Source organism: Miniopterus natalensis, chromosome 3 (genome assembly GCF_054644295.1).
Source record: "Miniopterus natalensis isolate mMinNat1 chromosome 3, mMinNat1.hap1, whole genome shotgun sequence".
NCBI classification, from domain to species: Eukaryota; Metazoa; Chordata; class Mammalia; order Chiroptera; family Miniopteridae; genus Miniopterus; species Miniopterus natalensis.
Genome location: NC_142083.1, coordinates 96,628,384 through 96,700,144, shown reverse-complemented (window position 1 = coordinate 96,700,144; position 71,761 = coordinate 96,628,384). Strand labels below are relative to the sequence as shown.

The window sequence follows — 71,761 nt, the reverse complement described above, 5'->3', positions numbered from 1 at the left end:
TCAAGTGCACATGGGACCTTCTCAAAGATAGACCACATGGTAGGACACAAAACAGGTCTCTACAAGTTCAAGAAGACTGAAATCATATCAAGCATCTTCTTGGACCACAATGACATGAAATTAGAAATCAACCACAATAAAAACACTAAAAAACATTCAAATACATGGAAGCTGAAAAGCATGTTTTTAATCAATGAATGGGTTACCAAAGATATCGAGAAAGAAAGAAAAAACTTCCTGGAAACAAATGAAAGTGAACACACAACAACTCCAAATCTATGGGGCACAATGAAAGCAGTCCTGACAGGGAAGTTCATAGCACTACAAGCCTACCTCAGAAATAAGAAAAACTTCTGATAGACTCTCTAACCCTACAATTTAAAAACTTAGAAGGAGAGCAACAAGAACAGCCCAGCGTAAGTAGAAGGAAAGAAATAATAAAGATCAGAGCAGAAATAAATGACATAGAAACTAAAAAGAACAATACAAAAGATCCATGAAACCAAGAGTTGATTCTTTGAAAAGATAAACAAGATTGACGAGCCTTTAGCCAGACTCATCAAGAAATAAAGAGAGAGGACCCAAATAAACAAAATCAGAAATGAAAGAGGTGAAATAACAACTGACCCAACAGAAATACAAAGGACTGTAAGAAAATACTATCAACAACTATATGCCAACTGTATGTCCAACAACTATAAGCTGGACAGCCTGGATGAAATGGACAAATTCCTAGAAAAATACAAACTCCAAAACTCAGGAAGAGTCAGAAAACCTGAATAGGGTGATAACTTCTGATGAAGTTGAAGCAGTAATCAAAGGGCTCCCAGCACACAAAAACCCTGGCCCAGATGGCTTCACAGGTGAGTTTTACAAACATTCAAAGAAAAATTAACACCTACCCTCTTCACACTATTTCAAAAAATCCAAGAGGAAGGAACACTTCCAAACTCTTTTTACAAGGCCAGGATTAACCTAATTCCAAAACTAGATAAAGACACTACAAAAAAAGAGAATCAGAGGCCAATATCCCTGATGAACATAGATGCTAAAATTCTCAACAAAATATTAGCAAATCGGATCCAGAAATATATTAAAAAGATCATATGCCATGACCAAGTGGGATTTATTCCAAGGATGCAAGGCTGGTGCAATATTTGCAAATCAATAAACATGATACATCACATAAACAAACTGAAAGACAAAAATCACATGATCATATCAATAGATGCAGAAAAAGCATTCAATAAAATCCAACCCCCATTTTTGATAAAAACTCTCAGCAAAGTGGGAATAGAGGGATCATACCTCAACATAATAAAGGCCATACATGACAAACCTACAGCCAACATCATACTCAATGGACAAAAACTAAAATAATTTCCCCTAAGAACAGGAACCAGACAAGGGTGTCCACTTTCACCACTCTTATTCCACATAGTACTGGAAGTTGTAGCCACAGCAATCAGTCAAGAAGAAAACATAAAAGGCATCCAAAAAAGTAAAACAGTCATTCACATGACATGATATTGTACATAGAAAATCCTAAAGATTCCACCAAAAAACTACTTGGTTTAATAAATGAATTCAGCAAGGTAGCAGGATACAAAATTAATACCCAGAAATCAATGGCATTTCTATACACCAATAATGAACTCTCAAGAAGAGAAACTAAAGAAACAATCCCATTTACCATTGCAACTAAAAAAATAAGAAACCTAGGAATAAATTTAACCAAAGATGTAAAAGACCTGTACTCAGAAAACTACAGAACACTGAAAAAAGAAATAGAGGAAGATATAAACAAATGGAAAATATACCATATTCATGGATGGTAAAATTAATATCATTAAAATGTCCATATTACCCAAAGTAATCTATAAATTCAATGCACTCCCTATTAAAATACCAACAGCATATTTCACAGATCTAGAACAAACACTTTGAAAATTTATATGGAACCAAAAAAGACCCCGAATAGCCACGGCAATAGAGAAAGAACAAAGCTGGAGGGATCACAATACCAGATAACAAGTTATACTACAAAGCCACTGTAATCAAAACAGCCTGGTACTGGCACAAGAACAGGCATATAGATCAGTGGAACAGAACAGAGAACCCAGAAATCAACCCAAGCCATTACGGTCAATTAATATTTGACAAAGGAGGCAAGAACATACAATGGAGTAAAGACAGTCTCTTCAATAAATGGTTTTCGGAAAATTGGACAGGTACATGCAAAAAAATGAAACTAGACCACCAACTTACACCATACACAAAAGTAAATTCAAAATGGATAAAAGACTTAAATGTAAGACATGAAGCCATAAAAATCCTAGAGGAAACAGGCAGCAGAATCTCAGACATCTCTCGTAGCAATATGTTTCTGATACATGTAGGGGAAGAGAAACCAAGGAGAGAAAAAAAAAGGGAAGGGGACTGCATTAAAATAAAAAGCTTCTGCACAACAAAAGAAACCATCAACGAAACTAAAAGGGAGCCCAGCCAGGCATGACTCAGCGGTTGAGCATCGACCTAGGACCCAGGAGATCTTGATTCAATTCCCAGTGAGGGCACATGCCCGGGTTGCAGGCTTGATCCCCAGTCGGGGGCATGCAGGGAGCAGCTGATCAATGATGACTCTCTCGTCACTGATGTTTCTATCTCTCTCTCCCTCTCCCTTCCTCTCTCTGAAATCAATAAAGATATATTTTTAAAACAAAACAAAACAAAACGGGAACCCACTGTATGGGAGAACGTATTTGCCAATCACATATCTGATAAAGGGTTAATATCCAAAATATATAAGGAATTCATACAATTTAACAAAAGGAAGACAAACAATCCCATTAAAAAATGGGCAAAGGGCCTAAATAGACACTTCTCCAAAGAACACATACAGATGGCCAAGAGACGTAGGAAAAAACGCTCAACATCGCTAATCACCTGAGAGATGCAAATTAAAACCACAATGTGGTATCACCTCACACCTGTCAGAATGGCACCATCAACAAATCAATGAACTACAAGTGCTGGCGAGGGTGTGGAGAAAAGTCATCCTGGTGCACTGCTGGTGGGAATGCAGACTGGTGCAGCCACTATGGAAAGCAGTATGGAGGTTCCTCAAAAAATTAAAAATTGACCTGTCATTTGACCCAGTGATTTCACTTCTAGGACTATATCCTAAGAAACCTAAAACACCAATCACGAAGAACTTATGTACCCTATGTTCACAGCAGCACAATTTACAATAGCTAAGATCTGGAAACAGCCCAAGTGCCCATCAGTAGCTGAGTGGATAAAAACGCTGTGGCACATTTACACCATGGAGTACTACGTGGCTGTAAAAAGAAGGAGCTCTTACCCTTTGGGACAGCAGGGTGGGAACTAGAAAGTATTATGCTGAGTGGAATAAGCCAGTTAGAGAAAGACAAGTAGCACATGATCTCACTTATATGTGGAATGTAATAAACAAAATAAACTGATGAACAAAATGAACCCAGAGACACAGAAGCATGGGACAGGCTGAGGGTCTCAGAGGGCAGGCGGGGAGGGGGGAGTGGGCAGGGAGAGATTAATCAAAGAATTTATATGTTTATAAGCATAACCCATGGTCACAGACATTGGTTTGGAGAAGGCCTGGGGGTGGGGTGGATGAGGGGTGGAGGGGAAAAATGGGGGTAAAAAGGGGACATCTGTAATATTTTCAACAATAAAAATAAAGAAAAAATTTTAAAATAAGACAAAATAAAAAGCAATTTTATAAAATCAAAAACTTGAAAGGAATTTAACTATATTATAGACATTTATTAATAAAAAATGTATCATTCTTTTTTACTTTATTTTTATTGTTGACACTGTTACAGATGTGTCCCCCCCTCCCTTGGCTCATCTCTATCCAGCCCCGCCCCCACCCTCCTTCTGGCCATCACCATATTGCTGTTTGTTTCTATGAGTTATGCATATGTGTGTTCTTTGGTTAATCTCTTACCTACTTTCATCCAGTTCCCCCTCTTCCCTCCCCTCTGACAGCTGTCAGTATATTCCATGTATCCATGCTTCTGTTTCTATTTGAATCATCAGTTTATTTTGTTCATTAGATTCCACATATAAATGAGATCTTATGGTATTTGTATTTCACTTAGCATAATACTCTCCAGGTGGATTCTTGCTGTCACAAAAGGTAAGATTTCCTTCTTTTTACAGCCACATAGTACTCCATGGTGTAAATGTCCCACAGCTTTTTATCCACTCAGCTACTGATGGGCACTTGGGCTGTTTCCAGATCTTGGCTATTGTAAATAACGCTGCTATGAACATAGGGGTACACATATTTTTTCAAATTGGTATTTTTGTATTCTTAGGCTATATTCCCAGAAGTGGAATCTCTGGGTCAAAAGGAGGATCTTTTCAAATTTTTTTTAAAAAATATGTTTTTATTGATTTCAGAAAGAGGAAGGGAGAGGGAGAGAGAGATATAGAAACAACAGTGATGAGAGAGTCATCGATTGGCTGCCTCCTGCACGCCCCCCAACCTGGGCATGTGGCCTGAGTGGGAATCCAACTGCAGTCTCCTGGATTATAGGTAGCTGCCCAATGACTGAGCCACGCCAGCTGGGCCCAGTTTTAATTTTTTGAGGAAACTCCACACTGTTTTTCACAGTGGCTGCCCCAGTCTGCATACCCACCAACAGTGTACCAGCGTTCCCTTTCTCCACATCCTCGCCAGCATTTGTTATTTGTTGATTGACTGATTTTTTAAAATATTTTTTTATTGATTTCAAAAAGACTTAGGGAGAGGGAGAGAGAGATAAAAACAGTAATGAAACGAAGCAGAAACCCAGCTTTTAGGAAGGAAATAAAGGCCATGGCTCCCCATCTCACCCTTGAACAGACCCCCAGACAGGCTCAAGAATGACTGATGATGGGGACCCACACCTTTCGGGGAGTCTGTGACCTCCGCCAAGTACAGATATTGCCTCCCCTCTCTCCACTCCATGCCTCTCCTGCTCCCGGTGGCTGGTAATGAAGCAATCACGACACTCAGCCAGTGCATTCCCAAAGGCTGCTTGACTGTGACTACAGTGAAAGCACCAACTCTTGTCTTTTCAGGAGGAGATAAAGCGAGATCACCGCAACTCCATGTCCTTGTCCAGAAAAGCCTTTAAGACACCCCAGGAAGCCCAGAACCAAGAAGTGATGTTTGCCAAGTCCCTGTGAATAAGTCCCCTGGACAAGCATTAGCTCTAGAGGGGTCCCAGACTAACGGGTATGTGCTGGTGGCGTGAGGTGCCCCAGGCTTGCTGCTAGTATTCGGAGATAGAAGGTGGGACTTATCCTGGGGAAGGGCAGTCATCTCACTGACACCCAATATTATTTCAACAGCAGATTCAGGCTGTGAAAGGGCAGAAGGGGCGCTCAGTGTATCACATGATAGAGCTTGGACGTCACCCAGAGGGTAAGGAGCTCTGTGAGCTCTGCATTTCCAAGTAATCACCCTGGCGGCCCAGGGGTGAATGTGCTAAAGGAGAATTGGAGAAATGCTTAGAAGAATTATTCCTTCTTCTTGGAACTTGGTGACTTGGTGACTTATTGACTAAGGAAGGCAGGTGGGGAAGAGAAAGGAGGCCCTGAGGGATCATGTCTAATTTTTTATTAGGTAAACTGAGGCAGGTCATTGTAATACTTTTTGAGAGGGACAGGATTGGAGGCGGGAACATTGAATTCAGTTGTGGTCATGCTAGTCTGTCTGTGACCTATGGAATACCAAGGTTAGTATATATCTAGTAATCAGCTACCTGTTTAAGTTTAAACTCAGGGGAGAGGTCAAGATTTCCAATGTGGTTTCGGAAATTATTGAGAGAGAAAGGGAGGAAGAGGGAGAGATGAATGAATGAATGAATGAGACGGACAGAGAGCATGCAGGATGAGAGGGACTGTGGGCTGAGGAGGAATCCGAGGGGCAATAACATGTAGAGAGAGAAAAAAGATCAGGGTCCCATGGACAATAACGGGAAAAAGTCTAAAAAAGACAGGGAGTGGCTTTAGCAGGCGTGGCTCAGAGGCTGAGCATCGGCCTAGGATCCAGGAGATCGGGTTTGAATTCCAGGTCAGGACACGTGCCCAGGCTGCTGGCTTGGTCCCCATCGGGGGCGTGCAGGAGGCAGCTGATCAACGACACTCTCATCATTGATGTTTCTGCCTCTCTCTGTCCCTCTCCCTTCCTCTCTCTGAAGTCGATGAAGACATATTAAAAAATAATAATAGCCCAGCCGGGCGTGGCTCAGCGGTTGAGCGTCGACCTGGGATCCAGGCGATCGGGGTTCGATTCCCGGTCAGGGCACATTCCCGGGTTGTGGGCTTGATCAATGACTCTCTCATCATTGATGTTTCTGTCTCTCTCTCTCCCTCTCCTTTCCTCTCTCTGGAATCAATAAAGATATATTTAAAAAGAAAGTAGTCGTTTCAATATTTAAAAAAAAAGAAAATTTAAAATAATAATAATAATAATAATAATAATAATACAGTGAGTGACAACCGAAAGATGGAAGAGACAACCCAGGAGTTGGTTAATATTGCCAAGACCAGCCAAGGGTCAAAACTGAAAAGGACCCATTGTCTTGGCAGCAAGAACATTAGAAAACTTGTTTCCAAGGGGGAAAAAAGTTCAGTAGAATCCTTAAGGGTAGAAAACTGGTAGCCAGTGTGGTCATCAGTGAGGGATGAAAAGAGATGGAAAGAGCTAATGTCAACTATTCTTTTTTAAAAAATCCTCACCCAAGAACATGCTTCTCATTGATTCAAGAGAGAGGAAGGAAGAGGGAGAGAAAGAAATATCGATGTGAGAGAGAAACATCAATCGGTTGTCTCCCATATGCACCTGGCCTGGGATCAAACCCGCAACCTACGTGTGTGCCCTGACGAGGAGTCAAGCCCGAGACCCCTCGGGGCACAGGAGGATGCTCCAACCAACAGAGCCACACAGCCCAGGGCTCAATTATTCTTTTGAATAAACATTAATTGAAAGAAGGAACCAAAGAGAAAGTACAGAATCAAGGCAGCAACTTTTGAAGGAGGGAAGGACTTGAACACATGTGGCAAACATTGCTTTCCTCCTACTGCTAGACACTGAATTGTGTCCCCCAAATTCAATATATTGAAGCCCTAACCCAAGACCTCAGAATGTGACTGTGTTTGGAGACAGGGCCTTTAAAGAGGTGATTAGGTTTAAATGAGGCTATTAGCCTGGGCCCCGATCCAATCTGACTCCTGTGTCCTTCTCAGAAGAGATTAGGACACACGGAGAGACCTTGGGGCGCATGCAGAGAGACGAGCATGTGAAGAGGGAAGCCAAGAGAAAACCAGCCCTGCCAGCACCTTGATCATGGGCTGCCAGCCTTCAGAACTGTGAGAAAGTACATTTGTGTGGTTTAAGCTGCCCACTCTGTGGTGTTTTGCTATAGCAGCCCTAGCAGACAAATACACCTACGCACTGGCCGTTCCTCACCACCCCCCGCACCCCACATGGCTCCTTGCTAAAAAGAACCCCAACTGTGTTCAGACCGGAGTGAGCGCCCCACTAGTACATGAGTTATGATGTGATTAAGCTGATCTGTTTCCATTTCTCTCCCATTAAGCCAATTAGAAAGTGTCAGTTTGCTGCTTCCTCGCCTTCCATCCTTCATGGGCGAGTTTATTTCTCACCCAGCAAATCTTCCCTCTCTGCTCACCCGCCGCCCCCATCCCTGCTCAAGGCAGGAATAGAGTCTTCGCTCCATGAGGTCCAGCTGGTCCTTTAACTTGCTTTGGCCGATGGGCTGTTAACCAGAATGATGCGAACAGGGCTTTCAAATGTGCTCATGTGGTCTGACTTCATCTGCGGTGCTTCTGTCATTCATCACGAGAAGAATGTGCCTGGAGAACGGCTGGTCCCAGAAGGAAAGGCTCGTGGATCAGACAGAACCCCAACCCACAGTCTGAAGCTGAGCCGCCCAGACATCCTGCAGGTGAGTGAGAAAGAAGTGTGTGTTGGTTTAAGCTGCTGAGGAGTGAGAATTGTTTGTTACCCAACATCATTACAGCAAAAAGGAACTGACAAAAGCTTAATTCTCATTTTTAACAAAAAGAGACCAAAACTAGTCTCAAATGCTTGTCAGGCAACCGTATCCAAGTGAGATTTTGAAAGGACAATTTGTGCTTTCATTGTATTCATGTTTAGTTTCTTCCATTGTAGCAATTAAAATTAATTTCTAAATTATAGTAGTGGTACAGTTTCATTTGGATGATTCATATTTTTTGTTTTTTTATTTAATTTTTCAGGGAATCAATGTAAAGACAAATATTAAGTCAATAAGACTACAGGTAACAGTTGCTTATAAAAAAAAATGGAAAAAGAAAAGAAAATGAATGTGAGGTGCTGATGACTGAAGCTAGAGAAACAACGGTACAGTAAGAATGGGGCAAAATTACAGAAGAGAAGGGAAGGGATGGGACCAAAATGAAAACCAGAGAGACAAGGCAAGTAGTGTCATTTTACCCAAAAGGAAACAGCCAAGGGTCGAGGAGAAAGGTAGCTGGCTCTCGGAGTTGCAAGCTATGGGTTTGAGTTCTAGTCCTGTCACTAGGAGTGCCCTTGTGACCGTGGGGAATTGTAACCCGCCCCACTATTCTTTGGACAGTTGTTTCTGTCCATGCTGACTCTGACTCATATGTAGCTTGTACATAAACAGCATGTTTGTGTGAGAATCCCAGGAGCCAACTTCAGAAGATGCAGACTCCAACCTTCAGTCCTCCCAGTTCTGGGAGATTTGCTGACCTTTGGCCATAGAACCAGGATGACACAGAACCAGAGTGAGGAAGAACAAGACTACACACACCAGACCATCACCTGACCAGTGTCAAGGTCCTTGTCAAACAGACTGTGCTGTGCTGGCCAATATGGCTCAGTGGTTAGAGTGCGGCCCGAGCACCAAAGGGTCTCAGACTCGATTCCCCATCAAGCGCATGTACCCGGGTTACAGGTTCAATCCCCGGCCCCAGTTGAGGGGGTGTGGGAGGCAACCAATTGACGTGAGAGCATTGATGTCTCTTGCTCTGTCTTCCCCTCCTTCCCCCTCTCCCTTCCACTCTCTCTAAAAATCAGTGGGAAAATATCCTCGGGTGAGGCTTAACAAAACAAAACACACATGGTCTGTGCTGCCTCCATGGAGAGAACTTCTCAACCCCTCCCCTTGATCTCTTTGTGTTGCTTCCCCTCTCCCTCCTTATAAAACCTCTGCCTGCGCTGAGGTAGGAAGATGGGCTTTGGACAAGAGTCTCCCATCTTCTCAGGCGGCTGACACTTGAATAAACCTCTTTGCTTTTATACAAGCAACTGTCTCATGGTTTGGCTTTCGTTGTGACAGGTTTTGATTATACCCTGCCCACTCTGAGCCTCAGTTTCCTCATCTGGGAAATGGGACTGATCCAACATCATTGTTACTGGCAAGTTTGGGTTCTTGTCTCCTGATATAAAACAATTTAGACCAGGGACACTGATAAAAGCAAAGGCAGATTTATTGAAACTCTGCAGAGGGCAAAAACACTGAGATAGGGCTTCAGGTTCTGTGCCCCAAGTATGGGGCTTGAAGGTTTTTATTTTTTAGGAACATGGAAGTTGCTGAGGTTAACCAATCAGGGTGTAGGTTGGCTGGCTTTTTCCTTTTTAGGAACCCTGGGGTCACACTGAAGTCCAGGTAGCATTAGTCAAGTGAAGCACTCTGGGGTTGTGCAAGACTTATCATGGGATGCAGGAAGGAACCCTCCCAACCAGGCATTGAGTTTGTCTCTTTGGTTTTGGGCTTGGCTTTAGATCTGAAAAACAAACTTAAAAACAAGTCAAGGCAGTTCCGGGACTATTGCTTTACCGCTACCTGGTGATAAACTGCCATAGTTCTGTCAGGGCTTGACTTGAAGCAGTTTTGGGAACATTTTGTTCTACCTGTTCCATCATTCCAGTATGCGGTAGTGATTCGTGTAGATTATGCCTGTGGAAGCAGCTCTCAGGGTTCAGGTAGACAACTAAGAAGAGAATAATGTTTGACAGGCATGAGTGTGAAGGCCAGAGATGGTGCTAAAAGACTAAACACTTCGCCTTGGCCCGTGTGGCTCAATTGGTTAGGTGTGGTCCTGTGCACTAAAGGGTGGCTGGTTCCACTCCCAGTCAGAGCACATGCCCAAGTTGCTGGCTCAATCCCCCCAGTTTGATGTGGGAGGAGGAAGAGATAAGCAGACAATAATTAAGAATCAAAATAGGGAATAAGGTAGGTTGTGGTAAATGGTACAGAAAATGCAATAGGTAAGAATCAAAGTGATGGTAATTCTTTTTATTTTTAGGGATAGAAAATATACGAGGTGAAATAAATAGAACTATATACCTTTTTTTTTTTTAAGTCTTTATTGATTTCAAAGAGAGGAAAGGAGAGAGAGAGATAGAATCATCAATGATGAGTCATTGATCGGCTGCCTCCTGCACACCCCTCACCGGGGATGGAGCCCGCAACCCGGGCATGTGCCCTGACCAGGAATCGAACCGAGATGTCCTGGATCAAGGTAGATGCTCAACTGCTGAGCCACACCGGCTGGGAGAGCCATATACTTTTGATAGATTTTTTTGTTCCTGAAAGACTCACAGTAAAATCCCACCACCATGCCTACGCCCTTGGGGACTGTTCAGTAGGCCACTGGAATGTCATGTTGAGTCATTGAGAGGCACAGAACACGGCCATACTCCTTGCCCTGCCCACACTGACTTGTGAAAAGGGGTGTTTTTGTTGGGCTTCCTATCTGGTTTCCGTCATTTTTTGATGCTCAGAGTATCTACTCTACTTTCCCAATGCCACCAAACTCACCTGTAATGATGCAGAAGATACATGACATTCCCAGGTTAACATTCACATTGGTAGTTTTCTCCTTCTTTGGGTCTCCCCAGTTTTTCTCACTGAGGCTGTTGCCCTGGGTTGTACAGGTTATGCCCAGTAGAAGTGCATCCTGCTGCAGGGGCACCTTTTTCAAGTTCTTCAGTGATCTCCAAAGTGATTTAAAGGCCATTCAGAGAATTTTTGACTTAAGGTAATGGATTTTTCAGTTAAAGTTTCTCAATTTAAAACATTTTTGACTTTTTTGCTCAATGTCTTTATTTGTTCATTATGAGCTTATTTTAATTTAGTCCTTGAGCATAGTTATTAAAGCTATACCACAGTTATTAAAATCCTTGTCTACTATTTCCAATATATGTGTCATCAGTTTCCTCTATTGATGTCCTTTTTATCTTGAAAATGGGTTATGTTTCCCTGTCTTTGTGTATCTAATAATTTTGGATTTTATGCTGAACATTGTCTATAATATGCTACAGGGATTCTGGAGTTTGTTCTGTTTTACTGAAGGGTACTTTGTTTGTTTGTTTGTTTGTTTGTTTGTTTTTTGGTTTATTTGTTTGAGCAGGCAGTTACTTGGCCATACTTAAGCTCTAAACTCTGTCCCCTCTACAGTTTTCAGAAACCGACCTCCTTCAGTTCTTTAGACTGAGACTAAAAGGATTCTGTGCAGTTGAGGGATCAGCCATAAATTTGGGTAAAGTGTATACACAGAGTATGGGGATTCCTTTCTCTGGCTCTTTCTTTCTTGAATTTTCCCCATAAAAAGTAGGAAACTCATCCAATGCTATCCATTTCCTTCAAGGGTAGACTCCCTCTGTTTTCTGACAGCTTTGGTAGCTCTGTAGTACATTCTAGTGTTGTTGTTGTTGTTGTTGTTTATATTTTGTTCAGGGTTTATAGTTGGTATCTGTCAGAAAGTGGGTCCTGTGGAAGATACTAGTCCATTACTTGAAGTGAAAGTTCTATAATTAAATTCCTAGTTGTGAATTTTTTGGTTACCGTCCGCACCTGCCTGTATGCATTGTGAGTGTGTACACTTTAATTCAATTAAAACACCTCCCCAAATGCTATTTTATGCTACTATGTATTAGCCGTTCCCAGGACGGAGCAGGAGAGCGTTTTGGACTGTAATCCATACACAAGCTTCGAGCTAAACTTTGTTGTACTTCAGAGTGTTTGCACTTGGATTTGGAATAAGTTAAATCTCCGCAACAGGTGATTATGAAAGAACTGTGGACTCTTTCAGTTGGGACTCATCCTCAGCCCAACATGAACCGTTGAATAAACATGATGGCTGAGAGCAAATATTTTACTTAGAGCCGAGTGGATCTAGATCCAAACACTGCTTTTGCCATTTCCTGGCTGTGTGGCATGGGACAAGTAGCTTAGATTCTCTGGATGTCAATATTCTCATGAGTAAAGTGGTGGTAATGATAGTGCCTTCCACATAATGTTTATATTATATGACTTAATACATGCAAATAGCTTGTCACAGAGCCTGGAACATAATCAATGTTCAATAAATTTGAGTCAGGATTTTGTAGTCATGGGAAATTCTGAGTGTCAATTTCTTCATCTCCTAATGAAAAGAAAAACACGTACCTTGAGACAATAATATATGTAAAAATGAGGTTATGTATATGAATTCCTTCAGGCAAGAGGTCCTCAAGAAGTAATGACTTCTCTCTTCCCATTACCCTTCCCCTCTAATAATAAATAATAATAATATCCTTATGATGTTCTAAGCTGTCTACATGTATTACCTCCATTAATTCTCATATCAATTCTATGAGGTAGGTACTATTCTTATCTTCAGGTGAGGAAACTGAAGCACAGCATTGCAGGAACTTTCCCAGGGCCTGTGTGACCTAGCAGCTGATGGAACAGGATTTCATTTCTGCCTATTTGGCACTGGAGTCTCTGTTTTAAAAACAATAACAACTGCAAATTGAAAAGCACTTTCCATATGTTCCATATACTAGGCCATTTTGAATGCCTTCCAAACATTATCTCAAATGGCTCCCTTCAAGGGACACAAGTCCATGCAATACTGGATCTGAAATGACTGGAGAAGGCATTGGTGAATTCTGATGGCTTAGCCAAAGATAAAAACACACTGAGATTTTGTAGCATCCTAAATTCCAGAGCCAAGGAATTTTTGTTGTTGTTACCAGGGTTGACCAGGTAATGTAAAGAGAGTGGGAGTCCCTCCCATCCAGTACCCAGTTTCTCAGCTGAATAACTCATATCTATCTTTTTGGTGGAAGAAGCCAGAAATCAGAGATGGAGAAGTGTGGCAGGTAGGATAGAAGTAGAATACTGTCGGGAGGCTTGAGCAGGGCACACTGCCTTAAAGAAAACCAGGCCTCAGGTCCTTTTCTGGCCTTCTCAAGCCTTTGGGACCTTGGGCATGTTAGATAATCTCCTCACCTTCTGCAGAGATACAACATGACCGACTACAAGTGTCATTGCCAAAACCGAAAGCCAGAGTCACCCTTAATTCCTCTCTTTCTGCCCTGGCAGGTGTAGCTAAGTGGTTAGAGCTTCAGCCCACACACAGAAGGGTCCTGGGTTCGATTCCAGCCAAGGGCACCTACTTCTGTTGCAGGCTCGATCCCCATGTGCGGGAGGCAATCAATCGATGTGTCTTTCTCACATCGATGTTTCCCTATCTCTCTCTCTCTCCCTTCCACTCTCTCTAAAAAGCAATGGAAAAAATATCTTCAATGAGAATTAACAAAATATATATATCACCTGCTGAGGATGAACCAAACAAACCCATCAGCAAGCCCTCCAAACGGTATCTCAAAGCTCCACCCCACACCTGCCTGCTCCATCCTCACCGCGAGAAGCTTGCCCAGGCCCGCAGGGCTCGGGCACCGCAGCAGCCTCCGCACTGCAGCCCGCAGCTGCGCCCGCCCCGAGAAGCCCTCCCCTGGGCGCCGCCCGTGAGCTCTCCCTGCGCAAACCCGACCGTTTCCTTCTGAATTACCCACTTTCCCGGGCTATTTTATTTCAAAATTAAGTCGCCAAGGAAATCAGTGACTTCGTTGAAACTTAAATCATGTCTCTTTGTCTTAAAATCCTCTCAACACTCCCCACCCCTCTTCACACAAAACCCGAGCTCCTCTCCCCAACCCAGCCGCCTGCCGCACCTGCCTCGACGGATCCTGGAGAAGCTCAGCCTCCAGCTCGGCACCTGCTGCGCCCCCGGCCTGCCCCGCTTTCCCCTGGTCCTCCCATGGCTGGCTCCTTCTCCTTCGGGTCTCCAAGTGTCACTTCCTCAGAGAGGACATTGTCATCCCCCCGCCCCAGTCCCACTGTTTTATTACCTTGTTCTACTTTCTTCTGGGCACCGGTTACCATTTGGGATTCTCTTGTCAATGTAACTGACTGTTTCTTTGCAGTCTCCTGCCTCTCTGTCCTGGGCGTATAAGCTCCTTGAGAGCAGTAACCTGTCTGACAGTCCAAAGCTCTGTCCAGCCTAGAGGGTGCCATTGAATATCTACTGGGTGAATGAAAGCACCATGGCTTTGCTATGAGGCTAAGGAAGGCAATGGGTGTGAGGTATTCAGGTTGACAGGACACTTGGCTACAGCCACTCAGAGGGCTAGGCTGATAGAGTCTCTGCCGTATTCTGATGTTACCATCTCCACACGCGGTTTCCAGGACCAGTGAGTCAGGGGAAGAGAGTATCAGGGACTCAGACCTGCTCTGAAATGCTCTAGACCAGGAGTGACTTGTGTCACTTCCATCTGGGGTTCACTGACCAGAACTGGGGTTCGGGGGCCTCATTCTAACTACAACAGAGGCTTGGCAATGAAAGAAAGTGCCCACGCTATCTTCACAGGGTTGTACTCGCTCTACCATATACCCATGTTAGACGGGAGAAAACTGAGGCACCCAGGGATAAGAAACCTTCTCAGTGTCACAGGACTGGCAACTGGCAAAAGCTAGACTGAAACGCAGGCTTCCTGGCCCCAGAGCCTGTCTTCTTGACCCCAACACGGGTGTTACAGCTCCACACAGGAGATCCACTGAGATCCAGGGAGGGTCCCAAAGACTTTCCTTCCTGTGCCCATTCCTTCTCAAAAGTGACTGAGTGGCTGCTCCTTCTGCCTGAATAACAGGGCTTTTTATACTTTGATTCTTTTGGTGTTTAACCTTTAGCTTACTGTGGCCCGTCAAATAACCCTGCCTTCTCACTCTCTCATCTCCATGAAATAAATGCCTGTCCCGAGCTGAAAATTCACCCTAATGAATGAATCAGGCAGGAAGAGCCAGGTTTCCCCTCAGTCAGGCAGGGATGTTCTAGATGTTTCCAGCAATCTTTGGTGGTGACTTTGGATGGTGATATTTCTCTCCTGGTTCAATGGAGGTTGAGAGTTAAAATGTATGGGAAAGTTGGGTCAGAGTCCTGAAGAAGCTCCTATCCCCCAACAACACCCCCAAAATGGCTTTAGTAGACAACTAACAGTTCAAGCCACTACCTGTGACAACCCAGGCTTATTCAGTGCAGCCTCAATATCTACTCAGCGTCTGAACGCCTGGGCCAGGCTCTTCCCTGGCGTTACATCATGTATGCCTTTCAGAGATCCTAGGGGACACATCTGATCAACAACCCCCAGCCTCCATTTTTCGGACAAGACGACCAAGGTCAGAATAGCCAATGGCCATCTTATAAGTGGCTGAGCCAGAATTGAAGCTCAAGACTTTGGGATTCCAAAGACCCTGCATTTTGCTAGTACGCCAACCTTAAACTTAGAATCCCAAATTAATAAAATCAGCCAACATTGATTATGCCAAGCACTGTGCTATATGCTTCCACAAATTATTTCATCCGAAGCACAAAAAAACAACCATACCTGGCTGGGTGGTTCAGTTGGTTAGAACATCGTCCTGATATGCCAAGGTTGTGGGTTCGATCCCCAGTCAGAGCACACACAGGAAGCAACCAATGAATGTATAAAAAAGTGGAACAACAAATCAATGCTTCTCTCTCACTCTCTCTCTCCCTTCACCCCCCCAAATCAATAAAAACAACAACATAGGAAATAGGTGTCACTGTTGTTACCCCCATTTTACAAGAAGGAAACTAAAGCTTAGAGAAAGGAGGTCAATGAAGGTCAAAGAAATGGTAAATGGCAAACCTGAGGCTTAAACGTAAATCTCTGCCTCCAGAGCACTGACTTTATCCACCAGGCTAGCCATTTGGCTCTCATTTAAATGAAAACATTGGAGGTACAGGAGTGGCAAAGGGGAGCAAGTTAGCCACAGACAACAGTGAGAGTGTTCCGTTTGACTTTCTTTGTTCATTCACACTGCAAGTCATCCAACAAGAATTGCAGGTGACTTCATATGGCTGGCTTTTCTTTCTTTTTATAAAAAATTTATCTTTATTGTTGAAAGTATTACAGATGTCCCCTTTTATTCTCCACTGACCCCCTCCACCCTGCTCCCACCCACATGGTTAGTTTTGCTAATGATTGTCTCCCCATGAGGCCTATGATTGCCCTCTGTCCTATTCTACTCAGGTATCATATTCATCGGAGTCATCCAGTTCCTGCCAAGTTTTCCACGCGCTGTGTGCCCCGGAGCTAAGTTCAGTTACGTACACATTCCCGTAAACTGCTGATCAGAGAGAAGCACAGGCGCAAGTTCCCTGTTCCCTACCAACCCAAGACCTGGCCTACCTGTTTTCTAGACAGTCCCCAATCCCAGGTAAGACAGAAGCGAATGAGAGGAGAAGGTGAGATGGAGGGAATGAGAGGTGAAGGAGAGATGAAGGGAATGAGAGGTGAAGGAGAGATGAAAGGAATGGAGGTGAAGGAGACGAAGGGAATGAGAGGTGAAGGAGAGATGAAGGGATTGGAGGTGAACGTGAGATGGAGAGAATGGAGTTGAAGGCGACGGAGGGAATGGATGTGAAGGAGATGAAGGGAATGAGAGGTGAAGGAGATGAAGGGAATGAGAGGTGAAGGAGACGGAGGGAATGGAGGTAAAGGAGACAAAGGGAATGAGATGTGAAGGAGACGGAGGGAATGAGAGGTGAAGGAGACGGAGGGAATGGAGGTGAAGGAGACGAAGGGAATGGAGGTGAAGGAGATGGAGGGAATGGGATGTGAAGGAGACGGAGGGAATGAGAGGTGAAGGAGACGGAGGGAATGGAGGTGAAGGAGAGATGGAGGGAATGGAGGTGAAGGAGGCAGAGGAAATGGAGGTGAAGGAGAGATGGAGGGAATGGAGGTAAAGGAGAGATGGAGGGAATGGAGGTGAAGGAAAGACAGAAGGAATGAGAGGTGAGTGACAGCGTGTGTGTGTGTGTGTGTGTCTGTCTGTCTGGGGGCAGCAAGTATCTACAGAGTCCTGACCCTACCGTCTGAGAGCCTTACTCGAGTCTGGCAATGCTGCTTACAGGTCGGCTGGCTCCGGGCAAGCCTCCCACCCTCTCTGGTACTTCATTCCCTCACCTGCAACATGGAGGGGGCGATAGTGAGGAGGGGGCTGAGTGGGAGTGTGCCCGGATGTGCCTCGCAGGCGGCTGGCACACAGCAGGTCATCAGTTTAATGTTAGGCCGCTCTGCATGGGGTGGGGGTGCCGAGGGGAGTGAAAGAGGCCCAGAAGGTGAACCCGTGAGACTCCACTAGGCAGCAGTGGGTCACGTTACAGAAGGGCATGCCTTTCATTTTCTAAAAAACTCTCATATCTAACTGGGGGGTTGGCTTTAGAATTTGCTGGGTGTTACTGGACACCTCAGCATTTACTGAGCCTTACCCTTATTAGACACACCGCTGGCAAAGGTGTTTTTCTAGATTATGTTACTAATCCTGCGGGAAGCTGGGTGGTAGATATTGTTGCTGTGCTCTCGATTTCAGAGACATAAATAGTGGCCAAAACCACCGGGCTGATAGGCAGTGGAACTGCCTGGCTGTGTAACTCCAAGATCCCCTGTGACACACCGAGTCTGTTGTTTTATAAAATAAATAGCATTATCAGTCCAAAGTCTCGTGAAACCAGAGCTCTGTAGCTGGAACTCTTCAAGGTACTGCGGGCCTGGGCATGTAGCAGTGAGCTGAGCCACCCCTGAAAGCCACAGGGCCAAACGGCCTTCAAAAGCCACCTGAAAGCATTTCGAAAGATTGCCCTTTGAAACTATTTTGTAAGATGTCCTTAGACGAGCGATTTCCAGCTGTTTTCCTCTCATGGCACACATAAACTAATTACTAAAATTCTTCAGCACACCAAGAAGTATATCATATTCTTTGCCAATCTGACCAAAACTTGGTATGATTTTGATTCATCCACACCGGCCAGCATTGCTGTGTTGGCTGTTGTCATTTCTTAAATTGACAGTCTAAGGGAAAAGAGATCAGTGCCCCTGACTAAACAGTCAGGTACTGCATGTTTTAAAATCTTGTGGCACGCCGGTTGAAAATCGCTGCCTTAGACTCTAAAGTCCAAGAGGGTAGGAACTCGTGCAGCCTCAGTAATCTCTGACAGTATCTAAAACCATATTGGCACAGTAGATATTTGATGACTGACAAATATGTTCATCTGTCTTTCAGACATTCTGTAGCACACTGGATTTTCAATCCCCAATTTTCAAGTTTTAGTTTTCTGAATTAGGACAAAACGGGAAGAATCTAGCATTGTGTTGAGTCCTCACGTGTCAGGCATGGTGAGGAGTCTGTCTACATGTACAAACAGGTACAGACACAGAAAGAGACGGGGCGCTGCGTTTGACTGTCCTGATCCATGATGCCAGGCATGTCATGAGCAATGTCGTTAGAGACAGACGAGAGGCAGCCGTAGACACAGGTGTGATGTCGTCACAGACCCAGAGGTGAGAGCGACATTGGCGGGGTGACGGGGGGAGCCGGCAGTTCTGGAGACAGGTGCGCGGGCCGCGGAGCCAGGAGCCCCGATGTCTCTGGCGGCCGGTCTCCCTAACTCGCCGCGGGCGGGCCCCTGACGTGTGGATGCGGTAGCTGGCCGCTGCGGTGCCCGCGTCAGGAGCGTTCCCTGTCCCTCTCTGGGCTCTAATTCCGCAGGTCCAGCGGCCGCTTCTCCCGAAGCCTAATTATGCAGTGAGTTTCCGCAGGGAGCGTTTGTCGCCAGGCACTCCCGAGCCCGGGTGCTCGCCTGTGCTCAGTGCCTACGTGCTTTACACAGGGTGTCCTCCCTTCGCTCCCCCACTCAGGACACAGGTGTCGCCAGCGTTTCCATACTTTACAGAGAGGTTAAGAAAATTGCCCAAGGCTGTGTAGCTGATGAGTGGAGGGGCTGGGACCTGACCCTGCGCTGTTGGGCTCCTGAGGACACGCTCTCAGCTCCCAGTCCCCCCAGCTGGCTGCCTGTGGTGTTGGGCCCAGTCACATGAGGAGGTTAAACCAGAATTTCCAACACATTTACAGTGTGAGAGAATGCCAAAGTCAGTTCTTTTTCATTCGATTAAGAGGTGTATTAGGTTGCTGGGGCTGCCATGACAAAGTACCACAGACTGGGGCCTAAACCTCAGAAATTTCTTTCTCACAGCTCAGGGGGCAAGAAGTCTGAGATCAAGGCGGTGGCAGGATTGGTCTCTTCTGGGGGTAGCTCCTTGGATTGAAGGCGGCGTCTCCATGTTCACATGGCGTCCCCCTCTGCGTGTCTGTGTCCTGATCTCCTCTCATAAGGACGTCAGTCATGCTGGGTTAGGGCCCATCTAATGACCTCATTTTAACCTGATCACCTCTCTAAAGATTCTTCCTCCAAACACAGTCTCATTCTGAGGTAGCGGGGGTTAGGACATGAATTTGTGGATTTCGACGGGATGCAATTTAGCCCATAATGACGAATTAATTAATGTCCTCGTTCTTTCTCTCCCTTTTGTGTTAAGGGGCTGTTGGAACAGTCCTGAGGGTGTTTTAAGGAAGCTTCTGAGGTCATTTATACACCTGTGTGTGAAAATAGCAGCTGAGTCTGGTATTGCTCTAAATCAGTTGGTGCCTGTGGGGGGAGGTACGTGTTGTTGGAAAAGCAAGGATGCAGGCTTCTAGAACCAGCTCTGCTACTAAACTTGCCTTGCAACCTTGGAGAAATCCCTGTCCTCTCGGGGTGTTGGCCTAGATTGGGGTTTTTAAGCTCCAATGTCCACAGAGGCTGAACAGGTACAGTAAGTGTAGAAACAGGAGGTGTGGCAAAATGAAGAGTGGTGGAAACCCAGGAAAGTTGGAGAACATCCTATGTAATTGGAGCAAAATTTCCTCCAAAGACGAAGGGCCAAAGAAAATATGCCTGAGGGCCAGGTCTGGACCAGCTGACAGCTCAGGGCCTTTCTTTCCCAGCAGCGCTCTGACTAAATGAGAGACGGTGGCTGGATGGGCAGGCACTAGAAAGGAAGAGGCATATTGTAGGTCCTATGGCCTAAGGACCCACGCTGACGAGGAAACTTCTCACATCCCCATGCTCCTTTCTGCAGACAGTAACCCAATTGAGTATTTAGGTGTGTTTTTCCTACTGGGAATGTATAGCAGGGTTGTGGGGACAGCATCAAAGTTAATCGACGTTAGGTTATTATGGGTCGAAAGGACCTGAAAATAAACTGAGTTTTATTGATCTTTCTATGGGTCTCCTGTCAAACAGTAGGATCTTATTGCTGAAACGGAGGGGAGCAGGCCTCAGTGTTTGCACTGACAAAGTGCTTGAAACTCAGAGCTGTTCCTGAGGCAGCTTTCTCCCAGTCAGCGGTCTCCTGGAAAGATCATTCTAGCTTAAGCCAATTTTTACTCTCAAACTTCAAGAAGAACCCTAATAAATGAGAGTTTTGCTCCCGTTTTAGGGGCATTTGTTGGGATCTGGAGTGGCAAAGAAGTCTCGTGGGCCAACTGGATGGATTGGTAACAGCTGCCGGAACCCTGTCCTGGGGAAGACCCTGAGGCTAGACCCAGTCCAGGGAGGGCGCTGCGGTCCGAGCCTCCTCTGTCCTGAGCAAGGCCGGGCGTGTTTGTCCGTATCCTTATAGCCTCAAGTGACGGAAACCTAAGGCCAGGCAGGAAAAATCGTTGGCTCAGAGAATCCAGGGCAGGGTATTAACAAGAGGGGTGGAGATGCAGATGGGCCTGAGGAAGAACAGGAACCGGCAGCTTGAGTGGCTCTGAGATGCCCTCGGCCCTCAGGTCCGGCTCTGCCCCTCAGTCTTCTTCTCTCACGCAGAGCAGGTGCGGCTGCGGGACAGGGCTCAGAACCACCCCCCACACACACCCCCGGGGCCTCAGATGCGCGCCCCTGCTCCCCGGAGAGAGGCCTTTCCACTCTTGGGTAACAGGCAGGCACACAGGATCTGGGAGAGGGATTATGAGTAGCCCACTCTGGATTTAAAAATCCTGAGGAATGATTGCTCAACCCTGCACCAGTCCACTCTGGCAGGGGCTGGGGTCATCTGAAAGGACAGCAGCTTTCATGAGAGCTGCACAGTTGGGCTGGGCGGGAAGAGAGGCGTCCAGAGCGAGGCTAGCATTCAGCACAGGACATGCAGATGACAGTTTCCCCCACAGGGGCTGCCACGGGGCTGCCAGCCTGAGCCCAAATCCCAGGGGTGAAAGAGAAGGAGAAGGCCCTGGGGGATGTGTACCAACCTCGTCTGGTCGCTCTAATCCCTCCCCATAACTGTCTGCCTGTGGTTCCTAAGCTGGGAAGAGAAGCGCTAACCCCCAAATCCATGAGGTCTGCCTTCCAAATTGATCAGCTGAAGCAAAACTCTAGCCATTAGCCGGAAAGGTGCCTGCGTCTTGTGGAGGAAAGTCCTGCTCCATGACCGACCTATTGGCCATCTCTTCCCAAGGCAGGTGCTGACCTGAGAACTCCGCGCCTGCTTCTGAGAGCTGCTCTGCCATGCGGGGGCTGATGAGGATCCGGGCCCTTTGGGGCGCCCACAAATTCTGCCACGGCTTCCGCCCTGCCCCTTGGCACTTGCGCTACCAGCCTTTATCAGCAACTGGAGCCCCGAGATGGAATGACCATGATACACCCGAGGAATTCAACTTTGCAAGCGATGTCATAGACTACTGGGCTCAAATGGAGAAGGTGAGGAGGCACCTGCGCTGGGGGTGAGGACAGGCGTGGCCTCCCCAGCTTACCTTGCTCCTAGCGGGCTGAAGGGCACAGAACCAGTGTGGGTCCTGCCTCATCTTACCAGTGTCATGGGAAAAGCTTATGTTTGGGGGTTCAGTTCTCAGCCTGACCACTTCTACACTTCTCCGAGCCTCAGTGGTTTTATCTGTGACACAGGGATAATATCTTTTAAGAAACAAGACAATAGGTAAAAGTATCTGGCACACAGTCAGATAATTGTGACCAAATGCAAACCTCAACTTGCAAGGTCAGCAAGTTGACTTTAGCCTGAATTCTGGCTTTCAACTAACGGGACTGAGTCTAACTGGAATTCATCTCATCAAACTTGGGCTTAACTCCATGTTACACCCAGAGGGGTGGGACAGATCACCTGATTGCACAATGCACATCTGACACATATTGCTAAGCCATGTCATCAGCCTTCCTATGAGGATAGCAAGCCAGGCTGGAGTCCTCTATCAACTATCTACTTGGGCGTGGCATTGGGTATATCCAGAGAAACCAGTCCCTGTGGCCTCTAGAGTTCACATGACTCTTCAGAGAAAACCAAGTGTTTGGTTTGTTTTGTTTTTTCCTAAGAAACAGACCAAAAAGGAGCAGTGCTGGCACCAGGGGTTGGGACAATGAGTGGTGTTCCAGCTAAGTCCCAGCTGATGACATTCTCAGCGTGCAAAGTTACCCAACATTATCTTCATACAAAGTGAGAATTCACCTGCAATGGAGTCAGAGTTGATAGAATTTTTGCTTCCCATGAACACGCATTCATGTGTTAGCAGTCAAGGCTTACATGCCTTTCATGAGGCTTTCTCCTGCCTCTTTCTTTTTCCTTAATTTTCATAATAACTCCAGGGAAAATGGAGCCTTGGGTTATGAAGAGCATTCTTTATATGCCATGTCAAGCACTTTGCATTTAATGGTCTGATTAGATGGGGACTTTTATTATCCCCATTTTACAGATGAGAAAACTGAGGTTCCAAGGGTTTTAAATAGCCTATGGAAATTACATACATACTAAGTAAAAGGGCAGAATTTGGGTGCAGGTTATCTAATCCTAAAATTCATTATTTAACCTGGTCTCATGATCTGATGACACCAAAACATCTGTTCCTTCAGACTAAAAATTGACTTTCATTACTGCCCAGACCAAAAATCTGATGAAGACCCTTTGGACCAAGAGATGGGCTGGAGAGGGAAGAGGTAGAGGGGAGGAAATGAGCCCATCACTTTTCCCGAATTTATCTTTATATGATTCTTGCTGGTTCGTTCATGCATCACCCCGTGGCGATAGCCATCAAGTAAATAGTATTCCCCCCTGGAATGTCAGTTTTTGCTGGGTTTTATATCATCATCAGTCACTGTCAGCTCCTCCGTATCTCCCAACATCTCCCACCCCGAGCACCCTCATCCCATTGACTTTCATTCTCACAACACTTCCGATCTCTTTCCACTTTTCCAAGTTCCTTAACCAGGATCAGTGTCTCTCTAGTGATGCGTGGTGTTTGACACCTAGCAGTTTCTCAGTAAGCAATTGTGGAATAAATTAATTTAAAAAATATATATCTTGCCCAGCCGGGCATGGCTCAGCGGTTGAGCATCGACCTAGGATCCAGGCGGTTGGAGTTCAGTTCCCAGTCAGGGCACATGCCCGGGTTGCGGGCTCCATCCCCAGTCGGGGGCGTGCAGGAGGCAGCCGATCAATGACTCTCTCATCATTGATGTTTCTATCTCTCCCTCTCCCTCACCCTTCCTCTCTCTAAAATCAATAAAGATATCTATATATAGATATCTATATCTGTCTATCTAGCTATCTATCTATCTGTGTATATATATATATATATATATATATATATTTTTTTTTTTTTTTTTTTTCTTCTTCTTCTTCTTTTTTAATGCAACTCAGGCATGTGCCCTGACTGGGAATCTCCCGGATTATAGGTCCATGCTCAACCGCTGAGCCACTCTTCCCTGGCGGAATAAATTAATTTTGAAACCTGCCTTACAGTCCATAGGTCTTGGTGCTGCTCCTGTTAAAGACTCTGCAGAGGGCACACCACTGAGTTCCACTCTGCTCTCTGAATCTCCCATGCAATATAACAGTCTTAATAGAAATCCAGCATTTTTATGTGCACTCTTCTAGTTGTGTGTGGGTGTGGGAGTGTAAGTGTTGGCAAATAATTCATTATAAAACAAAAGAAAGTGCCTCGTGGCCCTAGCCAGGTAGCTCAGTTAGTTAGAGCATTGTCCCAACCCGCCAAGGTTGTGGGTTCAATCCCTGGTCAGGGCACATACAAGAATCAACCAATGATGCATAAATAAGTAGAAAAAGCAAATCGATGTTTCTCTCTCTCCCTCTCTCCCTTCCTTCTCTCTCTCTAAAAATCAGTAAATCAATAAAAAAATTTTTTTAAATACTGAGGCAAACCTTTCTATAAGCAATAGACTCCTGTGTGGGGGTTCTGTTTGTTTTATTGTGACTTGGATGTCTTTTTCCATAATTTTAAAACATTTTCCATTACAATTGACATATTATATTCATAAGTTATATAAATGTCTAATCATTAAGTTGTACACCTGAAATTCGTATATTTTTCATATTCAGAAAGAATCATCTCATTCATGAATCACCCAAGTAATTGATCTACTTTCCAGTTTTCTTAGCAAGGAGTAGATGTGTGTGTTTTTGTTTATTTAAAACAACTATATTGGTGTATATTTTACATAGAATAAAATACACACATTTTCAGTATGAAGTTTAACGAGTTTTAGATTATTTCTATCAGCCCAAAAGTTTTCTTTTGTCTTTTCTCAGCGAATCCCCACCCACCCCCACCCTGACCCCAGGCAACCACTGACCTGCTCTTGCACCCTTTTGTGTCTGGTTTCTTTGACTCAGCAAAATGTTTTTTGTGGACTAGTTGTCAGTTCTTTTTTTTTTTTTTTTGCTAACCCTCACTGGGGGATATTTTGTCCATTGATTTATTTTTAGAGAGAATGGAAGGGAGGAAAGGGGGGTGAGAGAGAGAGAGACAGAAAGAAGCATTGACGTGAGAGAGAAGCATTAATTGGTTGATACAGGGCTGGGATCAAACCTGCAACCCAGGTATGAGCCCCTGACAGGAAAGCAAACGGGAGAATCAAACCCGAGACCGTTCAGAGTGTGGGCTGACGCTCTAACCACTGAGCCAGGGCTGTTCATTTCTTTTTACTGCTGAGTTACTTAGTGTTTAATCTTTCAAAACTATTTCTCAATATCTCTTGGTTTCAAAGCTCACCTCATAAAAGTTTAAATTTCAAATCCAGCTTAAGGGTTGTGTTTTATCTTCTTGAAAACAGCTTTTGCCAATATATTAAATTAATTCTTAGCACAAAAATCCATAAGTACTTAAGTGATATCTTTGTCAAGGTGCAAGTATTAGGATCTAACGCACTGTCTGAATTCTGAACAATTGTTTTCTGCCTCGATCCACTAGCTTTCCCATCATTTTGTAAACCCCTACAGAAATAGTAATACTATGCTCCCCTTACATAAGCAGTCACGACTTGTAAATGCTTCTTAATATCCTTTAATCTGCTAGGCAAGAATTTTTTTCAAAGCACTGATTTTTTTATAGCTAAAAAGATACATATATGTATATGCACATACATTAATCTTATCTCAGATGAGATACCCTCTTTGGTTCCAATCATCTCAGTAAAAGTAGCAATAGGTTCATGTTTTTGTGTCTGTGGGGGAAAATATTGCTGGAAAAATATACACTAAACCATTTTCAGTGCTAACATTCAGGGCGTAAAAATGTGACGAGAAATTTGAAGAAATTCTTTGGTTTACAAGAATCTTTTCTGCTCATAAGTTTCTGTATTGCCTGAATGTTTACCCTGAACATGTTTTGTTTGAGGAATAAAATTGTTTGGGGAAAAACCATGCTCAATATAGAAAACTTGGGGAAAATAAGACAGGTGATTTAAACAAGAAAATTGGCCATAAATATTTAAAACCATTTACATATGTGCATATATGTGTGTCTTGTTTAACATTTTATCTTTTTGGCCTAAGAACAGTGCCTAAGAAATGATAATAACTTAGTAATATTGAATGAATAAGTGAGTAATTGTTATTGAATTTGGATTATAATGTAAATATGACTTTGCTTATATAAATTAATATTATATTGTTAGCATTTTATTGCAAAAAATCTGAATTTTGTTATTGGTTCTAGAATTTTGGAGACAGCATATCCTTAGATGCTGCCAATCTTTGTCTTTCAATTGGGAAATTTAGTTCACTTACATTTAAAGTAATTACTGATAGGGAAGGGCTTACTCCTGCCATTTTGTTGACTGTTTTCTTGATGTCACAGCTTTTATTTTTCTCCCTCATTTCCTCTTTTACAGCTTTCTTCTGTGTTTGGTTTACTTTTCTGTAGTGATATGTTTTGATTCACTTCTCACTTCTGTCTGTGTATATTCTGTGAATTGTGTATATTACACAGAATGTCTAAAAGTTATAATAATCTGTTTTAAACTAATAACAACTTATTTCAATGGCATATAAAAGCCCTATCCCTTTCCAGCTACATCTCACCCCACTGAATGTTGCAAACAAATTTCACTCTTTTCCTTCATCCCAAAGAGGGGGTAGGAATCGGGTGACTTCCTCCCAACCATGCGGCACCACATCAGACAAGGGGTGGTGCGAAAGGGAGAAAAACATCACAAAATGTCCTACTGTTCTGAGTATGGCTTTAATTTGTTGGTTGCTGCAGATCCTTGACTGTTTCAAGAGGTCCCACAGAGCTATTTTAGTCTGTTGTTTACTTGATCTTTCCCTGAAGGAATGGGGGCCTGGAGCTTCCCAGTCTGCTTCTTGAGAATTTCACCTTTAGAGGTAATTTAATTTTAAAAATAAATTCCTCCAAATATTCAGAACCTAAATTAGCCTCTTTTATTATGTAGCAATTATATTAATAGTAATATTTATCGAGCACCTACAATGTCAGGCACAATTATGTACACTTTACGCGCTTAAATAACTCATTTAGACTTTACGACCTTCTAGGTAATATTATTGTCCCCACTTCATAGATGAGGAAACTGAGGCACAAAGAGGAGCCCACTGTCTATATGGAACTAAGACAGACACATGGGGAATGGAGCTTTAAGTCTTCAATTGGTGACATGAGTCTCTTCATGGTTTCATGTGACTGGAGAGGAGGTGGCTACAGTAGAGCAGAAGTTGGCTGGATCAGACCTCACCCCTAACTTCTGTTGGCTCTTGAAACGATTTAAAATGGGGTCTCGGTCCCTGAGCCTTGCTCCCTGGACCGTGTCTATGACAGTGGGTGGGGAAATCCGTGCACTGTTCCTAGGAAGCAGGAGGTCACACACGCTGTATGATCTTGACCAGGAAGGCAAAAGAGGCCCAAACCCAGCCCTGTGGTGGGTGAGTAACGAAGGAGACGAAGTGAAGTGGAGTTTCCGAGAGGTGACAGACTTAAGCTGCCGCACAGCCAACGTCCTCACACAGACCTGCGGCCTGCAGCAGGGAGACCGCCTCGCCTTGATTCTGCCTCGAGTGCCCGAGTGGTGGCTGGTGGCCCTGGGCTGCATCCGAACAGGTCAGTGACTCCGAGGGACCCCTAGAGACTTAGGGATGGGCAGAGCCGCCTGGTCCTGGGATAGTAGGTGCCTTCTCTCCCTACCTTCTTTCTTCTTCACGGTCTTTCTCTTTCCCAAACTCCCTCAAATGCTTTTCACCCCTTCCCACCTATTCTCTCCCTCAAGTCACATTCGCTCAGACACAGCGCCATGGTTCTCCTTCATTCACACGCACGCACACACTCACACTCACCACTGCCTCTTGCACAGCCCCAGACATTATCACTTCTTAAAGATTCATCAATTGCTAACCTTTTGTCATATTTGAACATCCCACTGAGTTATTTAAGAATCAGTTGCAGACACTGTGACACCCATAAATACCGTGTAAATATCCATAAACACTGAGCCCCAGACACTTCCTTCACATAGCAACAGACTTGTCACACAAGAAGCCTGACATCGGTACAATGCAGTTACCTGGTGCATATCCATAGTGGAAATTCCTCAGCTGCCTTAATAATGTCCTTGAGAGCCATTCCTTTCTTTAAGTCCAAAATCCAGCTGAGGGTCATGCTTTGCATTTAGTTGACTGAGTTGTCATGTCTTCCCAGTGTCCTTTAATCTAGAATGGTTCCCCAGCCTTTTCTGCGTGACACTGACATTGTTGAAGTGTCTAAGCCAGTTGCTTTGCAGGAGGTCCATCCAGAATTGCATTTCTGACTCTTGCTTCATGATTATATTCAGGTTAAGCATCTTTAGCAGGGATACTGGAGGGCAATGCCGTGTCTTTCGGGGTGCATCACGTTAGGGGCACATGCACTTGTTTTGCCCTGTCATCAGCGATGTTGTTTTATCTCGTTAGGAAGGTGGCATTCGTCTTTGCGAAGGCACCATTTCCCCTCGTCGGTAGTAAGTGGTCTGTGGTGTAACATTTATGAGGCCGAGTGAATATTCTGCTTCCCCATTGCCTTCCACCCTCTGGTTGGAGCACCCACTGGTGATTCTTGAGTGACTTGCATATTATTATGGTGGTTTTATATCAGGATTTTCTGTTTATACCCCCCCCACATTTATTAGTTAGCATTCTTCTGCAGAGATTTCCCATTTAATTGCCTATCTATCATCTATCTATATCTATCTGTCTATCTATCTGTCTATCTATCTATCTATCTATCTATCTATCTATCATCTACCTGTCTATCGATCATCTCTCTATCATCTCTCTTTTATCTATCTTTTACCTATCATCTATCTACCATCTATCTATCATCTATCTGTCATCTATCTATCTATCTATCTATCTATCTATCTATCTATCTATCTATCTATCTATCATCTATCTAATTTAGAATCAGTATGGGACTCGTGGATTTCTGTTGAATCACTTCAGTTGAATCACATGTTCACACATCAGTCTGTTCATCTTTTGCTTATATTCTCTCTCTCTCTCGCGCGCGCGCGCTCTCATTAAATAGTTGGTTAATTCATCAAGGTCACATGGAATCAAGGTTAACAGCAACAGCAGAGGTATCATAAAGAAGCCATGTCACCTGTGGAGCTAAGATGGCCCATGACAAAGCCGAGCTGAGCCCTTGGGGACAAGCACACTTAAGAGGGTAGACGCAAAGGAAGGGACTCCCAAGAGGTCAGAGCACACACTGGGCTTGAGGGCGGGAGCAGCCCAGGTGACAATGGCCATTTCGAGACAGAGCTTAGAGGAGTGGGAGAGAAAGGTGGAGAGTGGGCGCGTCCTCAGTGTCAGGTGGGCAGTGTGGCGCTTTCCTGGAGACAGGGCACGGGTGTTCGTGAAGAGAGGAAACGGGACAGGGGAAAGTGGGTGCTCTGTGGAGCGTGAACAGCTAATGACATGGACGACTCAGGGCAAGGCACCTGGCGGGGAGATTAGAATCCACTAGGCACGCGAAGACCTGAGCTCACTGTTGGCCACAGAGGACGGAAGGGGAGGCCGGAGAATTCAAGGGACAGCGTGGGTAGATTTGGGTGTGAGGCCTGAGGGAAGGGGGGTGCACAATGCCAGGGGCCTGGCACAGAGGGAGTGGGAGGAGGAAGGGGGCCGGGCCGCAGCTCTTCCCGATGTCAGAGACCGTCCCCCTGGCCTCTCTGTTCCCAGGTCCCATGCAAACTTGTGCGAACTGGGGCCCACCTGTCTGCAGGCCGCATCCACCCAGAGTAGAACAGTTTAGGGCAAGGGTTTCAATTGTAACCTGCAGGGGACTCACTTGGAGGTGTCGTTAAGATGCAGGTTCTGATTCAGTAGGTTTTGGGGGGGCGGGATTCCTAGCCCCGGTGCTGCTGCTGCTGCTGCTGGTCTTTGCAGAGCAAGAGGTTGGGGGGTTTCTATGCACATAAGCCAGGCCTGGAGCCCATGGCTGTGAGAGAGAAAATGAAGCAATTAGGTTCTTTCTTGTCCCCAGGGATCATCTTCATGCCAGGGACGACCCAGATGAAAGCCAATGACATTCTCTACCGACTAAAGGAGTCTAACGCCAAGAGCATCATCACCACAGATGCCCTTGTCCCGGAGGTGGACTCTGTGGCTTCTAAGTGTCCCGCTCTGAAAACCAAGCTCCTGGTGTCTGACCACAGCCGTAAAGGGTGGCAGGACTTCCGATCTCTGGTCAAGTGAGTTTCCGGTCCAATAAATGTGCCCCTGAGGAATGGTGGGAGGCCATCGGTGCCCAAGCACTGGTAGACAAGCAGCGAGTGGTATGAAGCTCACCAGGTCTGACTCCGGAAAACTCTTCCCAGCTATGTCCCTGGCCTGCTGCGTGACCCTGGGCTAGTTCCTTCCCCTCTCTTAGCTAAGGTTGCTTTGTCTGTAATATAAGGACATTGCACTTTTATGTTTCTCTCACTACAACTTTGAAAAAAGATGTATAATGTCAGATGATTACTGTGTTTCAACCGTCTTGTAGGTGAGGAATCTAAAATATTATTCACATAAATATAAATATCCCCAAAAATGTATATACACACTTTGAATAATCATAGGGGCAGTGTTTACTACAATACATTTCATTTGCAAAATTGAGCACTCGGCTGTTAAAGCATGTGTACATCTTTTGGGAACCCTGTATGTGAATAAGTTGAAGGAGAGATTGAAAATGGATGTTTAAGGTGAAACTTGACACAGCAAGAAAAATTGAGGCTGTGGCTGCCAGGGAGTTTTGGGAGCCGACACCTTCCAGGGGCTGGGTCCCGTAAGGGACACTTTGCAGGAAAAGTTAGGGAAATGTTGGGAGGTAAGAAAGACCCTTTCCACCTCCAAAACTCTAATTCTGTAAGCTTTCAGCATTGTTTACACTGTTGACATAAGAAACTTCCAAACCTGTAGAGAAATTTTGTAAGAGTTTGAGTCAAACTGACAACATACGCTGGGGAGCAGGATCCGAAATGCTCCAGAGAGTGGCAGTTGTGCAGCTTCTTTTGTGCGTTTGAAATTAAGGAGGGACTAAGAAAGATTACAGGAAGGGGGAGAAGGCCAGGCGGGGATCAGACTGCAGGGTAGTGAAGATTCGGTGCTCCCTTGAGGGTAATGCCCCTTCAGGGAGTATTACTTTACCTGCTTCAAGGGGGTGTTAACCCAGGTGCACTGGAACAATGGGCAGGGCTGTTGCAAACCTTTCACTGAGCAAGCGACAGGCCGGGGCCTGACTGCGCACCACGACCTGCCCAGGCAGGGATTTTGGATCAGATCACCCGTGAGGTTAGTTCCATAGAACCCCTTTCTCCATCCACAACACAAGCCAGGCTGTGTTTATATTTTCCTTTCTTTTATTTTATTTTATTGAGGCAACATTGGTTTAAAACATTTTATTAGTTTTATAGGGTTTGTTTTTTTGAAGTAACCCTCTGTTTCTAAAGTAAAAAGTTACTTCAGCCCTAGCTGGTTTGGTCAGTGGTTAGAGCATCAGCCCACGGACTGAAGGGTTCTGGGTTTGACTCTGGCCAAGGGCACACACCTCGGTTGCAGGCTCCATCCCTGGCCCAGGCGGGGGCACATGTCGGAGGCAACCAGTTGATGTGCCTCTCACATCCATGTTTCTCTCCCTCTCTCTCCTTTACACTCTCTCTGAAAACCAATGGAAAAAATATCCTCGGGTGAGTATTAAAAAAAAAGTTCCTTCAACCGCAAAAGGCAAACACTACAGCCAAGCCACATCTTATGCTATAGATTCTAAGGTGAGAGACTTAGTGGTCTCCCTCCAGGGAGCAGACCCTCTCCTTCTCTTTCTCTCAAGGCATTACCTTTGCCCTCCTCTCTTCTAAGCTCCAAGGGCCCTTCTTCAGCCTCTAACATGTTTCCTGAGCCCATGCAGCCCAGCTGGCTCACTTCTACTACCTCTGTAACTTTCTAAATAAACTCTCTTATAATTTGAAAAACCAAATAAATGAACTCAGAAAGTTAAAAATAAACTTAACTAAATAATGCTGTTTAAAAATCCTTTCAATTGCCCAGAGTCAGGATGGTACCATTTCTCAGCAAGAGCCAGTGTTCCCTCCAGCATTTGGGTGATTCACAGTTTTTTTTAATACTACGGGAAATTTGTACATCCAATCATCGCAGGCCCAGGAGACTGAGTCTAGAAGCTTCCAAGAATCAAGGCCAATGTACACATATATTTCTTTCACTCTCCCTCTCCCTCCATTTCTCTTCCCCACCCCTTATAACCAAAGACATGGAGTTAAATTTCTGTAAACTTAGTTTGTGTGAAAAACAAGCTTAGCATTGTGATTAAGAGCACGCTCCATCGATCAGGCTGGGTTTGAACGCTGGCTCTGCCACGCTGGCTGTATGTCTTCAGGGAAGCTACCTGACCTCTCTGAGCCTCAGTTTCCTCATCCACAAAGGAAGTGTGACAAAGTGGGCATACTCACCTCTTAGGATTGCTCTGAAGATTGAGTTCTTTTTTTTTTTTTTTATTTTTTTTATTGTTGAAAGCACTACAGGTATCCCATTTTTCCCCCCCAATTGACCCCCTCCACCTCACTCCCACCCCCTCCCCAGGCCTTCACCCAGTCATTGTCCATGTCCATGGATTATGCATATATGCATATAACTTCGTTGGTCAATCTCCTCCCACCCTCCACCCCGCTTCCCTCTTCCCTCTGAAATATGATCGTCTGTTGCATGCATCAATATCTCTGGATCCATTTAGTTTGTCAGATTCTTTTGTTCATTAGCTTCTTCTTTAAAAAGACCCTTCAGCATTTCACGTAATGCTGGTCTGATGGTGATGAACTCCTTTAGCTTTTCCTTGACTGAGAAACTCTTTATTTGACCTTCAATTCTAAATGATAGCTTTGCTGGGTAGAGCAATCTTGGATGTAGTTCCATGTTTTTCATCACTTTCAATATTTCTTGCCATTCCCTTCTGGCCTGCAAGGTTTCTGTTGAGAAATCAGCTGACAGTTGTATGGGTGCTGCCTTGTAGGTAACTAACTGCTTTTCTCTTGCTGCTTTTAAGATTCTCTCTTTGTCTTTCACCTTTGGCATTTTAATTATGATGTGTCTTGCTGTGGGCCTCTTTGGGTTCCGGTTGTTTGGGACTCTCTGTGCTTCCTGGACTGGTAAGTCTATTTCATTCCCCAGGTAGGGGAAGTTTTCTGTAATTATTTTTTCAAATAGATTTTCAATTTCTTACTCTCTTTTTTGTCCTTCTGGCACCTCAATAATATGGATGTTGGGCGGCTTGAAGTTTTCCCAGATACTCCTTAAACTATCTTCATATTTCTGGATTGTTTTTTCTTTTTTCTCTTCTGGTTGGGTGTTTTTTGTTTCCTCATGTTCCAAATTGCTGATTTTATTCTTAGTGTCCTCTACTCTACTGTTGATTCCCTGTAAATTATTTTTTATTTCAGTTCATGTAGCCTTTATTTCTAATAGGTATTTTATTAGGTCATCGATGGTCTCACTTGTTTTTGTAATAGTCTCAGTAATATCCTTGAGCATCCTTATAACCAAAATTCTGAACTCTGTATCTGTTAGCTTGCTTGGTTCTATTTCATTTAGTTCCTTTTCTGGAGAATTTTTCTGTTCTTTCCTCTGTGACATGTTTCTTTGCCTCCTCATTTTGGCTGCTTCCAGGTGTTTGTTTCTATGTGTTAGGTAGAGCTGCTATGTCTCCTGGAATTTGTAGAGTGGCTTTGTGTAGTAGGTGTCCTGTAGGATCCAGTGACTGACTCAGCCTCCCCATTCACCTGAGCTGGGCCTTCCAGGTGCTCCCCTGTGTGGGCTGTGTGCACTGTCCTGTTGTAGTTGAACCTTAATTGCTATTGGCCTCACTGGGAGGAATTGACCCCCAGGCCAATCGGCTGTGAGGAGCAGCTGCAGCTATAGCCAACGAGCTGCTGTGCTGGAGACACCCCTATGGAGCAGGATTTACTTCAGTGGAGCTTTGGTGTTCACCAGGTGTGCCCCTTGGGTGTGTCGCTCATGGATGTGGTGGGGTTGTAATCCAGTGTGGCCAAGTCTGACCACCAGGTGCACTGTCTCTGGGGCCTCCTGGGAGGTGCAAAGTCAGCCTCTGCCAGTGCCTTGCCCAGGGCCACCCAGCATGAGCTACACAGCAAACCGTAGTTGGCTGCTGCTTGTGCTGGGCTTGGCGGTGCCCAGGAGAGGCCCAGCTATAAGCCAATGCAGCTGCCGCTAGTGCCGGGCCTGGGGCCACTTATCAAGCCCTATGGGGCACCTGCTGCTTGTTTGAGAGATTTTAGGAAAGTCCTAAGCATGAGGCTCCAGAGGCCACTTGCACAGAAAAGCCCCTGGAAATGGCCCGGATGAGCTGCAGGTGGGAGGGGCGGGGCCTCCGGGAATCACGGGGCGGGGCCAACGGTGTGAGTCAGGTGCTGGCGACTCAAATATGCGCCTGCCTGCGGGCTGTGTGCGGGGAGGACTCGCCACAGGGGCCATGGCCTCCGCCAGCCCTTCTGCCTGGGAGGAAGCCGCCCTCCGCCTCTCGCCCGGATCTCAGGCAGGTTAGTGCCCCCCGAGTGTCCCGGGTCCTTTCAGGCTGCTGCCCGGCGCTGGGCTCCGAGGGAGCGTCCGAGTGAGTCCGCGCCGGGCCCTTTAGAGGAGCTGCTGGGGCTCCCGCGGCCTCCGCGACCCTCGGTGACAGTCCCCGCTGGTTTCACAGCCTGGAGTTGTGGGGACGTCTCTTCCCGGCCCTGGAGCCCTGGGCTGGGGGCCTGCTGTGGGGCTGGGACCCCTCCCTCCTCCGGGAAACCTCTGCCCGGGGATTCCCTCCCGGGTTTAACCCGGGGCACCGGGGGTGGGCCCGCGGCCACTTCTCCGCGATTCAGCCCCGATCCGCCCGCGTCTCCGCCCCTCCCCCCGGTCTCGGTGCTTCTTCAGCTCCCTGGTTGTGGGGCTTCTGTGCAGCCAGATCTCTGGAGCTCTGAGTGCTGGTGGTTCCGTATTTTAGTTGTAATTTTGATGTGGTTGCGGGAGGCGGCGGGGGCAGCTGTTACCTGCGCCGCCATCTTGTTTCTCCATCGAGTGAGTTCTTATTGATAAATCATTCAGACCATTTTCTGAAACAGTAAGTTCTAGTTCAATATTTGTTAACATAAAAATTAATCAGCTGTGTTTTCCCCATGTTTTAAATGAAGGGATGTCAGTCGTCTTCTCCAAGGCCCCCATAAACTCCGTTTGATGCGCCAGAGAACCAGTGTTGCAAAACGCCAGTTTTCTGCCCTGGCCTGTAGCTCAGTTGCCTAGAGTAGTGTGGTTCCCATACGCCCAGGTTGTGGGGACAGGGCACATACAAGAATCAACCAATGATGCATAAGTTAGTGGAACAAGAAATCGATGTTTCTCTCTCTCTCTCCCCCTTCCTCTCTCCCTAAACTCAATACAAACAAGCAAACCAATTTTCTGACCTCGAGCCTCATGATGTTTCCTTTGCTTACCCTGAGCCAGGAGACTTGACTTCTCTCCCTTTCTACTGAATGCCTTTCTAGATCAGCATCCCCAGACCACACCTGTATTAAGTCGAAGACCATGGACCCAATGGCCATCTTCTTTACCAGTGGGACCACCGGCTGCCCCAAGATGGCAAAACACAGCCATGGACTCTCCCTACGCTCCTCCTTCCCTTCATGGTAGGAAAGAGGGCACCAACTTAGAGGCTGGGTCACCATCTGGGGCTAGGGGTGTGTGCGTTGGGAAAGGTGCTCCAAGTACAACCGAGTCCGTCCTGCTTCTCCCTTCTGCTCTCGTCGGCTCAGACCACCCAGGGGCTGAAAGGCAAAAGCCTGGACTCCTAAGCATTTGTGGACAGAAGCCTCCCAATGACAAAGGGGGTCCTGCCTGAGCGCCTTCACAGCTGTGGAGGAAACACGGGTGGAGGCAGCAGGCATTGTACAAGCTGCACAATGACAAGCCTTGTGTCCTTGTCACTGGTTCCAGGGTTTGGTGGGAGGAAGACAGAATGTTCTAGCTATGTGACCAGAGGTGACAAGTCCTCTTCTCTCTGTCATTATCAGCCAATCAAACTTGGAGTTTCACAATCAAGAACTGTTAGGGGAAGTAAATACCTGGAGCCAAGCCACTGCCTTTAACCTAAAATGAATAATTGTAGAGGCTGAAGCCATAGCCTTGGGCTAATCATTTAATCAAATTTAAACCAAGCATCTTCTCCCTCCCACTCCCTCCTCCCCAACTAGCAATATTTAGACCAGACCAAGTTCTATATATTTTCCACCTTATTACCAGACCAGGGGGCAGGAGGGTGTCTTGTGGACACTGGATACCTGTGCTAACAATAATCTTGATCAGCAAAACCCTGGAGGAATCAGGGTGGAAGGAAGGGGAGGGCTTTCTGTGTAGTCAGAAGAAAACAAGCAAAGGCACAAACATATGAAAAGTAGCATCCATAGAACTACAGAGATTGAGAAGAGCTGCTGCTCAGGGTGTCAGGGAGTGAAAGGCAGAGGAGCTGGGAAAGTGAGTGGGGCCCAGATCTCCTGGGGTTGGGTGGACTGTGGGGTAGGGATTGGAGCTTATTGGGAAAACCATGAGAGGTATTGAAAGGTTGTTAGCAATGGAGAGACCTGATCAGATTTGTGTTTTGAAAAGATCACTGTGGCTGCAGGATGAAGAATGGGTTGGGGGAAAAAGTTTTAAAAAGACTAGCTAGAGGGTCTTAGGATAATTTAGGTGCCAGATGGTGGTCAGGCTTGGACAAGGTGCTGGGGCATGAAGGAAGTTAACAAGTTTGAGGTTTTAGGAGACAGAATGGGCAGTGAGTGCTGGCTGGATGGGAGACAGGAGGGCATGGAAGGCAAGGTAGACTCCCAGGTTTGGACAGAATGACACTCACAGAGAACACTGGAGAATTCTTAGTCCAGGAAGACAGGAGAGATTAGGGTGCTTGGGGCTTGAGGTGCCTGAGAGACATCCCAGAATGATGTTGAGTGGGGAGTTGGGTCTGAAGCTCAAAACAGAGGCCCCTAGCTAGTCATGTCTTGTGGGAGTGCCACAGCCCCAAGACAGAGGGGATGAGGGGGTGGCTGGCTCTCCAGGTCCCTCTGCTCATAGAAAAGCTCCTCAGAGCAGGAGCCTGCTCATGGGGGAGTTGAGTTTCCTCAAGGAGTTACACACACAGAAGCCCCTCAGGAGCAGTCAGAGGAGGGAGGAAAACACTCCAGACATTTTCTTCTCTCCACCCACCAGCTATTTCTGTTAGGTTTTGAGGCTGTTCTCAGAAAGGCCCGGCCCTTATTATTCCAGGGGCTGCCAGCATTGCCCAAGGCTATACCAGGCACAGGCTTGAATGCAGAAAGAGAGCAACAGGCTTCATCCCAGTATCCCCAGCCTTAAGCCTCATTATGGTTGAACCAGAAGTGGCATGTGACCAGGAAATATTTGACCTACCTTTGGGACCTGGGGTGGGAGTGAGTCTGGAGCCCCACTGAAACCACAGCAACTGAGAGTGAGAAAGGCAGGTCGCTACCTGAGGACCAGATTCCCCAGCCCTTGATCCCATCTTCCCGTGGTTACAAAGCTGAGGCCACTGTATTTTGGAGTTAGCAGGAAATTACTGCAGCTGAAGACGAGTGATGTCCTCTGGTGCCTGTCAGATCCAGGCTGGATTATGAATGCCGTGGGGGCCCTGTTTGAACCATGGACAGCAGGGTCTACAGTCTTCATCCATTACCTGCCCCAGTTTGATCCTAAGATCATTGTACAGGTAAGAAGACTAACCTTTTAGTATCAACAAACTCTTAGAAGAAACTCCTGTTTCAAGCTCAAAAGCTGGACCTTGCTGAGAAATTGTTTATATGGCAAAGAGGCCCATTAGTATAATATAACTCAGGTTCTGGGTTCCTCAAAATGTGAGGTGCTGAATCAGTCACTGTATCAGAATCACCAGGAATATACATTTTGAGAAATTAAAGCAACCAGAACAAGCTCAGGTCTCAGGGCTCCTCCAGGGCCAGGTAGCTGGTGTTTGGGGGCGGGGGGAGAGACGGGGTGTATGAATTTAATGAAATGTTTAAAAACAGAGCCCTTGGAATGTGATGGTTCTAGTTTCTTTTCACACACTTACCAATTATTAGTGGTCTACTTACCTGTCTGAGCCTCAGTCTCCTTAACTGTAAGATGGGAGTTTTAATAGTTACTACCTCATACAATTGTTGGGAATATTGAGACGATACAGGCAAAGTGTGTAAAGTGCTTAGCCCTGAGGCCTGCACCTAAAAACTACTAGTAGAATAGGAACAGGAACAGGAACAGATGTGGTGATTGGGGTCCTGGGGTGGGGGGAGGGGAGAGAGAGAGGGTTTTGTTCTTGTGGGGTTTTAACTAGTAGCTTTTTCAGTAATTGCTAGCAGTTGCATACGTAATGGTAACAGCTGAAGTTGCCTGCATAAACCCCTTCAAATTACTTCCCTGCACCTGAAATGCCATTTGTGTGTCCACTTGCCACACCCTTGCTTTCTTGCTGCAGACCTGCCTTCCACCTCTCGAAGTCCAAGCCCCATGCCTCCTCACTGTGGGTCCAGGTCGTCTCCAGGCCCTTCTGTTGGAGCCCCTCTCTACTCATCTCTAATCCATTGCACCTTTTCTTCTGTATTATCAGTCTCTCACTTTTCATCAACTCTACTCCTTCAGTCCAAAAACACATTCACATTCCATATACGTATATGGGAAGAATTAACAAATGAATAAATGGGCTCTCCTAGAGGGACGATCAGAATTAAAATGCTAAGTGGTCGATATTTTTAATTTAATAATAAAAATAAAACTTTTCTCTCCTCACTTTGTAGACACTCTCCAAATACCCCATCACCCAATACATTACTGCACCCTCCGTGTATCGAATGATTCTGCATCAGAATTTCACCAGGTATGGAGAGTAGTTGGTTGTAATAACAATCTTTGGATTTTAAGGAGTCTGATTCACTGGGGTGGTGTTGTTGGTGAGAAAGAGGCTCTTCCACAGAATTGCGAGGACAGAATTCCAAGGAATCACACACGGGAATTTGTGATGTGGCCATGTGGTTTATTTGTTATGTAATATCAAAAATGTTCTCCTCCTGGCTTCCCAATGTCCCATCTCTTTCCATCCTGCCACAGAAAAAGTCCAATCTCCTCTTCAACAAGGCCAATGCAAAGGCCAATGCCCAGAGTTTCTGCTTCATAATCCTTTGGGCCTGTGTAGTCTTGGGTGGGCACCAGGAGGCCACTAGACCTGCATGGTTGTGTGCTCCGGGCGGGAAAGAACAGGAACAAATGTGGTGAGTGGGGTCCCGGGCGGGGGGGGGGGGGGGGGAGTGAGAGAGAGTGTTTTGTTCTTGTGGGGGTTTAACTAGTAGCTTTTTCAAAACAACCAATTAACTTCCAAAGATTTCAGGGGCTACCCCCTAAGCCAACCATCTTTTTCCCAGGTGAGACTGATAGGCCTTTATGGTCCAGCACCCCCACCCTGTGCCATTTTGACTTTATTGTGCATGTCCTGATCTCCCCCTGCTCCACCTTCCAACACATGCAATCAGCAACCGGGGGTGGCTGGACGGAGGGGTGTTGATCCCCTTGGAAGGACCAGGCTGCAATTTCTTGGGGTGTGAAGCTGTAGTAGCTTCCTGGTGAAGCAAACAGGCCTCTGCTCCCCAGCTGACCGTGCTCAACAATGTCTGACTCCCCTTGCTCTCTTTCTTTCAATAACTAGCCATCGACAGTAGCAGTCTCACTGTTTTAATTCTGGTTCTTTGAGGATAGTGTGTGCATGTGTGTCTGTGTGAACGTAGGTAGTGATAATTATCAGCCAGTCTAATTCGTTTATTAAGCAAGGCTCAGAGATCCAAATGGAACACTCAGTGACCCTTGCATCATTGTGGGGTTTTTCCTTTTTTAAACATTTTTATTGTGAAATAACAAACATACAGAAAAACACGAAAGACATAAATTTGCAGATTAAGAAATTGTTGAAACTTAAACACCTATGTAACCACTCGTTCAAGTCACAAAAAGAGGACATAGCCAGCCCCCAAGTGACCCACTCATACCTCTCCATCTCCCCAAAAGGAACCCACTATCTTGACTTTTATGGTGTTCATTTCTCTTTTTTTCTCATTTCTTTATGTTCTCTTGTCGTTTACATCCTAAGGAAATATCCTGAAACAAATCATTCTATTTTACTTGTTTTGAGCCTTGTAATAACATTTTATTCTGTAATATCTGGCTTCTCTTTCAATGTTATATTTCTAAGATGTGTCCATGTTGCATTACATTGCTGTAGCTAATTTTTATTGCTGTATAATATCCTATTTTATGAGAAATCCACATTTTTTATCAGTTCTGTTAGGTTTGGCTGGTGACGCAGGCTATGAAAGAATTCACAACTAAAAGAAGAGATGCAGAGAGGAAGTTTATTTTACTTTCCAAGGGAGGAAGGGCCAGTGTATTGCTAGCCAATATGGGTCAGGGAACAAACGGTGGCCTTCTCTTTTAAGCAGTGGCTGTTGCTAAGCAACAAAGAAGGAAGGGGGTTGTCTTGAAGTTGATCAGATTCCACGGAGGTTGTCTTGAAAAGTTACAGTTTGTTTACTTTCCAGGAGACAGTCCAGCAGGTGTCCCAGGGAGGGGTCTTGTCAGTATGTTTCCCAGGCCTCTAAACATGCTCAGAGCAGAAGTTACAAAGAGCTAAAAGGTGGCCTGTTTGAGGGGCAGAGAGGGAACTTCCTACTAACTATATACTCCTTGCTTCCAATTACCCCTGAGTCGTGAAAAGAGCAGGAGGAGGGGGTGCAAGAGTGGAGCCTTGACAGTAGCTGATCTTGTCCCACAGTTTGAACAAAGGGGCCAACAACCTTGGGATTTAATCACCAGGTGTTTCTCATAAATTGTGGAAGGCCACAGCAGACAAAAAGAGAGGCCTGTTTCCTGTCCTTATAAGTTCTACCATTAGTGGACATTTGGGTAATTTTCATTTTAGGGCAATTGATGACTAATACTGCATTGAATTCCTGTGCATTTGCCCTGGTTCATGTAACCACTCATTTATGCAGGGTTTTCTAGGAGACAATTGCTATGTGACAGTGACACTGCATCCTCCCACCAGTTTCTCCAAAGTATCAAATCAACTTATGCTCCCACTGGCAGGGTAGGAAGAATTTCCATTGTTCCACATCTTTGGCAATATTTGTTGTTGTCATAGTTTTTCACTTTTGCCAGTCTGATGGATGCATGGTTTTATTTTGCTATAGTTTTATTTTTGCGTTTCCCTGTGTTTGTAGATTGATTTTTATCTAAACTGAAATCTTGTCTTTGAATCAAATGGGCATTTATGTATATTTTAGAGACTCTAAATGGACATGGCTGCTTCAAAAGTCAGAGCTAACAAGTTTTAGACACAGAGTTAAAATATCAAGGAGTTCAGCAACTACCCTTACGAAGCTAACTCTGAACTACAACTTGATTTTATTCATGAGGCCTCCAACTGGCTGGACTCTGTCTCTATCTGTATTTCAAAGCTCCTACTGCAGCCACTTTCTGCAACATTCCTCAGATGATGAACTTTGTTCAATTCCAGTAAAAGTCCCACCAGGGCATAACTAATGACTCCACTGGAGACTGCTCATTTTACCTGCTTCGGAGAAAGCTCCAGGTGAATGAGGAAGACACTTTTAACGAAACCGTCCCCCCTGTCCACTCCTGACTCTGTGTGTACCAGGAGAGGGTGACAGGGAACACAGGGAAGGTGAGCCAGATGTCTGTCACCTCCGTCATCCCCAAGAGCTGACCTGCTGAGCCCACTGGTAGTCAGCCCTCAGTCACTTCTCCCCATTTCCTTCAGGGATTCCATCATGATTGTGTGATTTTTTGGGGTATTATTTATGGAAATTTTCATGGGAAAAGTGGAGGAGAGGATCTGCAGCACACGACATGCTTAGTACATGATATACCTACTACGCAATCACAGCAGACTTCTGTTCTCTCCAAAATCCCTTCTCTCAGGACTGTTACCTGTGACCCCGCCCTCTTTTCCAACACCCATCCCAATCTTCCTTGTGTCCTGAGCAATTAATTCCCAGCCGCTAACTTGCATTCCCCACTCAGAAGCACAAAGGCCCTTCAGGGCACATAACGCCTCTCCCCAGAAGATAGGAAGCACAGTCCGACTACCATCTCTGTGTGTCCTTGGAGTCCTGGCCTTCGCCCCTTTGTGGTTTCCAAAAGCATCTCTCGCCCTGGCCGGTTGAGCTCAGTGGTTAGAGTGTTGGCCCACAGACTGAGGAGTCTCGGGTTTGATTCTGGTCAAAGGCACATGCCTCTTTTGCAGGCTGGGCCCCTGTCGCTGTGCATGTGGGAGGCAACCAGTCGATGTGTCTCTCCCACATTGATGTTTTTCTCTCTCTGTCTCTCCCGATCCCTTCCACTCTCTCTAAACAATCAGTGGAAAAATATCCTCGAGTGAGGGTTCACACGTGCACACACACATACACACACACACAAGAATGCTTCCCTTACACAAGGTCTCAACGTCCACATTTAATTTGATCCCTAACTGACCCATGAGCCTCATCACACACACACCTGTGGAAGAGCTAATAGGGACTGACGGGGAGTGAGTGACATCCACCCGGAAGGCAGGCATGAAAGTGAGGAAGCAGAAGGGTGAATGAGCTCCTGACTCCTGGGCCTGGGTCGGAGCATCCAGGGCCTGCTCTGACTGTCTGTTTATACCTCGTCTCCCCCTAAGCCTCAGGTTCCCCACCCTGGAGCACTGTGCCACCGGTGGGGAGGCCCTGCTTCCCGAGGAGCAAGAGAAGTGGAAACAGCAGACGGGCCTTACGCTCCACCAGCTCTACGGACAGTCAGAAATGGTAGGTGGACGGGCCCCTCTGGGCCAGCCAGGATGTGCTCAGCCACCGAGCCCAGCAGGTGACCTGAATCATGCCAGGACTGTGTACAAAGGACCTACTGTGTGCACAGCCAGCAGACGGGATGATTCAGAGTTCTAGGCTAATTTGCTCCAAATCAGTTTGCAGAAAGACAGTTCACACACAGCTCATCGACTTGTCAGGACACCAGTGTGCTGAAAACTATTGGACAAAAACTTAGGAAAGGGTGTAAGAACATGGAGCTACATCCCTGTGATCAGGGAGCTGGAGGAACTATGGAAATGGAGACCCTCTCCTGCAACACAGAGGCCCCACCAGCAAGTCCTGCCCCTGTCACCATCCTGCCTAGAGCAGTAGCCAGAGGCTGGACAGCAGCTGGCCCCAAAAGTTCATTTCTGGGTGTTTATGAGGGTGGCACACAGGTTTGATTGTAGGGCCTGAGCAGGAGTAGAGGAGGGAGCAGAGACATCACGCACGCGCGCGCGCGCGCACACACACACACACACACACACACAGAGTGATGCAAAGGGTGTCTCTGAGTAGGCAGGGGGCAGGGCATGAGAGCAGGTGCCTGCCTGGAACCTCAGGGACTTCATCAGTGGTCCTATGAGGAGCCGCCTCTCTTCCAGCACATTCTCAGTCCACCACTGATAGTGACAGAGCCACTTCCCCAGCCTCCCATCATCCTGTCAGAGCTGACTGCCACCTCAGAACCTGTAAATGGCTGTTTTAGTGCTAATTTACATATTTGTCTGACTTTCCCCCCCACCAAAAAAATTCTTATTTTAATCAGTTAAGTGGTCTGCTTCCAGGCCTGAGAAATGTTAAGATTCTAGGCCTGTTCTTGCATGGCTCCCAGTTCATTTTTGGACAAAGACAACCACACACTACACCCATAACCCTGTCCCTTTGCACTGACTCTTTGAAACAACAGGACTCTCCTTTTCCCTGCGTGACACTTTGATCTCAAAGACCTTCAAACCTGCTCCCTCACCTGTGGATGTCCCTGTGTGCCTGATGTGTGAACAACAGCCTGGCAGAGGACGACCATCCTCTCCTAGGAGCTCAGGCCTCAGTTGTCTCAGCATTGCCAGTGACAGGCTTCAAGACTGTAGGCATACCATAGAACCTTCCAGAAGCTCAACTTCCCTGTCTCCAAAATGGGAAGCAGAATCTTGTGTATGGTGAGGAGGAGAATGAAAGGACAGGTGTAAAGCTGCGGTGTGGGGCCCAGCCCTGCAGGTGTCCACAGTGCCGACACTGCTGTCCCCACTGGATGTCGGGAGGTGGTGTGCCAGATGTCAGGTCTCCGGAGCCGAATGGGGCTGTCTCTACGCCCAGGTGCTTGTTATCTACTGAGGAAAACAGACACGCAAAAATCAGTATAATGCCCTGTCAGTGACAATAGAAATGTGGGGAAAATACGACAGAAGGAGAATCTCCCAGCTGACTTCTCATGGGGCCTGGGTGACGCTGGCTGACCAAGTAGCCAGTTGAAGTCACTTGGTGTGTGAGGGCACCGTGCAGCTTCCAGCACTCGCAGGCTCTCTGAGAAGGGAGCGCTGGGTCATGCCCCTTTGACAGAGGAGATCCAGGGGCATTAATTTGTCAAGAGTCACACCGTGGTCTGTCGGACTGTAAAGCGCTTAGCATTAGAAAGAAGGCATTTCAGGGAACCGTGAAGGGGGCATAGGTTCATCAGGAGGCCAAATGCTGACGGGGCAGTGGGAGCAGAAGGGACAGCCTCAGTGATTTCAACACAGCCCCGAGAAGCGGCTGAGGCGGGATTCCTATCACTGTTTAACAATCCCGAGTAAGTGTTTGTCAAATGGACTCATGACCTTCCCCTGCCAAATGGGCACATGCCAGGCATGCACTGGGAACTCCACCACCCACAACACATGCCCTCAGCCCAGAGCTCAGCCCTTTGCTCCTTTCTTGGCCTCCCGCACCGGACCCTGTAGCCCCGGCAGCCAGCACTGGCCCAGCACCGTCAGGCGCAGTGAATGTCTGCTGAAGAGCTGGGTCAATGCCTTGAGCCTACAGTTCAGGCCTTCGAGCTCCCCCACAGGCTCCGTGAGCAGCGTCAAATGACACCTGGGAGCAGGGATGCTGTGTATGATTCTTGCTGCTTTGCGATCAGCCTGGGCCCTTTGACAACTGGCATTCTCTTTCTTCTGTGCACAGGGAGTTACTTGCGGCACTGCCCGGGGAATGCAGGTCAAGCCCAACTCGATGGGGAAAACCGTCCCACCCTTCGACGCCCAGGTTTGGTCCTAAGGGCATGGTCATGGAGCACTGAGGGCTCAGCTGGGATTGGACCTTTGTGTGACACCAGGCTGCAGAAGCAGCCATGCCCCCTGCCCAAGCTGTCCTTCCTCCTCTCCTCCTATTTTCCCTCTGATTTCCTGGGGTTTCAGTATTGTGGGCATGAATGCAGCTCCCAGTGCCAGCCAGAGGCCTCGCACACAGCAGGTGGCACACAGTAGCTGTGAGGAGCACTGGCAGCTCTGTCCACCAGCTGGTGCTCTTAATTTTCCTGACCCCTTTTTTCTAGCTGGAAGACACATTTGCGATGTCCATATACCAAGACACATTTGGCATGTGTCCCCCCCCATGTCAAATAAATGGCAGGTATAAGATCAGCCCCATGTCTTTTGGGCCCCAAAGCCTAAATGAGAAATCCAGGGATTACAGAAAATTGTGATAGGCTGTAGGGAAACTCACTGCAACTCTTGACGTGACAGAGTGACTTGCTGATTTCAAAGCCTTGATGGGCTTATTCTATTTTCTGACAGGGACCCTCCCCAGTGGTTCCCCACTGGTGTCACATGAATAAACCAAGCGGTGTTTGGGCGGGGCAGGAGTGTTGGGGAGCCCTATAGGGTGGGACTCACAGACGTTTTTCTCCAGATCATCGATGACAAGGGCAACATCCTGCCGCCCAACACTGAAGGCAACCTTGCCATCAGGATCAAGCCCAGCAAGCCCATTGGCCTGTTCATGTGCTATGAGGTAGGGCACCCTGTCTGCCCCTCCCTGGCCCCAGAGTCCCTGCGGTGATAAGGAGTGGACCCAACTCTGCATCCTGAGACTTCTTCACTTCTCCCTTTATTTGCTCCAGTTCAATGAAGCCTGTTCTAATTCATCACAAAGCTCACAGTGTGTCCCACAGCCTGTGCTATCCTAACCCATGTGGCACTGACAAGACAGAAGGAACCCTGGCTTCAGAGTCATAGGACTTGCAGGCCAATGACTTCCTGTAGCTAAGAATACAGGCTTTGCTGGGTTCAAATCCTACCATCCAACTTACCAACAGGAGTTCCCCTATCCCCACTTCATAGAGAAAAAAACTGCAGACTGGAAGAGTTATATGTCTTCCCCATGTCAAATAAATGGCAGGTCTAAGATTCAAACCCACGTCTTTTGGGCCCCAAAGCTAAATGAGAAATCCAGGGATTACGGAAACCTATGATAGGCTGGAAGGAAACCTACTGAAACTCTTGACCAGACAAACCCTACCCCTCCCAGGGTAGTAGAGGCCACTAGGAGGAAATTCTCAGCTCCCAAGATTGGCCATAGAAGAGTGGGCAAACCTGAAGTTGACCTCATGCCCATTTCCTTTCTCTAAAAGAACAGCCACCTGAGGCTCTCTCCCTGTCACTGTCCTCATCACTCTGGCCTCCAGGGGGCGCTGCTCCTCATGTGATACTATCGTCCTAAAGCAAACAGGCAGCCTTAGGTTCTCTGGAGCACAAGTTGAAGCTTGGATACAAGAGAAAACAAACACAGACTAACATGTATACAGATCAGTGGTTCTCAGCCCTGCCTGCACATTAGAGTCATCTGGGGAGCTTCTTCTAAAAAACATTAATGATTGGATTCAACCACAGAGATTTTGGTTAAATTGAACTGGGGTGGTCCAGAACAATGACATTTGTTTTTACTGGACGTGACTTTTATTTTGTACCGATGTCCTGACATATGCCCACCCATGCTCTCCCATTTCACATGCTCTCATTCCATGTTGTCTCTCCTCCACTGAGATTTGCTTGCCTTTCTCCCCCTTTCTTTTCTTTTTTATGAAGATAAAATACATACAACATAACATTTACCATTTTCACAACCTGAGGGCATAGAGCTCTGTGGCATTGAGTTAATTCACAATATTATGCAACCATCACAACTATGTATGTGCAGAAAATGTTCACCATCCCAAACAAAAACTCTGTTCTCATTAAACACTAACTCCCCATTCCCCATCTCCCCAACTTTTTTGTAACCTTTCATATACTTTTTGTCTGTAAGAATTCACCTATTTTAGGTACCTTAATTAAGTGGAATCATACATTTGCTCTTTGGTATCTGGCTTATTTCACTTAGCAGAACATTTTCAAGGTTCATCCATGCTGTAGCACGTAACAAAATGTCCTTCCTATTAAGGCTGAATCATAGTCCATTGTATGTATGTACTATTTTTTGTTTATCCATTGGCCTCTTGATGGACATTTGAATGGTTTCCACCTTTTGGCTCTTGTGAGTCATGCTGCTATGAACATTGGTGTGCAAGTATGTGTTCAAGTTTCTGCTTCCTCTTCTTTGGGATATATACCCAGAAATGGCATTGCTGGGTCATATGGTAATTCTATGTTTCAGTTTTTGAGGAACTGCCAAAATGTTTTCTACAGTGACTGAACCATTTTCCATTCCCACCAATAATGCACAAAGGTTCCGATTTCTCCACATCCTTCCCAGCACTTGTTATTTTCTCAGATTTTTGTTTGTTTGTTTGTTTGTTAATTTTTTTTTTTTAACCCTCACCTGAGGATATTTTTTCCATTGCTTTTCGGGGGGGTGGGGAGAAACATCGATGTGTGAGACAGACACATTGACTGGTGGCCTCCTGCATATGCCACGACTGGATCCAGGGATCAAGCCTGCAACCGAGGTATGTGTCCTTGGAGGGAACCAAACCCAGGACACTCCAGTCCACAGGCCACGCTCTAACCACTGAGCCAAACCAGTTAGGACTGTTTGTTTGTTTTTGATAACAGACATCTAATGCTTTTGAGATGGTATCTCATTGTGGATCTGCATTTTCGTAATCCCTAGTGATGTTGAGCACCTTTGCATGTGGTTCTTGGCCATTTGTATATCTTCTCTGCAGAACTGTTTATTCAGTACCTCTGCTCATTTTTAAAAAATACATAGTAGACATTCAGTAAATTTTGATATTTTCCTTTCAATGATTTGAATTTAATTGGTGAAGTCTTTTCAGTTTTTTTAATTGATGTATAATTGACATATAACATTATGTTCATTTCAAGTGTACAACAAATAATCTTTTTTGCTTTTCAATATATATTTTTTAAATAATTTTTTATTTTTCATTTACAGTTGACATGCAATATTATATTAGTATCAGGTGTATAAGCAGTGATTAGACAAAGACATTTATAAAGCTTCCTAAGTAATCATCCCAATAAATCTAGTACCCATCTGACATCATACATAGTTAACAATGTTATTGACTATATTCCCTATGTTGTACTTTACATCCCCGAGACTATTCTGTAACTACCAATTTGTACTTCTTAATCTCTTCACCATTTTCACCCATTTACCCAGCCTCACTCCCATCTGGCAACCACCAAAATGTTCTCTGTATCTGTGAGTCTGTTTCTGTTCCGTTTGTTCATTTATTTTGTTTTTTAGATTTCACATAGAAGTGAAATCATGTAATATTTGTCTTTCTTTGCCTGACTTATTTCACTCAGTGGAATAGCCTCTAGGTCTACCAGTGTTGTTGTAGATGTCAAGATTCCATTCTTTTTTTGACTGTCATAGTCCATTGTATATATGCACCACTTCTTTATCGATTCATCGCTTTATAAAAATTTATTATTTAAGCCCTGTATTAAGAGGTGCTTGCAGTTTGTTGACTTTTTTGAAAAAAATCAAATTGTAAACTGTTATTACCAATTAAAAATGAGGTACTTAAAAAAATCTCAACTTGATCAGATATGAAACAATTTAAAAACATTTAAAGGTGTATTGAGAAAAACAAGGCTTTTTATTTTATATATTTAATTTTTTAAAATATATCTTTATTGATTTCAGAGAGAGGAAAGGAGAGGGAGAGAGAGAGATAGAAACATCAATGATGAGAAAGCCATTGATCGAGCCCGCAACCCAGGCATGTGCCCTGACCGGGAATCAAACCCCAATCGCCTGGATCCGAGGTCAACGCTCAACTGCTGAGCCACGCCCGGCTGGGCAACAGGCCTTTTTAAAAAAAAAAACAGAAAAACTTTTGTCATTACCAAAAAGAGACGTCTTTAGGTAAAAATATTAAAAACCTCATGTTGCACAGGTGATGCAGATAGTTTAGTTATCTGGTCAAAAAAAGCAACCACTTAAGGTCTTCAGCTCCAACATTTTGTTCATTTCTTATTGCTGGAATTACATATTCATTTCTTCTTTTTTAATTTTTCATTTATCTTTATTGTTGAAAGTATTACAAATGTCCCCCTTTTCCCCATTGATCCCCTCCACCCTGCCCACAGCCAGGACTTTACCACACTATTGTCTGTGTCCATGGGTTATGCATTTATGCATATAAGTTCTTAGGTTAATCTCCTCCCACCCACCCACCCTTGCCTTCCCTCTGAGATCCATCAGTCTGTTCCAGCTTCTATGTCTCTGGATCTATTTTGCTCATCAGTTTATTTTGTTCATTACATTCCACATATGAGTAAGATCATGGGATACTTGTCTTTCTCTGACTGGCTTATTTCACTTAGCATAATACTCTCCAGGTGCCACCATGCTGACTCAAAGGGTAAGGAGTTCTTCTTTTTTATAGCTGCATAGTATTCCATGGTGTAAAAGTCCAAGAAGATGCTTCATATGATTTCAATCTTCTGGAACTTGTAGAGACTTGTTTTATGTCCTAACATGTGGTCTATCTTTGAGAGTGTCCCATGCACACTTGAGGAGAACGTATATTCTGCAGCTTTGGGGTGGAATGTTCTGTAAATGTCAATTAAGTCCATCTCATCTAGTGTGTCATTTAGAGTCACTGTCCCTTTGTTGATTTTTTGTCTGGAAGATCTATCCAGGGAAGTCAGTGGGGTGTTAAAGTCCCCTACTATGTCTGTATTGCTGTCAATCTTTCTCTTAAGGTCCTCCAGAAGTTTTTTTTTCAGCCTGTGTGAGTCTTTTGTTTTGAGGTGCGTCTCTGGTAGACAGCATATATTTGATTGCTGTTTTCTTATCCATTCAGCTCCACTATGCCATTTGATTGGAGCATTTAATCCATTTATATTTAAGGTTATTTTGATAGGTACTCATCTATTGCCATTTTATTTCTTTACGCCTATGTTTCTCTCTATATATTTCAACTTATTACAGCAGCCCCTTTAACATTTCTCACAATGCTGGTTTGGTGGTGATAAATTCCTTTAGCCTTTTGTTGTCTGAGAAGCTCTTTATTTCACCATCTATTTTGAATGATAGCCTTGATGGATAGAGTAGTCTTGGTTTCAGATCCTTGTTTTGCATTACCTTGAATACTTCATGCCATTCCCTTCTGGCCTGTAGAGTTTCTGATGAGAAGTCAGCTCATAGCTTTATGGGAGCTACTTTTTAGGTAACAGCTTGCTTTTCTCTTGCTGCTTTTGCAAAGATTCTCTTGCAAAGATTCTCTCTTTGTCTTAAATTATTGGTATTTTAATTATGATGTGTCTGGGCGTGGGCCTCTTTGGGTTCTTCTTGTTTGGGACTCCCTGTGCCTCCTGAACTTGTGTGACTTTTTGTTTCACCAGGTTAGGGAACTTTTCTGCTATTATTTCTTCAAACAGATTCTCTAACCCTTCTTCCTTTCGACCTCTTCTGGCACCCCTATGATGTGAATATTGTTACATTTCCTGTTGTCCCACAGCTCCCTTAAACTGTCCTCCTGTTTTTTATTGGTTTTTCTTTTTGGTTCTCTGATTGAGTGATGTTTTTCTACCCTGTCTTCTAATTTGCTAATCCAGTCCTCAGCTTCCCTTCCCCTACTCTGCTGTTTATTCCTTCCAATGTATTTTTTTATTTCTACTGTGTCATTCCTGATTTTCTTTATAGTTTCCATATCTTTCCTCATGCTGTTAGAATCCTTATGATCAGTACTCCGAACTCTATCTTATAGATTACTTATCTCCATTTCATTAATCTCTTCTTCTGGAGAATTCTTTTGTTCTTTCATTTGGGGCTTGTTATTTTGTCTCCCCATTTTGGCTGCCTGTTTGGGTTTGTTTCTATGTATTAGGTAGATCTGATAGGACTGTGAGTCTTTTGGATGGTCTTTGGTGCACGTCAATGTCGGACGCTGTTTGTGATTGGCTTTGAGTACCCTGTTTGAAGCTTTCAGCAATCCACAGCTTGTGGCTCCCTCTGCTAAGGCCGGGTGTGTTTGGACAGGACCAAGATGTGCATCAAAGTCTGCTTTTCCAAGTCCTGGCTCCACAAGCAGATCAAGCAAAGACTCAAAGTGCCCAGAGTCTGATTGTTATTTAAAAACTCTTGGAAAAACAAGATAGTGGCGTAGGTAACAGCTGCATCTGCTGCTTCCTGCAACCACATCAAAATTACAACTAAAATACAGAATCACCTTCACTCAGAGCCTCCTGAGATCTGGCTGAACAGAAGCCCTGCAACCAGGGAACTGAAGAAGCATCGAGAGTGGTAGGAGGGGCGCAGACGCGGGTGGATCGGGGCTGAATCGCAGAGACCCGGCCGCGGGCCCACACCCGGTGCCGCGGTTTAAACCTGGGAGGGAATCTCAGCGGCGGAGTTTTCCCGGAGGAGGGAGGCCATCCCAGCCCCACAGCAGGCCCCCAGCCCAGGGCTCTAGGCCAGGAAGAGACGCACCACAACTCCGGGCTGTGAAACCAGCAAGGAATGTCGCTGAGGGTCATGGAGGCTGTGGGAGCCCCAGCAGCTCCTCTTAAAGGGCCCACCCATGGACTCACTCGGGCGTGCTCCCTCTGATCCCAGCGCCGGGCAGCAGCCTGAAAGGACCTGGGACACTCGGGGAGGAACTAACCTGCCTGAGATCCCGGCGAGAGGTGGAGGGCAGCTACCTCCCAGGCAGAAGAGCTGGCAGAGGCTGTTGCTCCTTTGGCAAGTTCTCCCCGCACACAGCAGGCAGGCAGGCGCCAAATTGGAAGTGCCAGCGCCTGACTCTCACCGTTGACCCTCCCCGCGATTCCCGGAGGCCCTGCCCCTCCCCACTTGCAGCTCATCCAGGCCATTTCCAGGGGCTTTTCTGTGCAAGTGGCCTCTCAAGCGTCATGCTTCGGACATTCCTAAAATCTCTGAAACAAGCAGCAGCATGCCCCATACAGCTTGATAAGTGGCCCCAGGCCTGGCACTAGTGGCAACCTGCATTGGCTCATAGCTTGGCCTCTCCTGGACAACGCCAAGCCCAGCACAAGTAGCAGCCAACTACAGTTTGCTGTGTAGCTCATGCTGGGTGTCCCTGGGCAAGGCACTGGAAGAGGCTGACTTTGCACCTCCCCAGAGGCCCCAGAGACAGTGCACCTGGTGGTCAGACTCGACCATGCTGGATTACAACCCTACCACATCCACAAGGGGTGGACTTGGTGAACACCAAAGCTCCACTGACACACTCAAGGGGTGCACTTGGTGAACACCAGAGCTCCACTGAAGTAAATCCTGCTCCACAGGGGTGTCTCCAGCACAGCAGCTCGTTGGCTATAGCTGCAGCTGGTCCTCACAACTGATTGGCCTGGGGGTCAGCCCCTCCCAGGGACGCCAGCAGCAACCAAGGCTCAACTACAACAGGACAGTGCACACAGCCCACACAGGGGAGCACCTGGAAGGCCCAGCTCAGGTGAATGGGGAGGCTGAGCCACTGGACCCTACAGGGCACCTACTACACAAAGCCACTCTACAAATTCCAGGAGACATAGCAGCTCTACCTAATACATAGAAACAAATACCTGGAAACAGCCAAAATGAGGAGGCAAAGAAACATGTCACAAAGGAAAGAACAGAAGAAATCTCTAGAAGAGGAACTAAATGAAATAGATCCAAGCAAGCTAACAGATAGAGAGTTCAGAATTTGGGTTATAAGGATGTTTAAGCAAATGGCTAGGGAAATAACTGAGAAAATCGATAACATAATAAAGTACCAATTTGATATGAAGGCTACAGGGTCTGAAATGAAGAATAATTTACATGGAATCAACAGTCGAGTACAGGACACCGAGAATCAAATGAGCAATTTGGAACATGAGGAAACAAAAAACACCCAACCAGAAGAGCAAAAAGAAAAAAGAATCCAGAAATATGAAAATAGTATAAGGAGCCTCTGGGACAACTTCAAGAGGCCCAACATTTGTATTATTGGGGTGCCAGAAGGAGAATAAAGAGAACAAGATATTGAAAACCTATTTGAAAAAATAATTACAGAAAACTTCCTCTACCTGGGGAAAGAAATCGACTTTCAAATCCAGGAAGCACAGAGGGTCCCAAACAAGAGGAACCCAAAGAGGCCCACAGCAAGACACATCATAATTAAAATGCCAAAGGTGAAAGACAAAGAGAGAATCTTAAAAGCAGCAAGAGAAAAGCAATTAGTTACCTACAAGGGAGCACCCATACGACTGTCAGCTGATTTCTCAACAGAAACCTTGCAGGCCAGAAGGGAGTGGCAAGAAATATTCCAAGTGATGAAAAACATGGAACTACAACCAAGATTGCTCTACCCAGCAAAGCTATCATTTAGAATTGAAGGTCAGATAAAGAGCTTCCCAGATAAGGAAAAGCTAAAGGAGTTCATCACCACCAGACCAGCACTACAGGAAATGTTGAAGGGTCTTCTTTAAGAAGAAGCTAATGAACAAAAGAATCTGATGAACTAAATGGATCCAGAGACATTAACACATGCAACAGATGATCATATTTCAGAGGAAAGAGGGGAGGGCAGTGGAGGGTGGGAAGAGATTAACCAAAGAAGTTATATGCATATATGCATAACCCATGGACACAGTCAATAACAGGGTGAAGGCCTGGGGAGGGGGTGGGAGTGAAGTGGAGGGGGTCAGTTGCAGGGGGAAATGGTATACCTGTAATACTCTCAACAGTAAAGATAAATTTAAAAAGTAAAAAAAACAATTAAAAAATAAATAAATAAAAACTCTTAATGAGCCTCAGGCTGTAGCCCACAGCAAGGCATAAACTCCACAGGGTGGGGTGAGACGTTTTCAACAGGTGGGGTAATTGCTTCTCCCCCAGGCAAAAGCTGCCTGGATGTTAAATATCTGCCTGAGAAAGATGTCCTCTGATGTGTAGGGAAATGACTCAGCACAGGAATCCTGATGCACACACTCTGAACTCTATCTCCAGAGCCCAAAACCTTAGATTCTCCTCACACAGCTCTAGTTCACTCTACCCTCTCTCTGCTGGAACCCAAGCTCAGTGGCTGCACACAAATCTTTGTGCATTGGCCCTTTAAGAGAATGACTGCATTTCCAGCCTTCTCTCCCTAGTAAACAGAAACCCTGCTGCTTTTCACAGACAGATGTTATATGGGCACCTTTCTCAATCCTGATGCTCTGAGCTGGGGTGCCCAGCTTTGGGTTTAGACCCCAGAGTTCTCAAGTGATCCCCCACAACTTAGGTATTCTTCTAGAACTTCAGCTGCTGGGTCTTGGCCTCACTGCTCATGGTTTTGGTGATGGAGACGGTTCCTGGAGCTAGGTGCAGGAGCTGCAGCTCCTCCAGGAGTGTGATGAGAACTAGACTGTCATTGGAGGTGGTGAGGCTGCTCAGGGCTCTCTAGGGTCTGCTCTCCACTCTCACTAACAATCGAACTTCCTTTCATCTCCTGATGGACACTTAGTTCACTCCCATATCTTGGCTCCTGTAAATAAAGCTGCCATGAACATAGGGATGCAGATGCCTTTTCTAACCTTTTGGGTTGCTTCAGAAGTGGAATTTCTGGGTCCTTCTTTGTCTCTTTTATATAGCCTTTGTTTTAAAGTGTATTTTATCTGGAATAAGTATTGCTACCTGAACTTTCCTGTGGTTTTTGTTTGTTTCCATTTTCATGAAATATCTTTTCCCATCCCTTTACTTTCAGCCTGTGTGTGCCTTTCCATCTGAAGAGAGTCTCTCATAGACAGGATATGGAAGGGACTTGTTTTCTTATCCCTTCAACCACTGTATGTCTTTTGATTGGAGCATTTAATCCATTTGCATTTCAAGTAATTGTTGATAGATATGGAGTTAGTGCCATTTTATTATTCATCTTTTTTTTCCTTCTTCTTCTTAAAGAAGACCCTTTACCATTTTTTTGTAATACTGGTTTGGTGGTGATGAAGTCCTTTAGCTTTTTCTTATCTAGGAAGCTCTTTGTCTGTCTTTTGATTCTATGATAGCTTTGCTCGGTAGAGTAATCATGGTTGTGGGTCCTTGCTCTTCATCACTTCAAATATTCCTTGCCAATTCCTTCTGGCCTGCAAAGTTTCTGTTGAGAAATCAGCTGACAGTCTTATGGGAGCTCCCTTGTACATAACTAACTGCTTTTCTCTTGCTGCTTTTAAGATTCTCTCTTTGTCTTTAACCTTTGGCATTTTAATTATGTGTCTTGGTGTGGGCTCCTTTGGGTTCTTCTTGTTTGGGACTCTGTGTGCTTCCTGGACTTGTATGTCTATTTCCTTCACCAAGTTACAGAAGTTTTTCATAATTATTTTCTCAAATAGGTTTTCAATTCCTTGTTCTCTCTCTTCTCTTTCCAGCACCCCCATGATGCTGTCCCAGTGGCTCCTTAAACTATCCTCACTTTTTTGGATTCTTTTTTCTTTTTGCTGCTCTGAATGGGTGTTTTCTACTCCTTGTTTTCCAAATGGCTGGTTTGATGCTCTGCTTCATCTACTCTACTGTTGATTCCCTGGAATAATTGTCCATTTCAGTTCATATATTCTTCATTTTAGACTGGTTCTTTTTAATGTTTTCTATCTTCATTTTTATGTTTCCTGTCTCTGTGTTGAAGATCTCACTCAGATCTTTGAGCATGCTTATGACCAGCATTTTGAACTCTGCATATGGTAGATTGCTTGTCTCCATTTTGTTTAGTTCTTTTGCTGGAGTTTTGTTGTATTTTTTCATGTGGGACATGTTTCTTTGTCTCCTCATTTTGGCTGCCTTCCTATGTTTGTTTTATGTATTAGATAGAACTTGTCCATCTCTTGGTCTTGGTAGAGTGGCTTTATGTCATGGGTGTCCTGTGGAGCCTAGTGGCACAGCCTCCCAGTACCCAAGCTGTGCTTTCCCAGTGCACTCCCCATGTGGGCTATGTGCATCCCTCTTTCGTAGTTGGACTGTTGTCATGTCAGTGGAAGGGACTGACCTGCAGGCCAATCGGCTGCAAGGACTGGCCTCGACTACCATGGAGGAATGCTGTGCAGGGGCCTAACCTAGGGAGCAAGACTTGCTTCAGAGGGGGTCTGGTGCCCAATGAGTCTACCCCTTTACTGGTTTGTTTGTGGAGGTGGTTGGGTGCCGTTCTGACTTGGTCTAAAGCTGCCCATGGTTGTGCTGACTCAGGGGTCTCCCTGGAGGTGTAGGTGAAGGTCAGCGATCACCTGTGCCCTGTCCAGGGCCACTGGGCATGAATTACAAAGCAATCTCCACATGGCTCGCACTTGTGCTGGGCTTGGAGGTGCCCAGGAAAGGCCAAACTGGGAACCAAGGCTGGCTGCCTCTAGTGCCATTAGTGCCATGCCTGGGACCACTTAGAAAGACTTACAGTGCATGTGGGGGACATATGCTGCTTGTTTGGGGTTTGTGAATCTTTGGGAGATTTTAGGAAAGTCTGATGTATGAGCCAAGACAGGCCATTTGTATGGAAAACCACTGGAAACAGCTTAGGTGGGCCCACAACTTGGGTGGGGAGGGATCTCAGGGAATCACCAGGGCGGCCAAATGGTGTTAGCCAGGTTGATGGAGACTGAGATATGGCTCTATCGGTGGGGCAAGGGAATAATAACCTCTGCCAGCATTTCCTTCTAGAGAAAGCTGCCCCTCTAGCCCTCTCCCTGAAGCCAGATGATTCATTTCCTTGCTGTATGTCCCCGATGCCTTTTCAGCTGCTGCCCCAGCTCTGGAGGTCATAGCAAGTGACCCCAACTTAGTCCTAGCTTAGGCCCTTTAAGATGAATACATGATCTCCAGCAGCCCCCCTCGCCCCCTCCCCCCGCACCCCAGCCACAATCCCCACTGGTTTTTAAAGCTAAGAGTTGAGAACTTCTCGTCCTGGCACTGGAACCCTGGGTGGGGGTGGGGGATATCTCGCTGGTGTGGGGTTGGGACACCTTGCTCCTCAGGGGGACCTTTGAAGCTGAGATATCCCTCCTGATTTTTAACCTCCATATGTGGATGTGGGGTTCTCTCTGCCCATCCTACCAGCCTCAGTGTGGCTTCTTTCTTACATCTTTAGGTAAAAGACTTCTGTTTAGATAGATTTCAAGCAGTTCTGAATGATGGTGGTTTTGTAGTTTGGCTGTAACTTTCGTGTGGCTGGGGGGGCATGTGAGTTTGGCATATACCTAGTCTGCCACCTTGGTGGAAGCTCCTTTTGCCCAGTTTTAGTTGGGTTGTTTGTTTTGCTATTAAGTTGTAGGAGTGCTTTATTTTGGATGTGAATTTCTTATCAGATATATGCTTTACAAATATTTTCTCCCGTTCTGTGTGCTGCCTTTGCATTCTCTTGATAGTATCCATTGATGTACAAAGATTTTTAATTTTATAAAGGACATTTAATCTCTTTTTCTTTTGTTTCATGTCCTTTCGGTATTATATTTTATAAATCATTGCCAAATCAAAGTCATGAAGATTTTCCCCTATGTTGTCTTCAAAGAGTTTTATCATTTCAGCTCTCTTATATCTCAGTTTGGGATCTATTTTGAGTTAATTTTTGTATATAGTATAAGGCAAAAGCATGTGGACATGCAAGTTTACCAGCATCATCCGTTGAAAAGACCATCCTTTCCCACTGAATGGTCTTGGCACTCTTGTCTAAGGTCAATTGAAAATGTATGTGAGGGTTTCCTACTGGGCTCTGTATTCTATTCCAATTTTCTATACGGCTGGTTTTATGCCAGTACCATGCTGTTTTGATTACTGTGTCTTTGTGGTAAATTTTGAAACCAGGAGTGTAAATCCTTGAATTTCCTTCTCCTTTTAAAATATTGCTCTGGATACTTGGGATCCCTTTATATTTTATATGAATTTTCAGATGGATTTTTCTAGTTCTGAAAAAAACACCACAGAGATTCTGATAGGGATTGCACTGAAACTGTAGATAGCTTTGGATAGTATTGCTATCTTAATAATATTAAGCCTCCAATCATTAAGAATGGAAACCTTTCCATTGATTTGTCTGCTTTCATTTGTGTGGGCAAAAATTGTTAGTTTTCAGTATACAAGCCTTTCACTTTCTTGACTAAATTTATTTTTAGTACTTATTCTCTTTGATGCTACTGTCAATAGAATGGTTTTCTTTCCTTTGTTCATATAGAATGTTACTGCCTTCATTTAGTTCTTTGTCAATTTTTCTCTTAGCTTTTTGGCCATATTTAACTTTTTTTCCAGCAGTGAGAATCATTTTTTTTTATTTCTTAATTTATGTATAGCCCTCATTTCACAGAAGTAAAAGTACAGGTGGGAAAAGCAGCAGGCACTGCTGCTAAACTAATATTATATTAGTTTCAGGTATAGAATATAGTGATTCAGCCTTGATTACCTTACTATGTGATCACCACATGAAGTCGAGTAACATTTTTTATTTAAATGATGTGTCTAGTAAGTCTGATGTCTGGGCTTCCTCAGGGGTGGTTTCTGTCAATTACTTTTTTAAAATTTATCTTTATTGTTGAAAGTATTACAGATATTCCCCCTTTATCCCCTCATTGATCCTCTCTACCACCACGCCGCCCCCCATCAATAATTTTTATTTCTTTGAATGAGCCATGTTTCCTGTTTTCTTTGTATGTTCTGTGACATTTTTTATTGGTTGCATATTGGGCTTTTCACTATTATAATGTGATAACTCTAGAAATCAGACTCTGCCACTTCCCTAGGGTTGAGATTGCTGGTGGGGGTATTTTTGTATGTGTTTGTTTGTTTGTTTGTTTGTTTGTTTGACTGTTGAAGGCCATAGTCATAGGAGTCCTTTGCTTTGAGACTTTTCTCTTTTTTTTTGGCAAAGACTATTGTTTGTCATGTGTGATTGTTGAAGTTCTGATCCTTTACCTCACTTTCAGGAATGTTTTGACAGGGATTCCCTTGACTGCCAGGAGCTCAAACAAACAGACAGAAACAGCAACAACAAAAGGAGAGAACTGCCACTGGCAGAGGGCTCTGCCCTGGGCCCTCCTCACGGCTCAGCTCAGCGGGGCTTGCTCTGAGCCTGGGGCCATCAGCCTGACCTGAAAGCTTGAGGTCTTCTCAGGGCTTTGCTGAGCACGCATCTTGCCCGACTGTGCGTGGCTTTCTAAATTCCTCCATGTACTTGAATATCCAAATTCCCTCGCCTGTGCCCAAAATCTCACCCCAGCTTCTCCTCCAGGCCACAGTCCGTTGTGTGTCTCCACCCGGTCTCTTGCCTCAGGCCTCTGGTTTTGCAGTCCGCCTGGTAGCTGCCATGAGCAGTGCCTGCTGCTTTTCCCACCTGTACTTTTACTTCTGTGAAATGAGGGCTTTAGTCCTTCAGGTGTCCCCAGGCAGGTTAGAACAGATGCACACGATAATTATTATTTTACTTTAAAACAGTCCTTGTATAAAAAATTATAAAGAACAAGTTGATCTGGGATTGCAAGTGGAAAACAGTTTTATTTCAAAGCAGGTATAACCATAGCTATACTGCAAACAAAATGATTTTCTTAAATTCTAGCTGAACCCTGTTCCCACAAAAAGCTCTGATCTTGAAACTTAGCTCCCCGAGCTTTTGAAAACATGGTGAAGAGCCTCATTGAAATAATCAGAACAACTGAAAGGGAAGCTAAAAGGGATGTGACTCCAGGTTTTTTTTAATGTTTTTTACTGGGACCTTGTAAAATCATTTCATGTTCCACAAGAGAGAGGATCCCAACTCATGGCTTAGTGGTTCAGAGGCCAACCCTCCCACTGACTGGCTGAGTGACTCTGAGCAAGTTACTGTGCCTCTCTGAGCATAAGTTTTCTCTTCTGTTAAATGGGCTTATAAAAATGTCAGTCTCACACAAAACCTGCGCACGAATGTTCAGAGCGGCTTTCTTCACGATAGTTAAAGACTAGCAACAACCCAGATGCCCTGCAGTGGGTGAGCAGTTAACAGACTGTGGCTACCCCCAACATTAAATACTGTTCAGCAATAAACAGGGTCAACGTATCGATGACACAAGGGCCTGGAGGAATCTCTGGAGGATTAAGAAAGAAAAGCCAGCCCCAAAAGGTTACATGCTGAAGGATCCTACTTCAGTACCATTCTTAAAATGACCGAATTATGAAACTGGAGAAAAGATTAGCTGCTGCGTAGGGGTTAGGGAGGTAGGGGAGGAGGGAGAGGGGAGCGGAGGGAGGGGGGTCCTGGTGCTGATGGGACTGACTGGTGGTGAATACCTGAACCTACCCAGGCGGTGACATTGCCTAGTACGGGACACACTCTCACCCAAGCCAATGAATACGAGGAAACAGGGGAGAGCTGGGCCAGACTGGGGCCTGTAGCAACGTCAGTATCCTGGTTGTGATATCGAGCTATAGTTTCACAAGATGGGACCACTGGGGGGCAAAAATAAAAACTACCAGCCCCATAGGCTTTCTTTGACAATGAGATGAGATAGTATTTGGGGGAGAAAATTCATTCAACAAATGTTTATGACATCTCCCATCTGTTCAGCTACTGTGTTATATTAATATAATTGGCAGTATATTTTGTGCATTGAGTGCATGTAAAGAAAATAGACTCAGAGAAATTCCAAACGTTGCACGGGTGCCTGGCAGAGTGGGAAGCAGGATTCAAACCCAGATCTGAGCCGTAAGTATCAGCTCAGTATCTCTAAACTCACAGCTCAAAATCTTTAAGCTCACTGCCGTTCTCTTTGCAGAATGACCCAGTGAGGACAGCCAAAGCAGAGTGTGGGGACTTTTACAACACTGGGGACAAAGCAACTATTGACGAAGAGGGCTACATCTTTTTCCTGGGGAGGGATGATGACATCATCAATGCCTCTGGGTAGGTGTGGCTGCCCTGGAGCCGAGAGGCAGGATCTAGCTCGCCTGGCCATTCCCCTTTCCTCCGTGCATGGGTGATGGGACCCTCAGCCTATTCCTGAGCAGAGCCACGTCTACAGGGCCCTGACCCAGGGTATCTCTGCAGCTCTCCCAACATAAAAACTAAGTTCAAGAGGGCCTGCGATCGCAACCACAATAAGACATCATGTCATTTAAAGAGGCGTATAGGATTGGGAAGGGAGACCTTATTTTGGCCCTTATTTGTCCCCATTTGTTGGGACAAATTATTCTCTGTGTTCCTCTAACGGGACACATGTCACAAAAACACATCACGAAAACCAACAACCACAACCATAATAGTAACTAAACTTTATGGAGCACTTACTATGTGAAAGTACTCTCCTCAGTGCCTTGTATAACCCAGTACCTGCCATTATTGTGCCCTTTTTACAGATGAGAACACTGAGTCACTGACCAGTGAAGTAAATTGCTGAAACTTCCAAGATAGTGCAGGGTGAAGCCCAGATTCGAACCAAGCTATTCTGGCTCCCAAACTGTTGTTCCTAATGCTTAGGTGATTGAGGGAGAAAGTGACACAAGTAACAACTCTTGGATATGTCAGGGAAATTAAGTTTGTTTTACTTTTTTAGTTTCTAAATGAAATGTCGATGTAGTGGGACTAGGCGGCAGAATTTCCCTGAATGTTTAAGACAAAGTTTGAGACTCCCAAGTGTCTGACACTTCAAAGTATGACTTTCTGTGGGGGAGCTCCTGGCACCAAGCCCCATAGCCCCAGAAGGACAGCTTCCCTCCCCTACCCCCCCCCAAACACACACCCAGATGCAGTGAGGGGAGAAACCCTGGGAGCCTCTGAGCTTGGTGTTTCTTACACCTGGAACGCCCAGGTGTCGCATGTTGCTCCCACTACAGGGCCCTTTCACAGTCCTCTGGCTCTCGTGACAGTTGCCCTCTGTGGCAACGAAAGGTGTGAAACTCCCAAACATGAGACGAGCGCCTGGGTCACTCCAGCCCTGGCATCTGCTCAGAGCCTCTGAGCAGGACCCGTTGGTTCCGCAGGTACCGCATCGGGCCCACAGAGGTGGAGAACGCCCTGGCCGAGCACCCGGCAGTGGCCGAGTCGGCTGTGGTGAGCAGCCCGGACCCCATAAGGGGGCAGGTGAGGACGGGGGGGGGGGGGGGGGGGGCAGGCGGGCGTGTGGCTGAGGGCATCCGAAGGCTGGGGCAGGGGAAACTTCCAGAGCAGCCGGTGGGTGGGGCGCACTTGCACCGTGTGGGCAGCAGGAGGCACTGCGGCACCCTCTGTGACTTAGTAGAACCCTAAGAGTGTTGATTTGATGACAGCTCCTACTTGGTGGGCCCTTACTATGTGCAGCTCGTTTAACCCTCACAACCGCCTAAGGAGTTAAAGCCCCTATTACAGCCTTTTCATAGACGCAGACGGGCGTGAGGAGGTTCAGTAACTTGCCCAGATTGTGCGGCTCAGGGATGGAAACCGGAGCGCTCTGGTTCCGATACGTTCATCGATTCAACAAGGGTGTTGAGCACCCGCTATGAACAAGGGCCTGTGCAATGAAACGGGCGTAAAGAGCAATATAAAAACCATGACTTGCCAGCAATTACTAAATGCCCACAAGGCTCCAGGCACAGACCCGCACACACGTTAAGAGTAAAAATGGTGATGGTACTGAGGAGGGGTGATAATGAAGTTAAACCAGCTGCACCTCTTACATGTGTTATCTCGTGGAATCTGTACATAAGCCCACTGTGGGACGAACCTGCACTGTCCCCATGTCGCAGAGAAGGAATTCAAGGTTAAATAATTTTCCGAGGCAAAGCGTGGGAAATGGAAGTGTTTGGATTTGAACCTGGTCCTGTCCTTTTCCAAAGGGTCAAGTGTCAACTTGTTTTTCCATTCATTGCATAAACATTTACTTTTTAAACCATACAATTGGTTGCCACTCACCCTGAGCCTCCGCTCTGGTTCTGAACTGCAGGTGGTGAAGGCTTTCATTGTCCTGACCCCACAGTTTCTGTCCCATGACACGGACCAGCTCACCAAGGAGCTGCAGGAGCACGTGAAGTCAGTGACAGCCCCGTACAAGTACCCGAGGAAGGTGAGTGAGGGCAGAGGCTCGGTGCCCTTCCCGTGCTCCGTTGCCCCAGGTCTGGTAGGGAGGCCGGGTGCGCTTAACCTGCCAATAGAACGAGCATTTTTCCCTGCAGAGCAGCAGCTCGGCTTAGAGGCGCAGTGCTGCCAAGCGAATGAGACGGAACCTCTGTCCTCGGTCAGAAACTGCAAAGCCTGCTGGCACTTTAACCTGAGGGCAGAAAGTCAGAGAAGTGCCCAAGGCTATCCAAGAGATTATTTAAAATCTTTCAAAATTTAAAAAAGACATCCAAATGAGTCACTTCCAAACTATTTTTACTTTTGTTTTTATTGATTTCAGAGAGAGAGGAAGGGAGCAGGAGAGAAACATCAATGATGAGAGAGAGTCATTGGATGCTTCCTGCACACCCCCAGCTGGGGAGCCAGGCCAGCTGGGCCCAAACTATTTTTGTTTATTTTTTTTTCCAAACTATTTTTAAATGATTTATACTAAGAAATACATTGGATACTGCAACTCAATACTTAGTTACATACACAATAAACAAATTTTAACACATTTATATTTATCCTTACAACATGCACTCCATTCCGATGCTTTGTATTCTACTACAGTTGTTTTTAATGTTGTGCGCAAGCAACAAAAATGCCCAATAGAGAAATTCTTAAATTATTTGTAAAATTTAATATTATCCTATAATTTAAAATGGTGTAGATTTTTTAATTTTTAACATAAATATGACAATATATTATTAAGAGAAAAAGCAGGATAAGCAAGAATATACATAATATTATCAGATCTGTTTAAAAACAAAGTTTGAAAGGATATGCATGTCAACAAGTCAACGATTCCTACATTGTCTGAATGTTTTTAGTCAGTGCATTTGTAAAGCTATGTAGCTAACAATTACTGAATATTTACTACACGTGCCAGGCCCTGGATTCAATGCTTCACATGCATTATTATTTAATCCTCTCTGCAACCTGAGATGGTTTAACCAAGTATTTTACGGAGAGGAAATTGAGGCTCAGAGACTCAACGTAAATTGCCTGAGAGTAGAGTTAATACAAGGCAGAGCTGGACCTCAAACCCATGTGTCTAACAGCAGAGTTCTTGCTTCTAATGCTGGGCTTGCTGCCCCCTCGAGAGTAGAATAGGGGATGTGTACCAGTTAGGGGCTCGATGCTATTGCGGGTAACAAACAGCCCAGAGCCATGTGGCTTATTCTAAGGGAGGCATCTCCCTTGCTCATGGCACGTGCCTATCCTGCCTGGTTCTCCTGGGACCAGGATAAAGGAGCAGCCACCATGTAGGTACCTGCCAGGGGCTGTCAGAGATGGACAGAGAGGGTGGCCAGGCTCAGTGGTTCCAGACTCTTCTGTTGGAGGTGACCCGCTCTGCTCCCACCACATTTCATTGGTCAAAGCACGTCACAGGGCTGCAGCCAGCTTCAGGGGCTCAGGAGGACCTGACATACTTGCTGGGGCCCATTAGAGCCACCGCATGGTGCCAGCCTGTCTGGGGAACATTCAGGGGCAAAGGAGAGGAGTGGGGGTTGGTGGGAAACGACAGCAGGACTAACTCAGGATGGTTTGCTTTCTCCTCGGCCAGGTGGAGTTTGTTACCGAGCTGCCCAAAACCGTCACTGGCAAGATCCAAAGGAGCGAACTTCGGAGACAGGAGTTTGGCCAGGTGTAACTGCAGGAAACTCAGGACCCCTTTCCAAGTGCGACCTGGGTAAATCCCTGGCTGCCTCGGCTCCCCTACATGGCGGGGTAAGGTGGGGATGTTGAGAGAGTTCATTGGAAGGGCACAGGACTTCCAGCATCCCAGCATTTCTGTTCTTTTAAGTTAACATCGGCCGGGCCAGCATGGCTCAGTGATTGATCACCGACCCATGATACAGGAGATCAAGGTTCGATTCCCAGTCAGGCTGCAGCTCGATCCCCAGCAGAGGGCCTGCAGGAGGCAGCCGATCAATCAGTCTCTCACTATTGATGTTTCTCTCTCCCTCTCTCCCTTCCTCTCTCTGAAATCAATTAAAAAATATATTTAAAAAAGAAAAAAGTTAACATCGGTCACTCCCCTGCCTCCAAGTCTCTCGCTCCTTTGGATTGCTGAGGTGAGCTCTTGAATTAGGGCTGAAGGTATTGAATGCTGACATCAGCATCAGCAGTGACCCTGCACTGCGCATTCATCTTGTGCATGACCCTGTGCTAAGTACGGTCCCTCCGTGCCTCTCCCCAATCCCCACTGGAGAGAGCCCAGGGCCTGATTCTGTCTCCAGGGCGGAGTGTTCCTGGGTGGCCCTGCCCATCCAGGAGATGACCAGGACCCAAAGGTCCGGGAGTGATGCTCCAAGCAGCCCCAGGCACCTGCCTTGGCTAAGGCTCAGCCTAGTCTCCCTGTTGTCAAGTGAGTGACCTGCTCTCGATGACCCGAGTCCCACAGGACTTTCCCAGCCTTCTCCAGAGGTGCTCAGTCCGTCATTCCTAGGCAGGACCCAGGGGCCCAGGAGTCTTACCCCTCAGCTTTCCCCCATGTGCACCCACCACTCATTCCTTCCCAAGGATCCAGGGTCTTCCAGCCCCTCTCCGAGGGCCCAGAGTCCCCCCAGACACCCTCCCGACACACTCTATAAGTCCTTCCTGCCATCAGAGTCTTCCCCAATGCCTCTCCCACTGGGCCTGGGGTTCTATGAACTGACCCTGCACTTCATCCATCCTTGGGGCCTGAGATGGGACCTACAGGGGGACACTAGAGGCTGGAAGGAGCAGGGACAGAAGGGGCTCAGCCTGGACAGTGGGGAAGAAGTACCCCCCCCCTTCTCCCTCACCTCTGGAAGTCACCCTTAGGGAGATTGCCTCTAAAGCTGCCCATTGCCAGGGTGCACAGACCGACAAGCTCACAGGGAAACACACAGACACCACAAGCACAGAGACTCACAGGCACAGACGCCCCAGCCTCACCTGGGCACTCAGGCGCAGGGCTCACAGCCAGGCTCACACAGACCCACACTGTAGACCCCCGCAACCACACCTTGAGGGGAACACACGCACGGACACAAACACTCGGGGCCACCTGAGACTGCCCCACAGGGCACACCACACACACACTGGACACACACGTGCACATACCAGCAGCGACATACAAGGACACTGGACAGACACAAAGAGGACCGCAAAGACACAGATACAATCAGGAACACCCAAAGGGGCAGCACATTCACACACACAACCAACACGCACCCAGGCAAAACAAGTCCTCCCGCAAATGCTGAGTCATGAATTCACTGTCTTGGAGGAAATATTAAGAATTAAGGGGTTCCTCTTTTGCTGGCTCAGCTATGGCGGCCGTGAAGACCCTGAACCCCAAAGCCGAGGTGGCCCGAGCCCAGGCAGCATTGGCAGTCAACAGCGTGGCTTGGGGGCTGCAGGACGTGCTGAGGACCAACTTGGGGCCTAAGAGCATGACAAAGATGCTTGTTTCTGGTGCTGGAGACATCAGGCTGACTAAAGATGGCAATGTGCTTCTTCATGAAACGCAAATTCAACACCCAACAGCCTCCTTGATAGCCAAAGTAGCGACAGCCCAGGATGACGTAACTGGTGACGGTACCACTTCCAATGTCCTAATCATTGGGGAACTGCTGAAACAGGCGGATCTCTACATTTCTGAAGGTCTTCATCCCAGAGTAATAACAAGGATTTGAAGCTGCAGAGGAAAAAGCACTTCAGTTTTTGGAACAAGTCAGAGTAAGCAAAGATCTGGACAGGGAAACACTCAGATGTGGCCAGAACATCTCTGCGTACTAAAGTTTATGCTGAACTTGCTGATGTCTTAACAGAGGCTGTAGTTGACTCCATTTTGGCCATTAGAAAACAAAATGAACCTTTGACCTCTTCGTGGTTGAGATCATGGAGATGATACACAAATCTGAAACCGATACAAGCTTAGTCAGAGGTCTTGGTTTGGACCATGGGGCACAGAATCCTGATATGAAAAAAAGAGTAGAAGATGCATACATCCTCACATGCACTGTGTCGTCAGAATATAAAAAAACAGAAGTGAATTCTGGCTTTTTTTACAAGAGTGCAGAAGAGAGAAAGAAACTGGTAAAAGCTGAAAGAAAATTCATTGAAGATAGAGTTAAAAAAATAATAGAACTGAAAAAGAAAGTCTGTGGTGACTCAAATAAAGGATTTGTTGTTATTAATCAAAAGGGAATTGACCCATTTTCCTTAGATGCTCTTGCAAAAAAAGGCACAGTAGCTCTGCGCAGAGCGAAAAGAAGAAATATGGAAAGGCTGACTCTTGCATGTGGTGGGGTAGCTCTAAATTCTCTTGATGACCTAAATCCAGATTGTTTGGGACATGCAGGACTTGTCTATGAGTATACATTGGGAGAAGAGAAGTTCACCTTCATTGAAAAATGTAACAATCCTCACTCTGTCACATTATTGGTCAAAGGACCAAATAAACACACACTCACTCAAATCAAAGATGCAATAAGAGATGGCTTGAGGGCTCTTAAAAATGCTATTGATGATGGCTGTGTAGTTCCAGGTGCCGGTGCAGTGGAAGTGGCAATGGCAGAAGCCCTGATGAAATATAGGCCCAGCGTAAAGGGCAGGGCCCAAGTTGGAGTTCAAGTATTTGCTGATGCATTGCGCATTATTGCTCAGAATTCGGGTTTTGATCTTCAGGAAACACTAGTTAAAGTTCGAGCAAAACATTCAGAATCAGGTCAACTTGTGGGTATGGACTTGAACACAGGTAAGCCAATGAATGGTAGCAGCAGAAGTCGGTGTACGGGATAACTATTGTGTAAAGAAACAGCTGCTTCACTCCTGCACTGTGATTGCCACCAACATTCTCCTGGTTGATGAGATCATGCGAGCTGGAATGTCGTCTTCTGGAAGGTTTAATTCAAGCTTCACTTGTTTACCTGAATCATGAAGACTCTACGGAGTTGATCCTAAGAATACAGCTATGGAAGTTTTGTCCTGGCTTCAAAGGATTTGCAAAGGAATTTTTTTTTTCCCATATGAAGAAAGGAGAGAACACTGGCACCACCTATTCCAATTCCAAAGTCTGAAACTATAATTACAGAAGTTTTTAAATTGCACTCAGTGTATGCACAATAAGCAGGCCATTTTCACCTAGTATGCACAAAATGTTTTGCTTTGGCTTCTGTGATATAAAAATACATGTTAGAAAACCATATGTTATCTACTTTATTAAATATTCCTTGAAAAACAAATTTTAATGGTTTACCAAAAAAAAAGGTGTTGAGTTTTCAGAACATACAGTTAAATCCAGAGCAGTCTCTGTACAAGTTACCCAGAATCATCTCAACCCAGTGGAAGTCTGTCTTCTTCCACAGAAGAGGCTAATAGAATCAATACCAAGGATCTTAGAGAAACCCCACACTATTGGTGCAATTTTCATGATCCCCACCTTGGTTTTATTTAAGTGCTAAAATCTGGTTATTTCTGAATAAGGTCATCTATTTTCTCAACTTAGATTAATCTTTGAGTGCTAAAAATTAACTTACCCATGGGAGAAGGTGATGCTGAGGGGTTCCAACATAGATTTAGACACTGGAGAGGGTAGAACCCGCAGTGAACTAGAAACTGTGCTTCACACAGAGACACCCATGTTTCTAATGTCTAAAACACTGCCAGCAACACAGGAATCCCGGAGACATCCTGGGGCTGACGTTGGTCTCTGAGGATGAGGCCCTGAGACAGATGCATTTTAAGTGGCTAAGGCTCCGCATTATCTCAATATCGTTTCATCTATGGCATATCCTGCCTCATTATTTTGACCCTGGACCTGATGTATTTGAAATCTGTGTGTGCTTACCTCCCTTACTGCCTCCTTGTAAATGTCCGCATCTGTCACCTTCCCCTGAAGAACTGTCCTTGCTGTGAGTATACGAAAGTGCCTTACAGATAGGTTTTAATCATAAATAAGCAAAAATGTTGAAGTCACTGGACCTATGATCTATGTTCAGTACTGTAATTTTCCTCTAAGCACTGATTTTGCTGCCCCCCACAGATTTTAATAAGACTTTGAAAATGGCTGTTCAGAGACCCAATTTTGCACATGTGGGAGGTGGGCTTCCCCCACAACAACAAATAATTCTCAGACACCAGCAGGGTAGCCAAGAAATCAACTCAATTCTGACACAATTTACTTGGAGATAACATCAGATTCCACAGGTTAATGGTTCCGTCCAGCAAGACTCCTCGCCCCAACATGCACACACTTTACACACCAGACACAAGCCTAGGGTCTCTGTGCTCCTAACTGGCCACAGATGAGAGGTTCCAACGACCCTTCCTCCAGCTCAGATGCTACTATAATAATACTGGGATTATTATTCCAACAAAAATTAATTATAGACTCCTGGGCAAGATGGCAGCGTAGGTAAACAGTGTTCAACTCCTCCCACAACCACATCAAAATTACAATGAAACTATAGAATAATCATCATTCAGAAACACATGAACTCCAGCTGAATGGAAGTCCTACAATTAGGGATTTAAAGAAGAAACCACATTGAGATTGGTAGGAGGGCGGAGATGTGGAACAGGCTGGGCCCACACCCACGTGTGGTGGAAAAAATTGAAAGGGATATCTCAGCTACAGAGATAGCAGAGGAGTCCCAGTCCCACACAAGACCCCTAGCCTGGGATTCTAGTGCCAGGAAGAGAACACCCCATAACTTCTGGATGTGAATACCAGCAGGGATTGTGGCTGAGTGAGAGGAAGGGCTGCTGGGGTCCCAGAGAGTTCTTCTTAAAGGGTCCATGCACGGACTTACTCAGGACTCACTCCCTCTGAGCTCCAGCACTGGGCAGCAGCTTGAAAGGCACCAGGGACATACAGGGAGGAGCTGAATTGTTGGGCATCAGGGCAAGATATGGGGGTGGGGGCAGCTTTCTCCTAGACAGAAGTACTGGCAGAGGCCATTGTTCCTTAGATAAGCTCCCCCCTACCCCCTGAAAGAGCTGGTAAGCAGATGCCATGTCTGAGACTCCATCAACCTGGCTCACATTGTTTGCCCTGCCCTGGGGATCCCAAGGCCCCATCCCACACAACTTTCAGGCCCCCCAAGCTGTTCCCAGTGGCTTTTCCATACTAATGGCCTGTCTTGGTTCACACTTCAGATTTTCCTAAAATCTCTCAAACAAGAAGATTTTGGATTCAGCATGCCCCATACCTCTCGCTAAGTGGCCCCAACCCTGGCACTAGCAGCAGCTGGCCTTGGTTCTCAGCTTGGCCTTGCCTGGATATCTCCAAGCCAAGCAAAAGTAGCAGTAATCTGCAGATTTCTTTATAGCTCATACCAGGTAGCCCTAGGCAGAACACAGGTAGTGGCTGACCTTGGTGTGCACCGCGGGGGAAGCCTCAGAGTCAGTGAACCCAGCAGACAGCTTCAGATGACATCAAAGCACCACCCAACCACCTCCACAAGTGATGCACTCCAGGGCAGACTCGGTGGGTAACAGAGCCCCACTGAATATGTCCTGCTTTGTAGGATAGGCCCCTACACAGTTGATCCTCCATGATAGTTGGAGGTCAGTGGCCGGTGGTCACAGCCAGTCATTACAGATGATCAGCCTGGTGGTAAGTCCCTCCCTTTGATGTGCCAACAGCAATCAAAGCTCAACTACAAGAGGAGGGTGTACACGTGGGGGGCAGAGAGTACCTCGAGTGTCCAGCTTGGGTGCTTGGGGAGGCTGTACCATTCAATCCTACTGAACATCTACTACCTTAGGCCACTCTACCAAGTCTAGGAGATGTAGTATCTCTACTTAATACATAGAAACAAACACAGGAAGGCAGCCAAATGAGGAGACAAAGAAACATGCCCTAAATGAAAGAACAGAACAAAACTCCAGAAAAATAGCTAAGCAAAATAGAAACAAGCAATCTACTAGATGCAGAGTTCAAAACACTGGCTATAATGATGCTCAATGAACTTAGTGAGAACCTCAACAGCATAAAAAGGAACCGATCAGAAATGAAGGAGACACTAACTGAAATCAAGAGTAATTTACAGGGAACAGGTGAAGCTGAGAATCAAATCAGTGATTTGGAATATAAGGAAGCAGAAAACATCCAATCAGAACAGCAAAAAGAAAAAAGAATCCAAAAAATGAAGATAGTGTAGGGAGCCTCTGGGACAACTTCAAATTCAAAACCTATTTGAAAAAATCATGACAGAAAACTTCCCTAACTTAATGAAAGAAATGGATATACAAGTCCAGGAAGCACAGAGAGTCCCAAACTATCTTAACCCAAAGAGGCCCACAGCAAGACACATCATAATTAAAATGCCA

General features: G+C 45.8%; 1 protein-coding gene and 1 pseudogene across 1 annotated transcript; both read left to right on the top strand.

The window, feature by feature from the left end:
* The first annotated feature begins 21,789 nt into the window (after positions 1–21,789).
* On the top strand, positions 21,790–65,158 carry LOC107535524 (acyl-coenzyme A synthetase ACSM1, mitochondrial-like). Its single transcript, XM_087815152.1, has 13 exons — positions 21,790–21,981; positions 27,434–27,644; positions 30,063–30,270; positions 35,611–35,751; positions 37,682–37,841; positions 38,923–39,002; positions 42,858–42,981; positions 45,187–45,267; positions 45,913–46,014; positions 61,155–61,282; positions 62,359–62,458; positions 63,297–63,416; positions 65,019–65,158. Exons 1-13 carry the CDS (start codon positions 21,790–21,792, stop codon positions 65,103–65,105), a joined length of 1,734 nt encoding a protein of 577 aa, XP_087671278.1. The 3' UTR covers positions 65,106–65,158.
* A 1,588-nt stretch (positions 65,159–66,746) lies between these two features.
* LOC107541008 (T-complex protein 1 subunit zeta pseudogene) lies at positions 66,747–68,367 on the top strand (annotated as a pseudogene).
* Positions 68,368–71,761: the final 3,394 nt, after the last annotated feature.

What these genes read in the sequence shown, in the direction of transcription:
- LOC107535524 (XM_087815152.1), top strand. Translation starts at nt 21,790, where the DNA reads ATGCGGGGGCTGATGAGGATCCGGGCCCTTTGGGGCGCCCACAAATTC. An exon ending in TCCCACCCTTCGACGCCCAG is followed by an intron (nt 45,268 to 45,912) that starts GTTTGGTCCTAA and finishes GTTTTTCTCCAG; the next exon opens with ATCATCGATGACAAGGGCAA. An exon ending in GACATCATCAATGCCTCTGG is followed by an intron (nt 61,283 to 62,358) that starts GTAGGTGTGGCT and finishes TTGGTTCCGCAG; the next exon opens with GTACCGCATCGGGCCCACAG.